Source organism: Microchirus variegatus, assembly GCF_963457635.1.
Source record: "Microchirus variegatus genome assembly, chromosome: 12".
Taxonomy (NCBI): Eukaryota; Metazoa; Chordata; class Actinopteri; order Pleuronectiformes; family Soleidae; genus Microchirus; species Microchirus variegatus.
In genome coordinates, this window is record NC_139813.1 from 16,031,814 (window position 1) to 16,092,193 (window position 60,380).

General features: G+C 40.0%; 2 protein-coding genes across 2 annotated transcripts; both read right to left on the bottom strand.

The window, feature by feature from the left end:
- Positions 1–2,873: 2,873 nt before the first annotated feature.
- Positions 2,874–40,622, bottom strand: LOC310935360 (low density lipoprotein receptor adapter protein 1; the record flags this gene model as incomplete). Its single annotated transcript, XM_083899242.1, has 9 exons — positions 2,874–2,883; positions 6,466–6,500; positions 7,364–7,485; positions 9,331–9,420; positions 9,592–9,664; positions 10,005–10,119; positions 17,178–17,290; positions 20,915–21,057; positions 40,538–40,622. 9 exons carry the CDS (start codon positions 40,620–40,622, stop codon positions 2,874–2,876), a joined length of 786 nt encoding a protein of 261 aa, XP_083755368.1.
- Positions 40,623–43,555: 2,933 nt separating this feature from the next.
- On the bottom strand, positions 43,556–54,270 carry LOC310934751 (E3 ubiquitin-protein ligase RNF19A; the record flags this gene model as incomplete). Its single annotated transcript, XM_083898547.1, has 9 exons — positions 43,556–43,838; positions 44,508–44,775; positions 44,896–45,027; positions 46,768–46,882; positions 47,020–47,182; positions 49,405–49,552; positions 50,283–50,488; positions 53,069–53,553; positions 54,115–54,270. 9 exons carry the CDS (start codon positions 54,268–54,270, stop codon positions 43,556–43,558), a joined length of 1,956 nt encoding a protein of 651 aa, XP_083754673.1.
- Between the last annotated feature and the right edge of the window lie 6,110 nt (positions 54,271–60,380).

The window sequence follows — 60,380 nt, forward strand, 5'->3', positions numbered from 1 at the left end:
ATTGCATAGATAGAAAATAAGCACCGTCTTTGAAAAGTAAACCCATACTGTAAACGTTATCGGTTCATTTATGTGTGAGTTATAAAATAATAGCGCGCGCGTGTGTGGTTTTAGACCCTCACAGGTTTGATTTGTATTCAGTGCACTCTGGACTCAAACTGGCACGGTGTGTGTGTGTGTGTGTGTGTGCAGGTCTCCAAACACAAGGAAAACTCTTGCTAAAGAGCTTTTTTTTTTCTTTCCAATATTTGCTGGGTCTCTGCCCACATCGCTGTTTTGTTTAGGGCGCACTTAAATAAATAAAAGTTAACGACGTGCCATAAAATGATTTGTACAAAGCTTTTGGTCGAATAGCATTGAGGATCAAAAGTGATCCAAAAGAAGTTGGCAGCGAAATCAGATTTGTCTTTGTTTTGTTTGAAAATCAATTACAATCAGCTTTAAAACGATATCCAAATTTGTCATATTTTAATATCATTATTGAGTTTGAGAGATTCTGGAGAAAAGCCCATCTGCACATGAATCAATCAGTCTTTGATGGAGGTGAAAATGCTGCAAAATAAATCATTCCTACTGATGAGGAAAGAGAAGTGTCTCAACAGACCATAATATAGACTAATGGGGGGTTATTTTTCATGGCATAACCTGATAAGCCATCTAATAATTCTACAGCGGGCGTCATGACAACGACGCAGAGTCCCCTGCTTGCTGCCTCCCACCGTCACAATCATCCTCCGCCGTGAATACAGAGAGAAGGACCGCACCATGTTCAACCAGACTGAAGCACAACACAATGTCCTCTTGATAAGGAACGCTGCTGCCGCCGCCGCCTAAGTGGTGGATTGAAATAATATAATAACCAACAATGTCTCCGTAATTGGGTCCGGGCCGGCAGCACATTTTATAATTTATAAATCGCACACTGCTCGAGAGTTCTGAAATGCACAATTAGATTTGAATAAAGTTGTCTAGAAAGATAATACAAAACATACGAGCACACGTTCATATCTCAACGAAAGTGATTAATATATTTTTTTAAAAATGACTACTTCTTTAACAATAATATGATGCACGTACAGTTTTATGGAAATGTGCGTTCTTTATTCTATGATTCTTTATTCTCGCCGTTCTCCTCCTCATAATCTTACATCAATCCTCATTGAACAGCAACAGCTACTTCACGGACTGTGGCGTCTGAATGAACGAATGGAAATCTACTCATTACATAAGTCATATTGAACTATAACAGAGCTGAAAGAGGCTGTTAACAGGAATGACGTACAGGAAAAGTTTCTTACTGTGTCGGTTTCTTTATATATACACATGCTGTTGACCCTGACGGAAAGTAAAAAAAAACTACTGATTTCAGTGGATTATTAATCCCGATTAGTGATTCATCTACAGCCATACATTTGTGTTGTTTAAATGTCATTAAAAACAAACAAAAAATGCCTTAAAGTGGCATTCCACCGACTTTACACATCATGATTCGTACTGTATAAGCTCGTGAAAACTGCTATATTCAGTCTTCTGCGTCGTCGTGACATCACCACAGTTACATCATCACTTGGACGTCACTCGATACAGACGGAGTTACAAAAATATTGCTCGTACCATGCAGGTAGTGTCTAATAGGATGATCGGGATCCCAAAATACTGAACTTATGTACAATTTATCATCCTTTTCTGGTGTTTTTCTGGTATCGATTGCCGCCTATTAAAATGTAACACGGGGATACGGTGTGTCTAAAAGTCTAATTACCATCATAGTACATGCTTTTTTTTTTAAGTTGTCCCAAAATGGTGGTTCAATCTGCAGACAACCTGATGTACAATACTATTTAGTCAGTATCACATTAGGACGTTCAAGCCAACGTCTGATGATCCAGCAAACAAATAAGTAAACAAGATCGGAGAATATGACAGTCTCTTATATATATATAAAAACATATCTGGACTTTTTAAAACCTTTATCAGAATTGTACAATATCAGTATAATGACCTGCTTGGCTCTTGGATGTCATTTCTGTTCACGAGCAGAAGACTAGAACTAGAAACTAGCTACTCGTAGCTAAATTTGATAGAAAGCATCTTTACTTTTTCGTTGAGATAAATGTTTTTATTCCCACCATTTATTTCTGAATGACCCCTAATTTTCCCATGATTTGTGTTTTGAAAACGTTTTTGTGGGTTAATGTCACTTAAGTTATAGCTCCAATATTCATCCTATGGTTTTCTAAAATATAGAATGTTTCACTGGCCTTGCACTGAAGAGTTACACCAGTGGTTCTCAAACTTTTTTTATGTGAAATACCACCTGAGAAAATATCGAGCTCTCAAAGCGACACCATTATCACCAACCGCTAAACTGTCAGCTACAGAGTTTTCACAGGAGGCAGAATTAATCCCAATAAGATAATCGTCTCTCTCCTTATTCCTCACATGTAATTCACACACTGCTATAGTAAAATTAGATTAAGACAGAGCGAGAGATAACAATTCATCAGATCCACCACGATCAAATACCATGGTGTATACACTAGAACAGTATTTCTGATATACTGTATTTCTGAGTACCACCAGAAGAAGCTCACGTACCACAGTTTGAGAACCACGGCATTGACACATTGCATGTGGCAACCTTTAATCTGGCATCATGAGAACATGAGAATAATGGCTGTAGAAGGTGATTTAAGAGTGTGTGTGTGTTAATGGATGGTCAATCACAGAAATGTTTTATGTTATGTGTTAACTTGAGCAGTTATTGCCAGGGTGTTTTATCCAAACTCATTATTGCAGACAGACAACCCATCGTCAGTGGAGACGTCCTGGGAATTCAGAGCTGCATCGTCAGGGATGGGTTTGGAGCAGGATTAGGGCAATCTGACGAGAGACAGCGGAGGAAAACAGAACTTCAATATTTACACATAACACAGTTTAATCTAAACTTTGCACTAATGTAAGAATTTAAACCGTTGTTTCTCAAAGAAGCAGAAGGAAGGAATAATTTACGTCTAAAACAAAACTTGACAAATTGCAGCGCTTGAAAAGAACTACCTGCCAACGGTTTTGATTATTTGTGAACAGCATAATCCGGAATAACATGCTCTAAATTCAAGGCATTACGTGAACATTCAGTAAAGTCACTCATCACTTACCGGTTTCCATCTCTACCTCCATGTTGCTGCATGTCAAATAAAAGACAGAAAGTGGTTAACAGTTGTTGAAAACATGGTGTATGTGCACGGCCACACGTGTGCCGTCCGTGCTCCACCATGCATAAAGCAGCAAGACACTCACAGAAGCTCACGTTTACAAAAGATAACAATGAATATTTTAAACGCCCCAAGTTTACAAAGAGCAGTTATATAATGTCACTTTAAATGCTTTGATTTGTACGGAAGATTTCCCTTTATTGACTGGAGACCTTAGAGTTAATTAAACTCCATTTCAGCTGAAGTTGAAGCCAATCACTAATTGCCCGGGTCATGAACACAGAGTGTCCTTTTTCCTTTCTCTCTGACCCGTTCTTATACATTAATTAAAAATGATTCAGCTGACTGCGTCAGTTTTAGATTAACATTTAAAATATTCAGTGACTCCTATAGGCCGACTTATACCCAAGAGGAACTGACATCTACTGCCACGTCCACGTTCCCACTCTTAAAACACAGCTAAAAAGTGAGAAGGAGTTGAGTTAATGACGCCTGCAGTGCCGTCTGTGAGACATATAACGTTCAAAGCATTAAGACGAACAAAAAACTTAAAGAAGGAGCAGCTTCTACGTGAACAAATGCAGACTCGTGACAACATATCTGAAGGATCTATTAGTCCATGAACTGCTGATGTTCTGCTTGGTGATCAAACCAATTATCTGCTTCTCGGTGTTTGCAGTGAAACATCCTCCTAAAACACCAAATCCTGAGATGTGATGACAAGGAAAACGGCAATTAAATATTTTGCAATGTTGATTAATTGTAAATTTCAAGTTGAACATGGACTATAGTAATTAATGTGAATTTAATGTCTTGTTTTAAGGTGAATGAAAACTGGGAATGAACAAATCTTGCAGCTTCGTTGTATGGTACCTGTACTCTATCTATCGATCGATCGATCTATCTATCTATCTATCTATCTATCTATCTATCTATCTATCTATCTATCTATCTATCTCTCTGAATTGACCACCAGGCTTTTTGGCAACATTTTTTAAGAACCTAAACAAATTTAACATTTAGACTGTTTTTGGGGATTAGCTGCGATGGTAGCTCAGTGGTAGAGCGAGTCGTCTTTCAGCTCAAAGGTGTGGGTTCGATATCCGGCTGCGCTGGCAGCGTGTGAACGGGTATGAAAGATCAGAGCATTAAAGTGTGATTGAATGGGTGTGAATGGCGCCAAAACTGTAGTGTGAAGCAGCTTTATAATATAATATATAAAAATACACACCATGTACCATTTTACTGATACTGGTCATAATCACTTTGAATTGAATATCAAAGAAGAAAAACATGAATTCCGTTCCCTCATGGAAATGCAAAAAATATGTGTTACACATTTGGACTATTATGGTTCTCAAATGCCAAGACAGTAATGCAGGAACATACACAAATTAGGAGTTTAAAATTACTATACTGGACTCGCGGGTGTGAGTCAATATATTAAATAAAATGGAAATGGAAACTCATAAATCTGCAACTTTGTTATTTTATTCCTGGTACAGGTCACTTCTGGGTCACGCAACTTGCATTTATCAAAATTGGATTAAAGGGGAAACGCCCGTTATCCGTTTTTTCCATTTTTCATCTGTGCACAAAATTGGAAATTTGATTTTTTTCATTTTGGTTTTGAAAACAAATATTTAGAAAACAAGTTGTTTTTTCGTTTTTTTAATTACTGGTTTTATTTTGAAAAATGAATGAACGAATGATACACGGATTGCCCCCGTCTTGTGATCTAAGAGCGGCAAACGTGACATTAAGTCACTGTGATCCAGAAGCATCCATGTTTCAGAACACACCTTATCCAACCCTCATGCTCTGACACTTCACAACCTGACAACCATGCTGTCTTCTGCAGTGGCGTTTCTGCTGCAACACTCTTCAAAAACCCCTTCAGCGCTGCAACCACCACCACCACCACCACCGGGATGTGAGATTTCACCGTTTCACCTTTTGTTTGACAGCCACCCACTCTGCAGGTCAGTGTTCCCTGGTCCCTGCTGAGAGCAGCCTCTTAGATGACCTGGCCTTCCTGTTCTGATCTCCCTCCACACCCCAGTCTGAACTTCTAATTCTGGCTGTGACGTCAGTCTCTCATTTACCCATTTGCTTTAACCAAAGTTTTTTTTAATGCTCCAACACAAACAGCAAACAGATCTAATAGCTGCGAGCCAACGGTGCATAATGAGTTGCCATCACTTTTATGTTAGCGGCCTCATCCTCCTGCTGCTGCTCTTCTCTCGTCATATAAAAGTGAAACACATACACACACACACACACACACACACACATCAGCAGGTTATATGAGGAAATTAAAAACCCTCATACAGTCTCTGGACTGCGAGTTCTACATTCTCAGCGGTTTGTGTTGCATGGATGAACATTATCATGTCAGGGGGGAGAGACCAAGTGCATGATACATCACATACTTTTTGTTTGTAAGGCTATAAAATACAGTAGAACGTGTTCACTGAGTCCGTCGTTCCCAAACCTAATAATGCAGTTAAAAAAATCAAAAAAATCTACCGCAGCCCACAGAGGAAAAATAAAAACCTTTAACCACAACTTTAATCAACACACATGAAAGCCGCCCACTCGTGCCCAGCGCTTTACTCATGACAGCTCTGTCTGCAGAGGTGGTGATTCTCCTCTGCAGTCGTTTTTTTATAATGTGCTGTCACTCAGTTTTGGCACAGTTACCTCGCAAAGTTATAATTAACATTTCTATACATTCTGTCCTTTAATATAATCTGTATTAATTAAAATTTAAAGTTCTAGGGGGAATGTGTTTAAGCTATAAAGGTGAGTTTACACGAACAACCCTGCAACTAAATAAAAGAGGTAGAAAATGGATGGATGGATTTCATGAAAACATAATGTTAATTTATATAAAACAGTTCAGCAATTCATTATAATTAATAATGGAATACATTTTTTTTTTAAAGGAAACAGCTATAGAATCTTCAAAATAACAAAATAAAACTTATATTTTGCACACTTTTCACAAGTGCAGTCGAAAACACAAAAAGCTCACTCTGGAGCCAGTGTTTGGTTTGTCATGGTCCATGAACCACAGTGCTATTAGTTTCATGTTATTATGCACTAATATAAAAAATAAAAGTCTGCATATTAATCTCAATTTCTGTCAATAGACAGCAGACACTGCACCTTTAAGCATTTGGCGTTTGAACGAATGCATTATTTATCCACAGTGCTCAGCAGATTTGCAGTCGTAAGCAAAGGTTACCTTGAGAACGCATCGTCAAGTCCATCCTCCACGTCCTGTTAGGACGGAGAACAATATGCATCAATTCACACTCTTCTCTTGCACTCATGTGCATTTACATGAACTTTTTATTTAAAAGCACGTCAATGACTTATCCTTACTAACCGTACAGTACAATATTCATACACCAGTTTTCCACACCATGATCTATAAGGACTACAACACTCTCGTGCTCTAATCGTTTTAAAACCGACTAATCTGATAAAAGAGCCACCGTTTCGAGTAACAATGGAAAAGAAAAATATTACATTTGAGCATCTGCAGGGCAGATTGAAGAAGAGCAGTGCATTACACATCAGGATTATATAGTTATAAATGCAATAAATTATAATTTCACCCACTGAGATGGAACACATTTCAGACTCAAAATGATGTAATCTGGAATTGAACCGTGTGACTGACATCAGTCTGTATAGAGAACATTTTAATGAGCACAGCATCACCTAGTGTTGAAAGTGTGGAAGTGAACAAGTGTGTCAGTTAACTATATATATATATATATATATATATATATATATATATATACATACATACATATTATATATACAAATATATGTATATAACTATACATATATAGTTAACTATATATAGACATACACATATATACATATATGCACAACACACATATACACACATATGTATATGCAGTAGTTAGTAATTATGTAAAATATTTAAGACCGTTTTCTTCCTCAGTGTCATTATAAAGGGGATTTAGGCTTTAGATACACAAAATTGCCTCACATGTATGTTATGCTAACATCAGGTGTGGATTTAAAACACGTGAGAACTGCTCATTGTCAAATAATCTGACCCAAGATATTTGCATTTAGATGGATTAAAAAAAAAAGGCGTGACCTACCCAAGAGTCGTGTTTGATAGGTCGCCTTCGCGTGGGGTTACTGCGAGGTGAAGGCAGGCTGATGGAGGCAGAGAAGAACGGCCTCCGGGGTTTCTCCTCCATCCCAGCAGGCTTGTGTTCCTCTGCATAAATAAGCAAACAGAGACAGGAGATAGGTATTCAAGCAAACCCAGACAAAAACAAAGAAGACAGAGACGGACACATGTATTTTTTTGGTAACGCTTTCTTTTACAGTCCCCTAATTACCAGGTATTTACCTGGTAAATTCATGGTAACACCAAAGTGTTACTAGGTAATTACCAATGGTAATAAGAAAGTAAATACAGTGAAACTGTTGCCAAAATACTGGGCATTTACCTGGTAACTATATAGTTAATTATAGCGTGTTATTACTGCTGTTAATAAGAAGGTATGTACAGCTAAACTATGGCAAAACTATGGTAAATGTAAGTGTATTATTGGGTTATAAACTGGTAATAAGCAGGTACCTACAGTCCCCAAATTACTAGCTATTTACCCAAGGGGTAATCTAACAAACCTAACCCTAAAAATGTGTGTAATTACATGGAAACAAGCTTGGCTTTCTTTTACAGTACAGTTTTACTTTACTTACCGAGTACATTACCGTGCATTACCCAGTATTTTGGCAACGGTTTCACTGTATTTACTGATCTTATTACCCTTGGTAATTACCTAGCAACACTTTAGTGTTACCATGAATTTACCAGCTAAATACCAGGTAATTAGGGGACTGTAAAAGAAAGCGTTACCATTTTTTTTTGCGTATTTTTCACCATAAGTCAGCAACGCATGAGTCAAAGAACGACTCAAGACCACCGGCGCTTAATGTACAACTTTCTCTGCAACAGGCAGAATTTAAATGATGTCTCTGTAAAAGTTTAATTCATGTTCCAGAGTCACTCCCAAGGACAGTGAAGCTTTCACATCAGATTTTCTCTCTGTCCTCAGGCATCTTTCACTGGTAGTGGAGAACATTTTAATTGAAAGAGACTGAAAAATTGGCGCCTTAAGTACTGACAATGTGAAGAGATGATTAAGTCTTTTTTTTTTTTTCAGAACCGTTTGACCCCCTGAGGAGTGGAAAACTACTTTGACCTATAAATGTCACGGTGACAGGAGAGAGAACACAAAATCTCCTGCACCCCTGAAACACTAATGAGGCTCGTGTAATGATGTGTGTGTGTGTGTGTGTGTGTGTGTGTGTGTGTGTGTGTGTGTGTGTGTGTGTGTGTGTGTGTGTGTGTGTGTGTGTGTGTGTGCGTGTGTGTGTTTGTGTGTGTGTGTGGGGGGGGGTGTGTGTGTGTGTGTGTGTGTGTGTTGACATCAGTGAGGGTTCAATGTCACACTGCAGAGTTACAGCGGTATTGTGATTCACTAAATTAAACCAGATATTGTGTTTCTCCTACAAATATGTGGCAACGTTTTCTTAATCTGCAGTTGAATTGCTAATTTCAGAGATTAGAACATATAACAGTCTACATTTTCATACTCCTTATTGGATCAATGCAGGTTCTTTTTCGGCAACTGTGCACAGTATTCCTGAAATGATATAATCCCTATCATATCAGAATTACAGGGTTCCAGGTACAGTATTAACTTATGCTATTGCTATTTAAATTGAAATTATTTAATTGAGAGAAATATAATATATAAATATTAGAACAAGAAGACAGTTGTGTCAGAATTATCAGAATTATCAATATCTTTCTAACCCGTCTGAAACCCCAAACTTGACCTAAGACAGCAACATTTACATAAAATAAAAATATTTGACTTTTCCCACATTCTCTTATGTATTCTCTTACATTGGAATTCATGCTTAGTGGTACGGTCCATTCTAGTAGTAAAATAACATAAATGTATGTCATCATTGTCTCTTATAATTGCTGCGGAGTTAAATTTGATGTAACTCTGACACACTGTGGGCGAGGATAAAACAAACGTACCTGCTGGAACACACCGAGCGTCTGTCGTCTCTGTTGTCTGTGTGTTACCTGCTGCACAGGAACAGCAGGTCTTAGCCTTCTTATTTTTGCCTATAAAAGACAAAAAAAATACAGTATTTTCAGAATGAAACTTGAAGCAAATGTGACAAATTAAATGGTTTAAATGTGGATCCCATAAAGAGTAGCTGTTACCAAGTTGAAATTCTTATTAACCTTAACTTTATGTAGAGGTAATAGTTGTGCGCAAAGAGTAAAACTTACCCTCCTGAGCGACCTCCCAAAGATCTAGAGCTACTTTAAACGCCTGGGCCACCGTTAATGTCACAGCCTGAGCCTGAAGAGAGGGAAAGAGAAACACAAAAGAATCGACAAAAAGGTGATTTATGCGATCAAAATTAAGCTTTCTTCTGACTTCAATTGGGTTTATTATCCATCTTCTAAAGTCATTAGCTGTACATTTGAAATTTAAATTAAAAAACTAATGTGTAGTCTAATAGTAAATGTAAGAGTCTGCCACAAGATGGCGCCATCTACATTCATTTCGCCTCAACACAGTTAAGCACAGGCAGTGAATCCTCCAACAAACTGATCCGCCGACTTGCTCGAGTGAGCAGTCATAACCTCGGACTTCAATCCATACTTTATACAAAGTGTGAAAGTGCTGCAACACTCACAATCTTTTTCTTCTGGCAGAGAAACGCGTGGCACTCCAGCGTCTCGTTGAATTGACTCTGCGAGACGTAAGCGAAGACCTTGTCCTGAGTTTTATCTGCCGTGCAGTAAGAGATTCTGAAAGAGAAGACGGGGGAAACGCATAGTGATGTCAGTCCACCTGATATCGTGCACCAATAATGGGAGAAATGGGGGGCCCACTTTGCTACATTTATACACGTAAAATGAAAAACAACATGTTTGCATACTTTCTTTGATCAAAACATGCATATTATGCAAAGCTACACCACACTACATCTAAATTTGGGCCATAACTTTGCTTTTCCGACTCGGCCTCTTACATATGCATGAGCAAACCCGCCACTGCAGTAGGAAGAGCAATGGTTATGAATATTATGTCGGAGCAGTGGAGCAGGAGACGCTTAAGCAGCAGCCGCACGCATGAGAGACACTTGAAGATTTCGTCTTTTTCAAAGACGCCGTAATAATGAAGGGAGAATAAATGTTGGGGGACTGATTTTGCTTCAGAAAGGATCAGGCGGTCAGATAATGTTGTGATAATGGAGGCACAGGGACATGTTCGAAAAGTATTTTTTTCTGTATAACATCAGCAGCAACTTCTGCATCAGATACAGAAGAAAAAAAATCCCGCCACAGTGTGGGAACATTTATGCTGAAACCAGTGACTTCTCTGCTGTCAGAGAAATTGGAAATGGTTACACTGAATCTCTCCTGGATCCAATATTCGGCTGCATGTAGTGGCTTATAAATTCTGCAACAGCCTCTCCCGCCTTGTGGTTTTCAAGGCGTTATCTAAAAACCAATCTCCACGAAGCCATTTCCGCTCGCACGTGTTCAGCGAAGCGATAAAACACCCGAGCGATGGATTGGTTTTGCCTGATTCTAATGCAAGCGATTAAAAGCGGTATCGATCACATTTTTCCTCCTCAGGTCTGTCTTGAGGTCGTTTCTTTCCATGTAATAGAAGTGTAAATGAGTCCCAGAGAGTGATGCGGCTGACCTTTTTCCACTTTAATTAAAACACACAGGGCTTTATTGTAATAAAAGATAAGCTTAAATTAGATGTTCGTCATCATCACTTTAGGGATGCACCATAAAGTTGAAGACGGCGGTTAATAATTACCGGAAATGTGAAAAAAATGAGTGTATGTTGACGGCAGCCTCTCGTGTGCTATACCCAACTTCAAAAAAGTGACTCGAGGGAGTCATTTATTCGATCAAACACCGAGCGTGAACTCCGCAGCCTTTATGTCTCGCTCTGAGATTGTTTACTGGTTTGCACCACTGATGCATGACCCACATATCAATGCCCAGGACGCCCTGTGCATTCAAAACTCACATTTGAGCCGTAATTGCAGCAAAATTAGCAGAGGGAAAAACAAATTGAAAGGGTTTGACCTATATTTAAGTTTAGAAAACAGGATTGGTCAAACCGAAATATAATTTCACCTACTTTCTCACCAAGTCTCTTTTTCCCCCATTTATTGCACTGCATACGTGGATTTCACACAATTACAAGTTGATGTAGTTGAATTTGTGTCTGCAGTTTTGTTTTTAATAGCTGTATAGCTTCTGTATTAATAATAAATATACTACAGCATCATACAGGCATATCTGTGATAAATGCAAGGGGAATTGCAGTGTTCCTGTCACCCAGAAGTTATTGTTTTCAGAGATTATTAGAAGCAATAAGAAACAAGGGAAACAGAAGGAATTGCATGAAAGTTATATTTGTCAAAAAATATGACTTTGTTTTGGATTTTTCTTCAGTGCAGTGCCTGGGAATCTGCACACTCATTTTTTTCTAAATAAGAACCCAGAGTTTCTGAGATAGATTTTCATATCCTTTAAACAAGGAATGCAATTTATTACCCACACATGCAGCTGGGAGCAGAACCAAAAAAAAAAGTGCAAACACTGAATTTCAGCTCACAGTGTGTCTGACGAGTTGATATTTACAAATATGAGCAACAGCAAAAGGGTTGAAGTTGAAGTTATAGGGCAACATGATGTAATGACGCCAAATGCATCCTTCATACAAGCACACACTATGGGTCATATACTAGTTATTTCTAAGAGAGAAGAAGATTTAATTAATTGCATTGATTAAATTCAAATCAAGGTGCAGATTAATGTAGATACTTATTACTAGGGATGTGTATCTTTGGGTGTCTCATGTTGATTGATACAATGCACAGTGTGTGCGTTAAGGCAAATTATGGCATCAAAACAATACAATTTGTATAAGATAATGTGATTTTTAAATAAACTGATTGAAAAGTTAACATTTATTCATTCAAAACAAATAAAAACTTACTTACTGTACAAAAAAAAATAACTTTATAAGCTTAGGCTAGCTGCCTTTTTCTCACAGAAGTTAGATAAATAAACTGTACACAAATAACACAAACTGGTGTTTTGTGTGGTTTTTCAAAATAGAAACTTAAAATAATAAAAATAATAATAAAATCTTTTTTTAAGTTAACGTATTACTCAATTATATATATTCATTGATATTTAGAATTAAATAATTTTTTTATTAGTACCATTTACACATTAGGGAGTTTTATCTTTTTCAAATCAACTCAATATATTTTTCTATAATTAATTCCATGTTTTCTTTTCAAATCTACTCATTAAATGGATAACTATTAAGGGTCTAATTGAATTCATATTTACTCAATACCAAACATTGTGAAATATAATTAATAATATTGCTTGTACTCTGTTCTCCTCCTCATTTCCTCATTTTTATTGAGTAGATATTGTGTATCTTTTCTTACAGTGCATTACAACACACAGGAGACCCAGAGGATTGTTGCTTATAATATGACATCAATGAGAAAAAATGCAGAGACACTTCAGTGGAAGGAATACACATTAAATATTTCCTCCTTTGCGAGAAAAAAAAAAAAACACATTTCCATTACTTTGCCTCCAAAGTGACAAACAATATAAGCCTTCAGCGACAACAGAATGAAAAATAATTGACAGCGTCAGAGTTTGCAGTGAGCTTGAACAACAGAGGCTGAGCTGTCAGGTTACATCACAACTCCAAAGACGCTCTGTGGATTGCACACCTTTGATCTGCGCCAGTGTTTGTGAGGAAGAGGAAGAAGAAGAGGGGAGGGGGGGGAGAATATCAATGGAAAATACTCAATTATTTACAGTAAAGCCCGGAAAATAACTACACGCATCAAAGCCCCTCGAATTCTCTGTAAATACACGGAATAAAATAGCTACGCTTTTTTTATTACAACAATGGAGCGCTTTTGTTCAACGTTCAGCCATGGGTGGAATAATAAAAACAACATATTCTGTTGTTGCTGTGGCAGGGAGTTGGGCTGTCATAACAATTCTGCAAAAAAAAAAAGAGCAAAGTAAAGTAGTCGACCACACAAGCGCGATAATGTAAAAGTAGAAACGAACGATCACGTCCTGAATCCTGTGCTCAGAGCTCCGCAGACACATTCCCACAGTTCTAATGCACGTGTCAGAGCAGCGTGCATCATTAGCAGGTAAGAGTGTCAGTCAGTGTTTCATCTCCCCCTCCTCCTCCTCCTCCCTGACTCAAGTGTTGCACTGATTGATATGCAGGTTGGCCACAGAGGGCTCTTGTCAGAATATGAATCAGAAGCTCCAGTCCTGACGGAAGCTCAATGCCCCTCACAGTGTTCACTGCTCACTGGGAGAGGGTTTATTCAGCGGCTTTAAAAAGGAGAAACATGATGGTCCTGATTGTATTGGATGGTCAATAGTGCCAGATTTTGATGGGATTTGCTTCCGGTCAATACAGGGAACTAAGTACAGTCTCTGGTCATTTGCTGCTTTGATCAATCGAAAACAGCTTATTGGGTCATTTAAAATACAGGAAGTCCATTCGTCCGTCCATTTCCTACTACTTTATCCTCCACATGAGGGTCACAGGGGGGTTGCTGTGCCAATCTCAGCTGACATGGGGGACAGGTGGGGTCACAAAATGGACAGGTCACCAGTCCATCGCAGGGCCACACATAGAGGCAAACAACCATTCACACTCACACTCACTGGCTTCCAGGCTTTATGCTAAGCTAATAACTATTTTTATATTTTCAATTTAATTTATTTCTATAGCCCTTTACAACGACCGGAGGGTGACCAAAGTGCTTTATAATAAAAGCATTACAGACACAGCATTAAAAACACATGGTATAAAACCAAATTAATAAAAAGCATAAACCAAAGCATGAAAATACCAATTGAAAACAAGATAATATAACAAGCGAAATAAGATAATTAAGAGAATAAAACTGTCACCACACTAACTGCTGGTTACATTAAGTATTTATTAACTTCATTGACAGCTGAACTGCTACACGTTGAATCACTGCATCAACATAACAAACGTGTATAGATCTAAGCTCAGTCACCTGAAGCATGTGATATTACTACATTTTAATGGGTTATGGATTTATGTGACATAATATGTCAATAAAGGAAAGCTTTGCTACAACGATAGAGTAATATTAAACCCTCTGTGTGATCTCGTCCTTGAACCAAATGTCTGGCAGCGGTGCGACTTAAAGCGGCCACGACTAGGTACATGTGGTCGTGTTGAAAGATCAAGCTCATGATAATATAACTGGTGTCTGGTGCAGCGAATTACACTGTCGAGTACAGAGGAGTGACTGTCAAGGCCACCGAATACAATCAGGCTGTGAATCTGTCAACAGTCGAGCTCCACCGATAAATAAGCTGCTGCATTGTTTGTGTGTGAACGAGAAAGTGTGTGTGTGTTTTCCTGTATTTGTTACCTCTTTTCTGGCATAAACGCTGACCTCGTCTGGACCAGTAGATCACAACCTCATTTCTTAGGTTTTAGGGGCTACGATTTGAACTGTGGTTAGGGATAATGGTTGTGAATGGACAATGCAGAGTTAGGGTTTGTGGGTGAGGAGATTCATGGCTTAGGAGAATCCTGTTACCTTTATTTCCAATGTCATGCACACATACTTTCCTATCTATCATTCTGGCCATCGCTCACTTTCCCCGAGGGCATATAGTATATATGTGGATGCACAGTTAACTGAACAGTGTGAGGTGCATCCATGCGTGGACATGCATGTGCACAAACACACATCCAAACCATCCAACTCTTTTTTTTACCCCTCTTACTCATTAAGGGCCAATTCCAATTCCTATCTTAACCCTCAAGCTCAACCCTTAATCTTAACTGGCCCTCAAAACCAAGTGTTGAGGGTTATGGGACACCCCTTAAATGCAGATACGTCTTCAGACTGTAGGGGGCAGAATAACACGAAAGCTGCGTCCAGTCTGTCAACTCCAAAAAAGAAGAGGAAGAACACATTTACGCCACGATTATTTATTACGATCCGTTTGTCGGTCAAGTTATTAGGTTGTCTGTTAGTTATAAGATGATACTCATACAAATACCACAACCACGGACATATTCAGCAAACGATCGTTTGTCCGCACCGGCCGGCTATTGACAAAAGATCGTGAAAATAAAAATAAATGTTACGCAACAATGACGTCAATAATCCATAAAATGGGCCTAAACTAAGATAATACAATGGTTTTCTTAAATTTTTATATCTCGATTAACAAAGGAAATACTTCATTTGTAGCGTACTCGTTTTGCTGCTTTCGGCGCCATCTTTGTTATGTCAAAACACGCACTGCATTCTGGGTAGCCGTTGCTCCCAAGGGTGGTCTCGGAAAATCTCAATATTATGTGCGATACAGCCCTTAAACTTGCCCCTCAACTTAATTTTTCTGAGAATCGGGACAGCACTTGCACTAGCGCGAGCGCACGATTTTGAGATTGAGGGTTAAGCAAGGAATTCACCCCAAGTCTCATACACGCAGACCGGTTTGGTCCTCACATCTTCTTGCATCTCCACTTTCTTTCACCCTTCACGTGGTGTCTTAGCCAATAAATGGATTACGTGCAACAGAAAAATAAGATAAGAAAGGAACTTGAAGGAGGAGGTGGCAGGTTTTTTTTTTAATGGGGGGTGGATAAATGAATCCTCAAACAACCCGAGCGCTCTATGCGGCCCCTCAATCTCTTCTCCTGTACCGTTACTCGTCAGAGGTATGAGCAAAGACTGGAAGTGTGAGCTTCAAAGTGAGCAATTAAGTCGCGGGTATTCCTGCGTTCAGACTCGGAGAGGTGTTAATGTTAATATGAGAAGAAAGGATAGAGGTCTTTCGCATCAATGATGGGGAAAAAAAGGGATGATGATGAGGAGAGAAGAGGAGGAGGAGGACATCAAAGATAGGGCTGAGTCCCCTGGACAGTGGTCTGTTAGCGCAGATAAGGTGGATGAAAAGGAGGATGGAGAACACACACATGCTGCTGTATGCACATTTGAACATCCTTTGTCTTTATGTAGCAGCCTCTCCTGTCGTCACAGTCCAGCGGTATGATATTTAGACTGTAACCTTCAATGACACAAGGGGCGGTCGATATTACAGGCGACTATAAAAAGAGAGAGCGAGCCAGACAATCATACCACAATCCACACACACACACACTTGATATAATGAAACCTATAATAAAAGGTTAGCACAAGGAAAGAAACCCAATTCTAAGAATGAAAGAATCAAATATAATGTAGAGTCACAACTGTACGGAGCTGAAAACTTTGGTTTAGTGCAAGTGAAATGAGCTCATGCTAACATGGCGACAGCTTTTTTGTTTTTAAAAGATATAAAAAAGATATAGCAGATGGCATAAATCACTTAACAATCCTTTTAAATAAACCCGGGATGAAATTATGCTCACAGATCCTTATAAATTAGGCTTTTACGCACAAAAATGAAGATATAGAGTTAGAGTCTACACTCACTGCATGCTTCACATAAATGTTTTAAAAGATGTTTTCAATCATTTTCAATAAACCAGGGGTGAAATAATAAATCTGAGCGTGACATGTACGTGCAAAGCATTCTGTTTGATGGCTGTGAAGACATCCGACTAAAAAAAAAAAAAAAAAATTGTAAAAATATGCATAAAGATTTCCACAAATCAATGTCGTAGATGTTGAAAATCGTACTGTGTGAGGGAAAACGGTGACGAGAGGTGGAGGATATCAGGTAAACAGACATGTAAACAGTCGAGGCTGCATTTTGTGATGAAAATCCCTCACCTGTATATGGAAACGTTCTCAATGAGGTCTGTCGTCTCCGAGTCTGTGATGACGATGCCTTTGGGCGAGACCGTCAGTGTGACTTTGCGAAACTTCTTAGCGCTGGCTCTGGCCTGTGAATACGAAACAAAAACAAAAACACATATTATTAACATATTATACCCTATATTTCTCCAAGTTAACCTAGTTCCCTGGTGTCATAATGAAGAACCACAGCAGTTAAATCACCCTGCCAAAACAGCCTTGTTCAGAACGCTCAGTTTTGAGTGCCTGTCTCTTTAAATGCAAATGAGACAACGAACTACGTCAGCGTCACTGAGGCTCCGGCAGCTAACAGCAGTTAGCATGTGGAAAAGCCATTATTATTGCAGTCAAATATAACATGTATCCACTGGACACGTAAATCCTCCGAGGTCGGAAGTTTGTGTAGAACTCTGTGCTGCACTGTGCAGCCAAGAATAGACTTCCGCTCTTCCGGATACTATTGCCCTCGCCTGCACTCTCGCATTTTTTAGGGACAAAGCGGAGCTCCACGAGACAACAATTCCAGGAATCTCTCATTGTGATTTTTAAAAAAAAAACTTGCCTCAGGCATAGACAGTTTGTGTCATTCTGACATTAATATGAGTGTGACGCCGCGGCTATAGCGCGTCCTCACGCGTCCGTATAATGGCCGCACTAACGATCCCTCAATAGATAAACAAGGGATTTGCATTCACAAGGTGCATGTGTTCACACCGTTAACATGTATCGTTGTTGACTGTGTTAGGCGTTAGGTTTAGTTTGGGTGCGGTTAACTGATGGATGCATACATGACGTTGAAGCACACCAAACATTCTCCCACGCATTCACACGCATTTCATTCATTCATTGTCATTTCACTCACTCGCGGCAAAACATAGTTTGGTAGTTTAGTAGAAAGATAATAATTGCAGCGGAAACCGCGGAGCCTCAACGTATTGTCCTAATTAAAGAATCATAACTGTTTAGGTGTCAAGTTAAAACTTCTTACCGTCGCTTTCACCGAGTATTTCCGTGTGCGTCTAGAAAGCGCGCTCCCGACACGGGAGGGCTATATGGACGGGCGCGTTCGCGAATGACGCACTTGCGTCAGCATTAAATCAATAAGTGTTGTTTAACCATGTACTCTGTATGTTATGATATGTGTACACGCAGTGAGGTTATATATTAGACCTAATGTGTAGTTTATAGTGATCCGGTACCATTTTAACTGAATTAAGTGTGCATTTGCAAAATGTAATGTAAACACCCCTGGCTGTCTGAAACCTAGTGGTAGGTACCAATTAAGGGTGGGTTTCCTAAGGGGATAAATACAGCAGAGCTTCATTTGGTAGGGGCTCTCAGAGGGAATGGAAGTGATGCCAGATTCGCTAGTCCCTATATCACTAAAAAGGTATTGTGGTTATACCTTAGTAAAGCCTTGCTGCGCCAAGTGCTCTATTTACTTTGACTGAATATAGTCCTAGTTTTTTGTTTATTTTATTTATTCAGTATTTCCTTTCTAGAGTTTTCCTTTTTTTTGTATTGATTTTTTTCTAAACAATGTGCGCTGGTTGATCAACATCTGGTGATGATACAAATAAAAATCATCACTGAAGACATTTCTGCCTGACCAACGTCATTTGTGTCTACCCTTAAGACCCTCGACAAACTACCTATTAACAATGAGCCAATTTGATTTTTCATCAAACACCAAAAAAATGCTCGAATGTGACAGTAGCTGCAGAGCAAAAGCAAGCACCCTGTGAGAGTTGTCCCAGAAATGTGGGGAATTTATAAAACATGACAGAAGAGGAGGGGGTGGGGCGGGGGGGGGGGGGGGTGGAGAAAAAGGCTGCAATGTGTAACCCAGAACGAGCACTCGAGGTCGGGCTGGCTGCCACCGACTCGCCCTGCCTGCTCCGCTCCATCTGGACCGTCAGAAAGCACCGCCATAGATGCTGAGCTTGCGATCCGTTTCGAGCGCCAGCTGACAACGACAGTGACCTCCTTACCATGAAATTACTGAATGCAGTTTAGCTGCGCACTGAAATGATGTCAGGGAGAGGGGACTGGGGGGGGGGGGGGATAAAAAGAGGTTAAGGAAAGAATATTAAAAGTAAACGATTCACAGATAAATGCATAAAATCATTCTGCGTGAGCACAAACACTGAAGAGACCCTGAGGCTGAAAACGGTCTGAAAACTAGGACTTCTCAAGGACTACAAGAACAGGGTCATGTATGTCCTTGTATTAGAGAAATACAAACAGCACATTCTGTTTAAACCCACAGCACTTGTGTTGTGTCTGACTATGGCAGCTGATTCACGTAGGAGGTGCAAACAACTGGTGCAACATGTTCTGCTCTTTGGTTACAAGTGTCTTTCAGCAAGAGGCAAGTTCAGCCTAAATGGAAAAGTCACTAATGTATTCAGTTAACCTGTTCGGGTTGATTGGTTTCCAAGGGAACCAAACGGAGACAACTGAGCTTCTTCATCTGTCCTAGTGTAAATCAATTGAATTTTTAATCCTGCCATTAGGTTCTGTTCAGTCTGTAATTGAGAACTGGGGGGAGTTTGTGATTAGACTCCATGTGCCAGGCTTTTTTCTTTCTGCAGAGAAAGGCTTTTCCACAGATTAGACATTTTCATTGTTGGCAGTATTCAGTGAATAATGTGAGTGTTTGTGTGTGCTGGAAAGGAGGAAACACTAATATTATGTTTATATATAATTGCAATAGACGCAGGAAAAACGCTTCTTCTTTTTTAACCATGGAGGATGGGATAAAATTAACAGCAGCGCTCAGAAAAACATCGCATTACTAATCTGACAGCTGTAAATGTTCAGCTGCCATATTTGTGTTAACTGTAAGTGACAGTTAACACAGTGACTCATTTGCATAAAAGGTACCAATTTCTGTCCTGACCACATTGTCGCACATCATCAGGTAACATGCACTACCGTTCAAAAGTTTGTTGTCACAGAAATGTCCTTATTTTTGAAGGAAAAGCACTTTTTTTCAATGAATATAACATTAAATGAATCAGAAATACACTCTATACATTGTTTACATAGTAAAACGACTATTTTAGCTGCAAACGTCTGGTTTTTAATGGAATATGTACATAGGTGTATAGAGGCCCATTTCCAGCAACCATCTCTCCAGTGTTCTAATGGTACATTGTGTTTGCTAATAGCGTTAGAAGGCAATCGGATGATTAGAAAACCCTTGTGCAATGATGTTAGCACAGCTGAAAACTGTTTTGCTGGTTCTTTGACGAAAGGGCAACATTATTATTTGGAATAAAAATCATTACTTCTAATCTTGTCAATGTCTTGACTATATTTTCTATTCATTTTGCAACTCTTTCGATGAATAAAAGTGTAACTTTTAATGGAAAACACAAAAAAATTGTACAGGTGACCCCAAACTTTTGAACAGTAGTGTAAGATAACATTTAAAAATGCAAAAAGTATTCTCTTTAAAGTCTTTCACATAATGTACATTTCAGTTTGAGGCTTCAGTTTCTGAACATCACATGGGACGTTCTATAAAAAGCAGAACTCTTCACAGTGTTCACAAGGCTATCATCTCGTCTTCAGAACTATTACTACTATTACTATTATTACATTATTATGAGCTGCGAGCAGAAGTTGGATTTTGTCAAGCAGGAAAATCAGAGCAAGAAACTGTAATTACAGCTAAACGTCGGCGTCAGGAGGGAGCCGTGACTCACCGTGGTGACAATTCTATGAATGGCAGCAGAGGCCATGTCCTCTCCTTTAGGCTGGCCCACCAGGGTCATACCCAGGTACTTGACGTTGAACACCATCCCCTCCAACAAAGTTTCCTTGGTGTCGGTCCAGTTCTCTGGCAGCTCTGATTGGACAAAAGGACAAATCTGCGATTACTGAAAAGTATTCAAATGAATGCAGTGTCTGTTTGTATGTGTATACATTTAAAATTCTAAATTATCCTTTTAAAGTGCCAAAGAGAGAGCAAATGAGTCAAATCACTGCTCAAGGTCAAACTGTGGATCTATGATCTGTTTATATAAAAACATATGCAGTATCGGAATAATATATTTATATTGTGCTTATGAAATGCATTGGGAGATAAAAATGTGATAATTAGATAAACTCTATAAAGAGAGCATGTTTATCAGAGTGCAAAGTCATCAGTAACTGAATCACATATTCTGTTCATTGGTGTGTTTGAGATTTCCGAATTTTAATCCATCTTCTCAAATCCACAGAAATCTAAGAGGGATTTGTTGCCATCTTTGCCATCCAAGCTTAAATTCCTGTGAAAGAAACACACAGAAGTGGGTGTTGATAGGAAACACAGACCGACTATGATGTTCTGCTGCTGTTGTTACTCCAACAAGTGGCAGCTAACCTGCTTCTGTAGCTCACCACTGCATAAAAGGGAGGGGGGGCTGTGCTCATGCAGAAAGCCTAGAATACCTCTCAAAGCATCAGGAAAGGAATAGAGCATCAGAAGTCATCCATAATCCATTAATTAAGAACCAAAGCACTCTTTTAACACTAAAAAGATCAAATTTATTTAATAATCCATCCATCTTCTACCACTTTATCCTTCACATGAGGGTCACTGGTGCCTGCATGCCCAATCGAATTCCACACACTTTTGCGTCACCGTATGCACGCAGATTTCCTCCCGAAAATGCTCGTCTAAATGCGGAATAAAAAGTGAAGACGCGACGCCACTTTTGCGTCTTCTTTTCAGACCGTCGTCATGTAAACGTAGCCTTAGAGAGTCCAATTTGCCTAATCCATAAATCTGCATGTTGAGGAAACTGGAGAACCTGGAGAAAACCCACACACACACGGGGGAGAACATTTTAACTCCATGCAGAAAGGCCCTTGTTCTGACCGGTTCACGAACCCGGATCTTCTTGCTACACAAACCATGTGGCCCTCTATCTGTACTCACCAAATAAGGTAAAGAATATGTAAAGAGGAGCATGGAAAGAGAAAAATGTGGGGGGGAAAGACACAAACACACACATAATCACTGTCCAACACTCTACTGGGCTATACTGGCACCAAACGCTCCGCATGGGCTCAGCCATCTGTTACTGGCAGGCCCCATGCAGCTGTGAAGGCGAACAGCAGAGAGCTCCATCCCCGTTTGCCACTTCCAACAACTCTGAATTATTAACTAATCTTCAGTCACACTGTGGGGGCAGCTTCAAAACCACACACGGCACCATTTGATGGGTTTAACATGTGATTGCTGAGATTTGACTGTTCTGAGCACAGTTTATTATTATTATACATAGGAGTGTGTCAGTTTTGGTTTAAGTACTCCTTAAAACTTTTCCCAGAACAACACAGGTTCACAGATTGAAAAACAAACAAAACCACAAAATAAAAAAAAGTAATGGGTCTCACAGATTCTTTGTTATCCTCTTAAAACCTTCCAGTAAACAATGAGCTATAGTTAGACTCCTACTCACTGAGTCTTTACTTCTTATCATTAACAAGGACATGCTGGTGCTTTAGCATTGTAACGATGTAGCAAATATGCATATTTTTTTAGTCTTATACAAGTTTATTTTGAGTCCAGATTCAGACTTTATTGATCCCCGAAGGGCAATTCACTCACAGCTCAGCACATCTGCATCGCATTCAGTCTTAATTAACAACCGTTAGCACCAACAGACTGACAGACAATGAAGTAAATAACAATGATCAAAATAAATACATTAAGACATTGCTAAAATAATATATAATGCGAGTAAAGGTGCCATAAAAATGACAGCTTTTCAAATTCTTACACTGTCTTGCACTGGGATGCATAGTACCAGGGACCTGAAGGCATCGCCTCAAACTTAACCACAGGAATGTGCTGGGGTTGCCAATGGAGGTGGCTTTCCTTATTACCTGCCTCTCACAGAGGGATTTCAAATCTTTTTGGCTGACACCAATGATCTTGGAGCAGGTCTCAATGTAACCCAGGCTGTTTTTCTCCTTAAAAGATAGCCCAGTGGAAAAAAGATAAAGAGAAGAGTTTAGCTTCCTCAGCAGGTTAATTTTTGGATCACAGAATCTATAGCTAACACTCTCTTTATGTTCGCCATTGTGTCTAAAAATCAATAATCATGTCCTTGGTTTTCTCTGTGTTTTTTTGTCACACCACGAAACAAATTCATCCAAAGAAGGAACATTGATCAGACTCCATGAACCATGAAAGCAGAGACAGGATATCGTCAGAACATTTAACCTGTAAATCTGTTCTGCTGAGAAGTTCTACAGCTGTCTGTGTACATAAGAAAAAGCAAATGTTTTTACACACAACTCTGCAGTGAGCCACTGTTTGAGATCGTTTTTCCTGGGCATTCCTGCTGAATCCTAGCAGTAAGGAAGTTTAAAATCAGTACTGACAAAAGATCTGGTCAGTGAAATCCAGTGAAAGTACTCGAAGAATGCAAACCTCTGGCGAGGTTAACAGTTGTCCTAAAGTTGATCCAAAACCACCCAATACTTGTTTCAGTTTCCTGCTCAGTCTTTACACAGAACAGATTTGCAAATGGTCAATTTATCCATCCATCCATCCATTATCTACCATTAAATGGTAGATAATAACATTTTTATTGTCCACCGGAGGGTAGCGAGGGTGCTGTGCCAATCTCGGTTGACATAGGGCGATAGGCGGGGTACACCCTGGAAAGTTCGCCAGTCCATCGCAGGGCCACACAGAGACAAACAACCATTCACTCTCACACCTATGGTCAATTTAGAGTGACCAATTTACCTAATCCCCAAATTTTCATGCTTTTGTGGGAGGAAGCCGGAGAACCTGGAGAAAACCCGCACACACACACACACGTGGAGAACATGCAAACTCCACGCAGAAAGGCTCCGGGTCTTCGTGTTGCAAAGGCAAGAACGTGAACCACAACGCCAACCGTGCGGCCCAAACGGTCAATTTAAAACTATTAAAATGTACTTTATTTTGACAGGCTTCAATGTGTATAGTTTGCGTCAACGCAATCCACGTCACAGCAGCTCCCCACGGCCCAACGCTTTACTGTATGGCTGTATCCTCCGATCTGTCACAAAGCTATAAAGCTAAAGTGCTACAGTCCATGTTGTGTCTTCACCAGGCTGCACACATGAATTATTAAAAGGGGGCTTCATGTTGATGCTGCAGGGTTTCCAATATATTATCCCCCATAAAAGAGGAGGGCTTAAATTTTTAATAAATCCTGTGTGAGTCTGCAGAGAGACGGCGACTGATAAGAGTGACAGGAACAAGCGGAGGGAGGCTAATTGGATTTTAACGTGTTGGGGGGAGAAAAAAAAAAGAAAACGCTGATGAGAACTCAGTGGCACAAGAAGAGAACATTTTCGAGAGGCCAACGTAGCCTATAAATGTGCATGATAGTGCACTGACGACGTGTGCATCTTTATAAAACTGATACTTGGCACCGCTTTCACTCCATTATCTTCACACAAAAGCCTCACAAGTGGGACAAATGTAAATAGAACCAGGGCGTCGAGATGTCCTGACGCTGATGACAGTTACTGCTGCTGCCCCTGAATCGCTGGACACCGTTGAACAAAAGAGCCGACCAGTGAAGACCAGCTGACTCAGGGAAGCGTTATCCGAGTATAAATGGCTACCGCGTGCTCTGCGCGCCTTCGGCTGCACGCTGCGATTTACCAGCTGTCCGTTTGAGCTCCGCGCTCTGTAATTTAATTTGCTCGGAGGAGTCAAAAAACCGAACCCCGTGTGAAACGAAACAGCGACACTGGGGGGTTAATTAACGACGCAAACAGGAGCGCGCAGAAATTCCAACTGTGGCACTATGTTACTGCTTAAGAGGGCATGTACAGGCTCACAGAGGGCACTCAGTCCCAAAGATACCATCGTGTGACTTAATACACAATCTGTTAGAATAAGTGTTTACTCAAGGGTTAAACTTAATGAGTGTTTCCTTTCATTCTTCCTACCACCACACCCCCTTGATATCATCCATTTGCTTAGCTGTTTCACTCATCTGATGGAACTTTGAATCTGGGACACCACCTTGACAGGGACTGCAATCTAGGCCGTACATTCAGGGAGCATGGTGGGTGCAGATAGTGTGTGTGTAGGGGGTTGTGGGGTCTGACAAAGTCTCCTTTCTCGATCTCAGTCTCTCTTCTTATCGTTTTCTTAACACCACCGTCGCTCTTTGACCCTGAACGGTAGAGTTTTGGGACAAGCGATGCTTCAAACGACAACAAAGCACAGCCATGGGATCAAATACCTGATGTTGCCTAGCAACCCCCCCCCGGTAGCAGCAGCGGGGCAGGGAGGTGGGTACCTGCAAATTGCATTACTGAACATCTTGGCCCGTGATCAAAAGGAGTGTTCAAACACTGGTGTAATCATCCTGCGCTCTAAATGGAGCAGTACATAAAACTCCCCTCTGGACCTCATCATGTGCCATTTTTTTTTTTCAATGCATCACCATCCTCATTTTGTAATCATTATCACAGAAAACTGGGAGCAGCAGCAAATCCAAACAAATGACAAGCTGGAACTGGTACAAAAAATAATGAATTGAAAAACAAGTAATTGCAAAAGTATTTCACTCTCTTGCGGGAAATGGAATAATATGGTGTTTCTGTTGTGTTTGTGGGTTACAGAGGAGGAAGAGAGAATAGTTCTAGTAAGTAACCAGGAGTGAATGCACCTCCTTATTTGATTATCCTCATCACTAGATCTAATCAATGGAAAGGACATAAGAAAATGGAAAAATCACTTGAAACTATAATGGATTTTCATAGATTTTTTTGTGGTACTTGTGATTTTTTATCCCACAAAGAGAAATTGAAGCAAATCCAATAGAAGTCATGATTCCAGGACCAGAAAGATGAGATTTAATTGGCTTTTTGTTTAATTTTAGCACAGAGGGGTCAACCGCCAACTGTATCATTCAATTCCCTTCAAATCGTTTGATTCATTTCCCCTGAATAAATAAAATATACAAGTTTAATAATTCAGGTTCATCATGAATCAACTATTTGCCTGAGAGGTCTTTGCATGAGTCAGTGTTGGATTTAAAACGTGAGCCCTTTCGCACCAAAAACTCCTCATTAATTGCTTTGCTTCAAAACGACCAAAAAACCTGCCGCTAATCATAATAATGATGTTATGAGTTATGTATCGCTAGGACCGAACAAATAAATCTTATGTAAAAGGTCGACTGTTAAACTTAGACTGTGAATATGAGAGCGGCATTCACGTTAATGTACTTGCGAACTAATCGTAAACTTATCAACGTCACAATATGACAATAAAACAAAACAGAATTATGGTGAAATTCTGCAGTGCTGCCCAAACATCTTAAAATAAGACAAATCACCATGATTTATAAGAGAATATCTGTCAAAATAAACACAATTTAATTTATTTTTAGTGCTGGGTGCGTTAACGGAGGTTAACGGCGTCAACGTTAACGCATGACCGGAAAAAGACGCGAGTGGCGTCATGTTTATTTGACTCCAGATTGTCAAAATTAATCTCTAAAGTACCGCTAAACTTAGCTAAAAAACAGAGGCACACATACGCAGTACACAGGTATGCTAGTTATTTGTAGCGCTGCTCTTTTTGTTTAATAAACAGACTGCTCCAGTTCGACTGGAGGCACACTAACGGAGCTAACTGGTAAACGGTGCCTGGACTCCGGTGTCGCGGCACGTAAACATGATGTCACGTGCGGCTTTTTCCCGGTCAGTCGCCATGGAAACGCGATGTGCGTTAACTTAGTGCCCGGACTATTTATTTTACCATATCATGTCGCTCTAATTGATGTAATAAGACTTTTCCTATAACGTCCTGCATGCTTAATAACCTTTATCATCTTTCTTGTTAGAAGCCTCTTTTTTCCTCAGAAGAGTCCAGAGAATCAAACACTGGTGTTACTCCACAGGCCGAGCACAGATTATTACAATAAGAGTCAACTAAGGCGCTTGGGAGTTTTGTTCCTGAATGACTTCCTGTACTGTAGTGTATTTATAGCCAGCATGACATCCCACAGTGAAAATTGAACCAACATTTGCTCGGCAGACAGTGACAGTTGGCATGATGCTGTGCGGGAGGGAGGGAGGGAATGAGCAAGATAAACAGAAAATTACTTTTCCTTATTTTAACAAGCCACATGCCACATAATTCCCCCAATGCAGAGTCCCCAGAGTACAGAAACACCAGAATAACTGAAAATACTATTTCATTATTCTCTTCCCGAGATTAAAAGAAACAAAAGCTATTTCCATTAGAAATTAGAAAATACAGATTTAAACCTCATAGTCTCACTACATGTGTTAGGCTCAGTCAGATTACAAGGCTGCAGGGATTGATATCAAATTATTTTAGTGTGTGGACATTTGAATAAATATCTAATTGCGATATGCGACATGATTTGCGATATGAGAGGAATTGGTCATTTTTACATAATTCAAAATGATTAACGTCTGATATTTGTGCAGATCTGTGAGAAATAAAGATGCTTTCTTCAGTCTGGAGAATATGATGTGCATATATTAGGACAATATTTCATCTAAAATGGTCATGTGACACACATTTTGGCTTTAAAAAAAGAATAGAGAAATTGGTTCCAAATTTCAAACACATGCAAATTATATTATCTAATATGCGGCCCTGCAACATGAATGAGAAAAGTGATTACAGATGACTCAAAAATATCACTGTTTGTGTGTGTGTGATGCAATACTAATATCACAACACTGAACACAGATATCAGTCCAATAAGGTTTTATGCACTCTTGAAACAACTTAGCAGTTATTAAGACATTATGGGGTGATGCGTTTACCACCGACCTCCAACCAGCTATTAGTGTTAATGATACAACTGCACAGCAGATAATTGCAGCAATCACTCATGTCCTTGTCACATGACTGAGGCGGCGGACGACGTCACTCTTTAAAGCCAGTTTGAAGCATGTACATAAGAAGCAGAATAGCGGCGGTTTCACAGCGCCAACGTTAATGCATTACGACTGTAGGCACGCTAACGGGGCTAAAGGAGCTAATGCAGCTAAGGGAGCTAACTGGTAAACAGTGCCAGGACTCCGGTGTCGCGGCACGTAAAACATGACGTCACGCGCGTCTTTTTCCCGTCAGTTGTCATGGAAACGCGTCGTTGCGTTAACCTAGTCATTTCCTGCACATTTTCACCAGATAAACTATAAAATGAGACACACTTTGAGACAAGGTTATTGAACATAAGCAGGGATTTAGCAGCTAAAACGGTCAGACAACAACTGGTAGAGAGCAAAAAAGAGCTCTGAGGAGTAAGTGTTGTAAGAAAGAGTATTTTATGACGATATTTGGATGAGTTATGTGTGAGAAATCTGTGTAAATCCATTTAAATATGTGGGGTAAGAGTTAAGAGTTGCAGTTATGGTTGTAGTTTATCTATCAACTTGCACAGCGAAGGTCCACTGAAAGCACCAAGGAACATTTTTATTGAGTGGCTCAGCAACAACTATTTGTCGATGCTGCTGCTGCTGCCGCCGCCTGTTAAAAATGCTCATGAAATTTCCATACAAGTCATGAGCGAAAATGTAACACCAAAATGACCTCAATGCATATTTAATGTTATCGTTAATAGCTCACAATTTAAGGGCAGTTAAACTGTTACAGCACATAGAATAACATAATATGAGGTAAAAGTAAACATTTGCAGAATCATGCCAGGATACTGTAGAGAGCGCAAAAAAATTAACAATGAACGCACTTCCTTACTGAAAAGGAATCTTTCCTCACGGCAATTTATTCATACAGTATAACTGCTCTGCACCGCGGAGGGATCATTTTCATTAGCAATTCAAACAGCACATGATTTTCTGTTTGCTGATACAGATCTTTTTCCCGCTGGTGTCTGCCGGGCTCCCGTTTCCAGCGCATCATCAACTATAAATATCTCCTTCAAAGAAAATCCATGCAAAAAAGAAAAAAAAAAAGAGCTTTATTTTTACATTTTTTTCCAGTGATAAAAGCCAGGCCTTGTAAGAGGAAACAAGAAAACAGATCCCCCCCCCAGCTCGAGCCGAGTGCTACAGTGTACAGGAAAACAAAGTCTTTTGCTCGAGCAATCATTAGCCTCCTCATCCATTATCACACCAAAGCCAAGCAAGTCACCTTCGAGAGCTGCTAATCTCATTTGAGACAGTGCCATTCTGTGCCCCGCTAATAGATGAGGGCTTCCCACAGGAATCCCCCCCCACTAATGGGGTAGAGCACTTCAGACCCTTCCATGCGAGTGATGGATGCTAGTCTGACACAGCTGGATACCTCGGCTCACGTCTCATGTCTCTGGGGTGTCAGGAAGGTGGGATTGGAGGGTTAGATGTAAGAGCTGAAGCTTTAATAACAGAGTGGAAATTACTCATCCAAACATTATTTCCTGGAACATTTTTTCCTTTTATTTAAGAACTAAAACACTCCTGGGCTAGTTTGGCCTCAGAGGGTTAACGGGGTTATATACATGAGATCAAACCGTAGATTAGTAGGTTACATAATAATCATTATGGCTGATGGCTCTGTGGTGGCCATCTTTTATTGTTTGGACAGCAGACAGGATGAGGCTGGGCAGACTGATAAGAAAAGCCAGGTCCACGCTCATTTGACCCAGAGGAGGTGATGTGAAATAGGATGATGGGAAACTATTATCTCACAATGGATGGACAACCATGTTCCCCTACAGGACGCCATCGCAGCTCCTCCAGGGACACACAGACACATCCTAGTATGACAGCTTGTTTCCATCCTGCTGTTAAACTGTACAACCACCAATCATCCTATGTTTATCCAGTACTGTGCATTACCAATATTGCCATATTTGTTTATTCCTAGATGTTCAAATACATTTTTATTATTCATATATATTCACTTTTGACTGTTTTAACTGGTAAATGTCCCCCGTTGAGGGACTAATAAAGGACCATCTTATCTCGTGTTGTCTTTTCTCGTCACAACAAACATCTGCAACCGAACCTTTGATGGGCTTTTAATCATGGCCTACTTTTTTTTTTTGTCCACGTTAATGTAGCCGCCTGTAAAGATTCACAGATTGTAGATTGAAGCCGCATCTACGGTCTTCCTTTCAACCATGGCTTTAGAGATAAGACAACAATCATGATAAAAAATGAAAGACAAATCATGTTATCTTACATGTTTACATGGTATAGTACTGAAATATTCAAGTACTACCCAGAAATCAACTCAATTAGTATTAAAATTGGTGGTATGGTATACGGTCACATTAGATTGTGTCAGTTGAGCCAGAAAAGGTATAGATTCAGTGTTTCCCGTACATTCATCCTGCAGCACTGTGCCTCTGCTGCTAGATTAATGAGCACTGCTGCTCAATCGTCACAAGAGGAAACTTGCACTGCAGATTAAGACACAAAAACCTCCAGAATAATAGTCAAGAATGACTATTATGAGGCCAAGTGTTTTTGACTTAAAGAATACGGGTTGTGCCATCGTGGCAGATGCAAACATTGTGCTATTTTACACATTAGGAAAATTAAATCTCTTTGAATGACCCACATATTTGTGTCTACTTTGATTTCTTCAAATTCTCCAGGACTGAGGGAAGCCTGAAAATAGGATTTTAAAACATAAGGAGAGCATGTCACCACCTTACCAGTAAAACACTAGGCTTTTGTTTCTTATAATTTCACCACATAAACCACTTAAACATTAAAAAAAAAAACTAGTATCATAAACACCACATATTAAAAATATATTGAGGCAAACACAGAGCAGCAGGCACTTTTCTTGGCTTTTGAAAATGTGATCGCCAGCATCTGGCTTCGTCATAAAGACAATAATGATCAGAGGATTAATTAAAATCTGATGATTAATCTCGTCTTGTTCGACCATTCAACAACTCGGCTCAATTAGTTTGACACGCACAACATCAGCAGAACCCCCCCGTCTTCTGAGAAAAGCTCTTTAGTGCCGTGCCGGAGCCTCAACAGCACACACACACACACACAGTGTTTTGATATTGATACAGAGTTATGAAGTGTGAAGTTATTTTAAGAGCGTGTGTTACTTGGCAGTCGCACTGAACTCGTATAGGTGCACGATATATCAGGAATTCTTCAAAGCAGCAGAGGTTGAAGATGGGATTCAGCTCACCACTAGAGGAGCTGATGTGCACACACATGCACGCACAAACTGCAGTATTTAATCTCACACACACACAGACACACAAATCCCAACAGCGGAAAACATGTCCAAAAAGGCTCGTAAAGCCAAGTGACAGCAAATTCCATTTCACAAACAACTCCATAGTTAGAACGTCTAGTAGCAAACGACACAAGTGTGTTCTTGTATTTATAGCTCTGTGGGGACCAAAAAAACCTATAAACCATGGGTATCAAACCTGCGGCCCGGGGGCCACATGCAACCCGCCAGTCGATATCCTGTGTCCCTACACTTATTTTGAAATGACTAAATTCAACATTTAATTATATACAAGCCCATCTAGTGTTTTAATTACAATTGTATACATGGATATTTTGAGTTAATGCTTTAATTCTGTTTTATTTCTGTCTGTTTTTGTTATTTACAGATTCATTTCGTGTCATAAATGTTTGGGGGGTTTTTTGTCTTGAACCATCTATCAAAACAAACACATTTACTTTGAAATGGTGTGCAATGTCAGCCTAATTATTTGTAATTGCAACATCATGATGGATTATCGAGATATAATTTTCATTTCTAATCACTAAATGGTTCATTTTTCCCCAAATTGTTGGACTTTTTTCACCCTCCTGATCAGACTAGAAGTTCATTGGCCCTCAGGTCACTTTGAGTTTGAGGCCCCTGCTATAAACCATAGGGAGTGAAGACATTCTGGCTGGTCCTCGCATCTTTAAAGGGATTTTTGGGGGTTAAGTCCTGGTTTTAGGGGTCAGGGTTCGGCATTTAGTTGTGATGGTTAAGTTTAGGGGTCTATGAGGGTCCTCACTTCGAATGCTGTGCAAACATTCGTGTGTGTGTGTCTCAGTTTCCTTGTGTTGCATAATTCACTTCACTCCAGGCTCAGGAACTGTTAAAAAAATGCTCCAGAGAGACAAGAGGGAGAGAGAATAAACTACTCCATGTTTGATTATACATGCAAGTATTTTTGACGATAAAACAGAGCACCAAGAACGTGACACACCGTTGGAATGAAGGATGGATCCAAGTTATCGTAGCTTTAAAAAGATTAGGTTATCAAATAAAAGCCAGTTACATCTCATTCTATATAAACTGTGGGCCGTGAGAAAACGTTAGACACTCGCTGTAACACAGCTCTCAAGGGCCTGACATAGAAAATCGATATATAATATGATGTGGCGCAGTTTTTTTTTTTTTAATAACGCAAGGCAGGGGCTTTGAAAAAAGAAGAAAAATCAATATTTGTGGAGTGCAACAGTGAGGAAAATATAGTGTTTAAATGGAATACACACAAGACGGCGTGTGGAAAAATCCATGAGAAATTGAATTGAGTATATATAACGCTGAGTTGAAAGTGAATTATGGAAAGACAATTTTCAGCGCGATACACGAGAAATTCAGTGGAAAAGGTTGTTGCTCCTGAGGGGGGAAATTAATATTACGTGTAACTTTCTTAACCATGTGAAATATGGTTTGAAAGGATTTACAGCTGCACTCTCACACCTTTTCAGTGTAGTACAATCAACACCTTCGCTTTGACTGCAGAGGAACTTTTAGTGTGTATTAAACGCATTAATACAAAAATGATAACTGTGGCATAAAAGACAGACGAGTTCCCACTAAGCTTTGACTAAACGCAGACCTAAAATAGAAGGCAGCATAAAACTCAAAAAGTGATTAAAACTCAAAAGAAAACAGTGTGACAGGTGGAGCAGCTGGTGAGTGCAGTGAAGCACTCGTCAACCCAGCGTGAGGGTAAATAACGCTTTTCACACCCACCCAAAACAAACCTGCTCTAAAAATGTTTGCCGTGACAAAAAAAAAAAACAACTTTAAATCCATTTAATATTTCTCCATCCCATGAATCTCGAGAGATGGAAGAGCAGCCGAAAAAAAAGCACCTTGAACCAAACGGTTCTCACAAGAGTGTGAGCGAAAACAAATAGTTTAGACTGTGAAGGGCCTGTTCTGATTTAATTTCTCAGGGTTTCATAAAAGATAGGGGATGACCCTAATAACCCTAACACACAGTGTGCAAAACTGTAAAAAAAAACAAAAAAAAAAACAGCAGCAGCATTTTAAGCAAAGCATGGCGTGTTCTTAATATTTCCTGACGGGAGCAGAATATTGATACAAATCGCTGGTTTTGACATCTTGGTATTCTAAATAATGTTAAAGGAGTCATATTATACCCCATTTCAACAAGTTATCCTAGTTCCCTGGTGTCCTAATGAACATGTCTGTGACATGCTTTGGTCAAAATAAGGCTGAAGCACCACAGCAGTTCAATCACCCTGCCAAAACAGCCCTGTTCACAACGCTCGGTTTAGTAGTATCTCTTTAGGTCCACCTTAAAAAAAGTAAATTGAAACTTAAGGGACAGGAAATAACATCAGCCACAGAGGCTACTGGGAGCTAACGGCAGTTAGCATTTGGAAAAGTGATCATTTGCAGGCTCTAGCAGGCACATTGCCGTCATATATAACATGTATCCACTGGACAGATAAATCCTCTGAGGCTGGAAGTTTGTGTAGAACTCTGTGCTGCACTGTGGAGACAAGACTTCTGGTTTTCGGATACCGTTGCTCTCGCCAGCACTCTCACATGTTTTACAGACAAAGTGGAGCTCCACGAGAACAATTCGAGGAATTTAGCACATTGTTACGTGATTAAAAGTTGATTTTGCATAATATGACCCCTTTAATTGGATCAACAACATCGCAGTCAGTAGATACTCAATGTGATGATATCTGTACCAGTATCGTAGAAAACACGGAAAATTGGCATCAAGCCGTTCTCAAATGATGATCCGAGTTGTTTTTTGTCCTCTCTTCTAATCAAGTAAAATCTTGATTCTTTGTAACCTGTGTGCAACACTTTCTCTGTTTAATAGTTAAAATATTCCAGTATAGCTCAAAGTGGTGCTTTGAACAGACACACGTCTATAATATTAGGTTTTCCAACTCTATATTGCATTCAAATCTCCCGTCTGAAACTAAATACTACATGATTAGCCCAAATAAATTATTCATTATTCATTGGTTTCACAGACATGAAACCAAGTAGTGTAGTAAGAAGTAAAAACAAACTCTGGGCAGAGGTGATTTTTGACAATAATGACAATTTGGCCTTCAAAATCATATTTGCCATTTTTTAGTGAACTGTGAAAGTGAAAACGGCTACAAACCTTCCACAAGAGAAATCCTCTGATAATACAAAGCCACACAAACAAGGCAATCAGCGATGGCTGACTTCACCCTATTCACGCAGCATGCCTCTGGCGGCCCCTTTTGGCCATTTAGAAAAGTGCAAGTGTGGAAGCACAGACAGACAGAGCCACTGAAAACAATAATTCACTCAGCTTTCTGCAATCATAATTTCAAAGATTTAAAGAAAAACATAACTTATTTCAATGCAAACAACGCTCCACAACAATGGCAACTGTTGATCGAGCACTCCTTTAGACACGCAATTTTCCTCACAGCATGGTCCATGAAAACTCATTAGCAGCACTTTCATCACCTAATCTACTCTTGATGAGACTGATGATGACAACGATTTATGCAGAATAAAAGGGAGAAGCCATCAATCAGTTAAATGAAGATCAGCTTTTAAGATTGGAGTTCACTGTTCTATTAAATGACATGCAGGATATTGTAGTATATTCCAAAATTAGGTTTTATACAGTTTAAGAGTAGAATATATCATTCTTATGGATTTATCAAAAGTTGCTGATTGGATAATGCTTCCCAAACCCTGAAGCAGAAACATAGATACATTCCAATGCTTTTAACACACGAATTGCATTAAAATATTCTGCACAGCCACATAAATATTCTTCTCTTTAACTCTACATTTTCCTTGCAACTGCTATATTTCTTACTCTGTACGATCTCCTCGACTGTTCTTAGTGCATCATCTTTGGAGTTAACACTGCCGTTAAAGGTCACGTACTGTATGCTAATATAACCTTTAAGTGCTCGCCACTGACAACAACTGCAACATGATGCAAGGCTAACGCAAACCACAACAGTGGCAACAAATTGCAGTGATGAAGTGTGTCTCGGATAAATTGATCGCTAATCCAAATCCTGATGAAGTCTAAGTTTCGGGCATCACTTGGTCATCCCCCCCCCCTGCTGGTAAATACATATAACCACAAATAAGCAGATACTTGATGACTAAAAGTTAATCAGCTAAACAGCAGTTGTATATAAAGGCTAATTGAAATAGTTTAAACAGACAAATCAGAAGAAACTGGAACACTTTGGCTGTAAAACTGTAACGTTTTAGCATAAAAGCACCACAGATAAAGTCCTATTAACCTCCTTTGTGTTTGACTGGTCACATAAATACATATTTTATGAAGCAGGCGGATCATAACAAAGCGATCTACATGGTTAGACCCCATTAAGTGTAAGTGGGGAAAGTGCTGAAATAGCTTTTTAACCCGCATGGCTTCCCATGCCACATAGTCAAGTTAGATTTGGCTCTCAATTCATGAAACTTTGAATGTGCGTCATAACACAAACACAAGTTCTCCATCACCCCCCACTCATCAAGTCATCATCTTATTCCTAACATTCACAGGAATCCTCGTTATTCGCTGCACACACTGATCAAAGCTTACAGCTCTCTTTTTTTTGGCATTCTCTTCATCCTTATCCAGTAGATTCAAACATTCCTTCTGCTCCTCCTCCTCCTCTATGTCTTATTACAGGTTTCTGAGTCTTAAGGAGCCTTTGAGAGATAATTGCTCCTTCAGGGGCAACAACTGCCTTCTCCATGTCATTCAGTCTAGCAACTGTCAGCTTTAATAGAATCATGGGTTTCCCCATCCAGTCGGCCCTAACGACTGAGGAGTCGACTAATTTCAGGTCAAGCTCTCCTCTTCAAACAGCATCTTCTTCTTTTCCAGAGCTGGAGAATCTATAACACTAATAAGACTTGGTGTGAAGAGCTAAATGAAGCTCATTATTTTCAGGGGTGTTTTTTTTTTCTTTTTCTTTGCTGATCAGACAGTTGTTGGGCAGAAAAGAGATTTGACATCATCACAATCCAAAACCCAAGGTCACACAGTCTGACTGGGTGCAACTCGGCGTGTCCTAAAGCTATACCACGACCACATAAGTGATGCAGACTGCTCGGCACGGACGTCCTTGGTGTCAAGGGCAAATGTGGGTGACTTCTGAGACAGAGAAAGGTACACACGGCGTCTGTGTGACGAGATCCAAAGGGAAGGGCTTCCACTCGGGGCTCATGCTGTGTCCTCTTCACTCCTGCCTGTGGGCCTGACCTCAGCAGATGACAGGAGACAAGCCAAAGAGAAGCAAAAGCTGTACATGTCACTTTGCTGCTGGACGGAGAACAGAGAACACTAGATGTCCAGAAATAGCTGGGTTTGTCATGTTAGTAAGGGAGAGAAATAAAATGCTAATGGTGCCTCTTCACTCCGTATTTTTTATTATTATTTGAGGCACAGTCTGACACAGACAAATGTAGAAAACGAGATCTGGTTGCACTAATAGCTGCTGTCAAAGGCACTAATGGATTAATCGGAGTAGAACAAACACACGCCTGGTGGAAAATGAAGTACTTCACAACATAACATTTCAGTATTTACTCCTGACTCCTGAATGTCTATCTATCAGTGTACAGAAAGGATGTAGCTTTTTATATTCATAGAACCTCACTCAGGATGTTTGCAAGAATTGAAATAAAACATTTAAGAGAGAGAGTGTGCAGCAATTCTGCTTCAAATATTGTGCTTTTAGACAGATTTCACTGTGTCTAAATGTCTAAATGTGGTTCATGCACAGCATTGCTTGGCTTATTAACCCACATTTTCATTTTTTGTGTATAAGATATTAAAATTAGGCAAATTCACTTACATAAGACATGTTTTATATGCTTTTACTGTACATGAAACTTAATGCATTTGTATGGTCGGACATTACAGAAATGTCATTTGGTCCAATCTCAAATGATCATGTCATGACTTTTGGATAAAAGTGGCTGGAGTGCTCATTGGAAATTCAAACGACATGTAAAACTGATGTAAAGTGCTGCATGTCTGGAAGGGTAATTAACTAAAGTGTTGGTCAAGGGGAAAGTTCATACAGGCGTGTTAGTAGACAGGTCAGAGAGTAACTGAATTAATTATAAAGTGAGTTCTTGTTAGGACTGTTGAATAAAACTGTCCCTTATTAGTAGGATTCTCCAATATGAAACTACCAAAGTTTCCCCTCAAAACTAATCCCTATTGCAAAGACTTAATCATGTTCCATATGAACTCTGAAGCCATTATTGCCGTTTAAATTGACCGTGATATGGATTTTCCAATCATGTGATAAAGCCTCACTATTTATCAACTTGGCACAGAGAAACGACGCATACACTGTCATTAAATGTCACCGTTTAACTTTGCATTTACATTAAGCATGCAATTAACTCCCGTCATCGGACAGGACACTAATAATTCATCACTTTATTCCGAGCATTAATCACACCTAATTTGTGTGACCGGCGCCGAGCGGCTGCAACTGTGCCTTATTTGCATTCCAACAGCCATCTCTGACGCACCGCCACATGCTGGCATAAGGACGCCGTCCTCTCTCCAAATTGCCTGCTAAGTGGCTTCTGGACATCAGCAGACACTGATGTGTGCCTGCTCTGTTTGTGACTGCTGTGTTTGTCAGGCTGCTTCCTGTGGCGCCTCTCAGACACAAACTGTTTTCTGTCATCAGACGCTGAAAAATCCATCTGGGTTTTGCTCAATATCTGCTTTGTCTTGCCTCTTTTTTCTGACACGAGCGAGGGGGGGGGGGAAGAAAAGTACAAGCACAATGCGCAGGCTTCTGGCGACAATGTGACACAAACAATGTCATTTCAGATAACATGTTGATGGTTTGCCTGTCAGCGTTTTTGTCATTGAAAGGCGAACGTGGCAATAATGGAGATGCGGTGATGTGCTAAATAATAACAACTCCTACCCACCCACTCGCACTGCAGTTTAAAAAAACTGTTAGAAAAACCTGTCACTTGATGTTGACATATTGTGCTCGAAAACACAGCAGCTCCCCCCTCTGGAACGGTGGATGCACTGCTACTCATTATAAAAAAATTGTTTTAACAGTGTTTAAAAATAGCTTCGTCACGACTCCCCGCCGCAGTCCCTTTTTACGACTTTGACCCGGAGTCGGATCCAGAGTCAGAAGACGGTGTCGCAAGTGAAACACCTCCACAACGGACGTTATTCTTCTTCTGCGGTTCATTGTACGCAACCGGATGTGCTCGGACCAGGAGGATCCGCTGTTCAGGAGAATTGCTGTTTACATAACAGGACCGGTTTTTCCAGAAATCTTGCTGACCCCGAGATTACAATACAACACAGCGTTCTCAGCAGTGGCCGCTGAACTGTTTGTTTCGAACCTTCAGGGCTTCATAAACGAGGTAATGTCGCAGATACACACCAAAAAAAACAAAACAGCGTTAATTGGAACTTTAAAATCCCACAAACTTGGCCATATTTAATGAAAGCTGGCACGGGCAGCTGACTGTTCACATATAGGAGCTGAATTCAGCACGAGGCGATAGCATTTATGGCGAGGGGGAAGAAGCTTACAAGCGATGTAGCTGCAGGCAGGAATCATTCAAGACAACACTTCACACATCAGCGAGGCAGCAGAGCTGCAGGCTGCAGAGAAGCAGAGCAGCAGAGCAGCAGAGCGGCCCCTCGCTCTGACACTGATGGTGTGACAGGCTGTGACCCTTCACTCTGCACTAACAACCTCCTGTACTTCACACTGTAGCGGTCCCGAAAGAATATTCCATATACTGGGTCATATTTTATGAATAAATGTGGAAAAACAAATGCTACTATATAGTCAATATTGTATATCAGTGAATGTTGTTTATCTATGAAATGGATTTTAATCACAGTGTGCATTATATTGACTACATTAGTACTAAAAACCATACCTCAGTAATGTGTAACAAATCTCACCGCTAACATTGCACTTTCATCGCATGAAATATTCAGCACTTGGTGTGTATTCTGTATTTCTTTAAGTACTGTATTTGACAAATGATTGTATTACAAATTATTCTGAAGATTAGGTTGATTAATCAACTATAACAATAAAATCCTTCTGAAAAATTACTTTCATCATTGATTATTTTCAAGATAAATCACTGAAATATTTAGTCCATAACATTGCATTTAATTACATTGAATATAGCCACAATTATTTGATAAAGTTCAAATGTGTCCAAATAAACAGCATTATGGTGGAATTCTGCAACAATAAAGGTAAAAAATCTTTACCTTTATTGTTGTCAGGTGCAAAAAAGGTTAAATCATCAGGATTTTAATGCAATATTCAAATAAAAATGATAGCTAAGATGCAAAAAAGATCAGTCGTACCAATTACGAATCAAATTGCAACCGCAAAATAACCACAATATGACCTTTTTGACCATATTGTACAGCTTTATAGGCAATTAACTTTGTTGATGATTAATCGATTAATTGCGTCAAGCCTTGTTTTGACATCATTCTTCATTACAAATAAAAAGTAATACATTCAACAACCGGAATGTATTATTGTGTTGTTGTTTGTTCAACTGAACAATTAAAATCAGTTTTATGTCAATCGACTACACGATGAATTGCCTAACTTTAAGTGTCTTTTTGAATCAGCTTCTCTAATCCATGCTATATGTGAGCTGGTTGTTTTATCGCACAGGGGAAGCAAATATACATTTAATGACAACTCTGAGAGAGATAATGAACATAAGTGTCGTAAAACAGCCTGTAACAGTGTGTGTGTGTGTGTGTGTGTGTGTGTGTGTGTGTGTGTGTGTGTGTGTGTGTGTGTGTGTGTGTGTGTGTGTGTGTCAACAAATGCTCAACGGTAATAAAATTTGAAAAAGACCCAAGTCCCCAGTTTGTCAGTGAAGAATGACAGTCCCCTCTTTGACCGGTAAACCTGTAGGTGTGTGTGTGTGTCAAAAGCTCAACGGTAATAAAACAACACACACACACACACACACACACATAGCAGCAGCAGCAGAACAGTCAACATCATCTTATTTCAACAACATCCAAACACAGTGTCAGTGTCTCGTGTCTCTCACTCACTTTCATGCTTTGAAGTTCCCCATGTGTGGCGCGGGACTCCCGGGCTCTTGATGATGGCTCTGCCGGCGGATTTCAGCGCGTCCATGCCGAGGTGTGTCTCTGCTCTCCGGCAGGTGGATCCTCTCTCTCTCTCTCTCTCTCTCTCTCTCCCTCTCTCAGCCTCCTCCAGACTCTCTCTCTCTCTCAGCTCGACGGTGAATGTGTGATTTGCACCAAACCGAATGAGATTAAAGAAAACGCTGGAGCTCAGTTGCTCTGACTCTTCCTGCTCTCTCAGCTCAGGAGAAGCTCCTCTTCTTCCTCTTCTTCTTCTTCACTCACGTGCTCCACTGACTGCACTGACACTGACTACTGTCTCCAAAGTTAGAGGCGTGTCCTTCTAACCTTCACGAGCCAGCTGAGACTCCGCCCCCTTCATGCACTCCTGAAAGACACACAATTACACTAATTAGCTCATGACTAATTGGTTTAATTTAATCCGATTCATTCTTTTTGTTTGGCTGTTTTACATTAATTTAATTTTTTCTCTCAATCTCTATTTTATATCTAAGTAATTTAATGATTAATGTACTTTTATTTCCTTAACAGTTGTCTCATGTTATTCTTCAGTATTACTCACTTTTATATTATATTAGTAGTATGTATCTTTTTTTATTTATAAATGTGGTGACATAACGTCTCTGCCCAGTGTTTTGATGATTTATCATGGCCTCGTATGTTTGAATGAATATGTTTGTTCCATGTATTGATGTGTGTGTGTCTGTGTGAGAGGTGAGGCTCTTTGTGTAACTTATTTTGTGTATGATAAGTGCTACTACAACCGATGACTGACCTATAACGAATGACCTTACTGTTGCACCTTTCATTTGAATTCCAGGCTTCATTAAACTTCCAAATTATCCAATTTAACATTTCTTATTATGTTTACTTTGCATAATAAATTGTTTTAGTTAATCATACAATGTATATATATATATATATATATATATATATATATTTATTTATTTTTTTGAAAAGTAATAGTAAAATAAAATAATTTCATGAGTCATCCAGTTAAAAGACCTAAAAATCAATATATGAATAACAACTTATATAAATAAATAACAAACAATTCAAACGAGGCACTAATTTTTCAAATATTGTATGTTGGCGCCCCCTCCTGATTATAACTGGTCATTGCAATTATGTATTGACCCATCTTTCGAATAAGCACTAGAATAGGAAAATGTAATATCAGTAAGTTAATCGGTATCATTGTTGTTATTATTATTCACGTTTGCTCATTTCCTTACTGATATGTGTGTGTGTTATTGTCCCATGTGCAGCAGACTCAATGTCTATTTCTTTATTACAAAATAGATGAGTGAACAAAATGAAGGACAATAGTATATATTTTGCATATGAATGTTAATAATATGTAAGTATAGTAAATAAAAGTAGTAAAAAAAAAAAGAAATAAAATAAAATATAGAGAGTTTGACAACTGCCAGCATCCCCCATTTATGTCATCATATGAATGTTTTGTTGTAGGCGATATTTAATGACAAAATGAGCCGATGGGAACTCGCAAGGTTCATTGCTTTACCCTTCAACCCCAGAATCGCTCATTCAAATCTGTGTATTCCTTTTTGATTCATATCGTCCAAGCGATAATAATTTCTCACACAGAACATGTATTTTGTGTTTTTTTGTCCTTCATGGTGAAAACTTTATTTAAATTTCTCTTCACAACCCAACACAGGTTCATCTCTCAGGTATTTCACACTCAGGAAGCTAAGCAGTGCATGTACAGGAGGTGTTATTGTGTTTTAGCCGTGGCCATGCTGCTGCTTACTGCTGCTGCTGCTGCTGCTGCTGCTGCTGATTTTGGTGCACTGTGAAGATTTGAGAGGGATTTCAATCCGCACTACTGCAATTACACTTACTGCTGTATGTGTGTGTGTGTAAATGCTTCTTCTCTGTGTGCACGTGTGTTGTACAGCAGGTAGTATAACCATGCAGTGACTTTTAAGGTGAGCCTCTTCACAGTGCTGTGTTGCTACTTCACTGTTGCTTCACAAGTGTCTGCATCAGAATGAGCATGTTTTATAAAATAGAGCAATGTGTCCCTCTTGGATTAAGGAGGTACCAGCCTCTTCAAGGCCGACACTGCAGTGACATCACCCCGTATTTGCTTCCAAAAAAAAAAAGATAGTGTTTAATTAGTTAGAATAATAGTTAGAATAATGCCACAAATGTCAAAGAGCATCTCTTGGAGTCCTGTGGAGGAACAGTTAAGACCATTTCCAGGTGTGGTTACCTGTGTGAGGAGCTATCGAGCAGGCCAGCATGTGTGTCGTCTGTCTGTCTGTCTGTCACTGCATCATAAAATTCTGAGGATATTCCTAAGAGTAAAAAATAAAATAAATAACAGATAAAACATCAAACTGTCTGGCAGCATGGATTGGGAAGTGATTGATTTTGATTTTGACAGAGTCTCCATCCTCCATAAAAACAAACCATGCTTAGGGGGGGTTTCTTTATTTGAAGAGGGACAAGAGAGGGGGGGGTCACTAAAAAATAAATATAAGAGCAGAGCCAGAAGTAGACAGGGCTTCATGAAATAGATTTATAATAGATGGTGAATAAGGTCGGTCTCTATTTAGAAAGCAGAGATAAAAACAGACTGATGTAGCTGACTAACATGCTCTCAATCACATCTGTTTTAGACTCCCTGGTGGGTGCTATCCTGTCTGCAATGCAGTTTACTGCTCTCCTATTTTTATGTCATATTCTCATGCTATTTGTCTCACACACACACACAAACTCACACACTCATCTTTTTTCATTTGCTCTCTCTAAACCTGCATCTTCCTTTAGAGGCTGGCGCTAGAAGGCATCTGGTGGGAGGGCCTGTCTTGGAAGCAGGAGGTGGCTTTGGCCAATGATTTCCAGGTCAGTCCAGTGAAACGTCAGGGTTTATTTGCATTAAACCCGACTAAAATGTTCACCCAAATACAAAGCCTGCAATAGATGACCTCATACATCGTCTATTTCAAAGACCGGTGTCCCCTCCACTGCTGCTGCTGCATCCCCTCCTGATGTCTCTCTTCCCTTCTGCTCTTGTCCTTTTCCTCGTTTTTCCGCCTCTTTTCTTTCCTCCAGTTCTGAGGCACACACGTGGTCTTGGGACTGGGACTGCGAGTGTCCCAGTGACTCCACAGACAAGCTCCGGCTAGACAGGATGCTACTTAGGCTGGACTGGCGGGCGCCTCTGGGATGGGTCTCAATTTCCACTCGGACTTCAATATTGGTTCCTTCCCTGTGACGACAGACACAGACACAGAGGTTTCAGTGGAAAGCTGATGCAAGATGTTCTGCTGCTCAACTCACTGTAACTCTGTGGTTAGGTTAATGAAAACTAACAAAATAACAAACATTAAAATAAAAATAAAAACGACATAATTAACTGAAACTGAATTGTGTGTTTATAAACCTAACTAAAATTGTAACAAAAATTACAATTTCATACACAATAGTTGAGTTCATATAGACTGAGTTCATATAGACTGAGACTTGACTTTATTGATCCCTTGGGATGACTCCCTCAGGGAAATTAGATATATATTAGATCATATATGAAGTGCAATTATTTTTTTCTCTGCCAGCAATTTTGTATTTTCATTTATAATATTGTTTTTTATTTGTTTTTGTTTATAATGTGGGATATAAGGCTATGCAAGTTAAACATAACATTTACTGATACTGATTATGACCTTTTTGCATCGTGCACCTGGCAAATGCTCCATATTTATGAGAAAAAAATTACAAATAAATAACACTAAAACTAATAATAACTAAACTAAAATCAAGCATTTACCAAAAAAAACGAATAAAATAATATATATATATATATATAATATCCAAAACTATCATAAACTTGCTATGTGGCTAATAAATAAGTATAAAAATAAAATAAAAAGACATTTACCTCAGTGCTTGCGTGTCGTCAAGTTTGCCCTCGGGCACAATAACCACCTCGCAGTCCGGCGGAGTGTCCTGTTGGGAATATTCGTGACGGTTTGCGGCTTCATCCAATCTCACATAGATATCTAGCTCTGGGGGAGTGGCGCTCGTGCTGGGCAGGACGCCCACTTCCTGTATACTGACTCTAACTTCCTGGACACTGGTGTCGCTGAGCGTTGTTCTGTTGCTCTGACCCGTCCAGTGGTCACTGACTACATGAGAGAACAGAAGATCTATAAGAGAAGTTGAAACTTAAATCAGTTTAGGCTGTGCATGGAGGGGAGGGCATAAATCAAAAACATTACACACAATTATTCTTGGATATGTCATCCCTGTGACTAACATGAACTCACAGCTGGCTAAGTCCTCCAGTTGGATTTTGTGTGTTTCGGGAGGTTCACTTTGCGGGCGACACCAACCGTTCCTAAAGAGCGACATGGGGACGACTCCATAGACGTAAGTCAGCATTAGTGGGACACCCACACCTGCAGGGACAACACATGACAGTAGTATGTTTTGACATTGTGTTTAACTATGACAATTATTCAAAAAGTACTTATACAGTTTAATATATTGAAAAATAAAATAATTTACTTAATTTTTATTTAAAGCGGACATATTATACCCTATATCTCCAAGTTAACCTAGTTCCCTGGTGTCCTAATGAACATGTCTGTGACATGCTTTGGTCAAAATACCATAAGGATGAAGCACCACAGCAGTTCAATCACCCTGCCAAAACAGCCCTGTTCAGAACACTCTGTTTAATAGTATCTCTTTAAGTCCACCGTAAAAAATGAGTAAAACAAAACTTAAGGGACAGGAAATGACATCAGCCACAGAGGCTACTGGGAGCTAACAGCAGTTAGCATTTGGAAAAGTGATAATTTGCAGGCTCTAGCAGGCACATTGCCGTCATATATAACATGTATCCACTGGACAGATAAATCCTCTGAGGCTGGAAGTTTGTGTAGAACTCTGTGCTGCACTGTGGAGCCAAGACTATAACTTTTCATGGACTTCCGGTTTTCGGATACCGTTGCCCTCGCCTGCAGTCGTGTGTTTTACTGACAAAGCGGAGCTCCGCGAGACGACAATTCCAGGAATTTAGCGCATTGTGACGTCCCAATGAGCGCGGAAGTCAACATCGCATGTTTTGTCTGCTGTACTTAGAGAGAGGAGGACCACAAAAACATGAGAGAGTCATCTTTGTTCACACTTTGCCGACTGATAGGGCCTCCAGAGTCCCAAATATAAGGATTTAAATGATTAAAAAGTTGATTTTTGCATAATATGTTCCCTTTAATTATAGTAGTGACACTTCACAATGAGATGTTTTCTTTTAATTATAGACTATAAACGGTTGACTTTTAATGTTTTACAGCATGTTCAATTCTAAGTCCATCTTCCTTCTTCACCATGGTGCAGCTGTGAGAGGCCCTAGTTCACACTGGAAGTTTAAACGGGAAATACAGAAAAATTTATTTTCTTTAATCTGCAGCAAAGGATTATTTGGTCACCTTGTTTATTCTCAAATTCAATCTAACCCTGAGGATTAAGAGTCCGCTGTGACACGTCACCTTGTCTGTGAGAACGAGAATATCACGAATAGTCTATAACAACGTTCCTCGGTGCTCTCCTTTCATAGCCGTCACAAAAGTATTTTCGACAAACTCAATCTAATCAAAAGGAGCGGCAACTTTTCCCATGTGGGATTATGCGACCTTTGATTGAGACGGGAATTTTTGGAGCACAAAGCACAAAGAGTGTCACCTAAAACAAAGCGACATCATTAACACGGCGGGGACACTGGGACACTATTGACTCTCTGTAACAGGGTGAAATTAGGGCAAGAGGATGTGCCAGCCAGACTAACTGCTCACAGAGAGAGAGAGAATGTGAGAGAGTGTGTCAAAGAGAAGGAGAGCAACAAGATGAGAGTAGAATTAGAAAAACAATTACACAGTTGTAACAGTTGGTTGTGAATATGAATGTGATGTGAAGCAACAAATAAAAGCTGTGAAGCAGATAAAGGCTCAGAGACGTCTGTCACAGTTGGGGTTTTTAAAAATGGCAATTTCTGATTCATGCTACACGATTTCAGATAAATTTACCATATTAATAAGTAAGCCAGATTTTTTTCCCATTGCAAAGAAAACCATGAACTTATGGTAGTTTTTTTCCTATGCCCTTTAAACTGGAGGTCCATGTTGCAGTCTGCTTACCCACAGTGACGGCTGCTATGACCGGTGACACAAACACTGACATCATCACTCCACTCGCCACAGTCAAGTAATGCTTGCTTCCTGAGATGTTGTTTTTCTTACAACGACCATGGACCTGGAAGAAAACAAGCAAAACATACGTTTTATTTTGTTATCAATAAATAAATATATGGTTAAAAAACATTTCCGAGGCTGTAAAAACTCATCCAGGCCTTAATTTCCCTGGGACACGTGTTTATGATTCTCTTGTACCTTCCGGCCCATGTAAATTGGTATGCCCACGATGATGACTGGGATGGCGATGCCCGCTATGAGGGAGATGACCACTGGCGCTCCGAGCAACATGCCCACCTGCCACAGAACCTTGCGGGTTTGTGACCATGGCTTCTTCCCCCAAAATGTACATCCTGAGGGACTGAGATACACATGAGGAAGAGGATCAGATATTAAGATCAATGTTTACAACTACAGGATGTATATTTATGAAACTGTACAGCCATATGGACTTTTAATGACACCCTGATTATCCTCTGGTGCTACTGTGAAGATATACGTATTCTGTAATAATATATATATATAATAAGGTGAAATCTCTTTTTTCTTTTTCAATACAGTGATTCTGAAGTAAAGTTTTAAAATTGTAAATATTTAGCATTAATTTACCAGTGCCTGAAGCTATGGTCACAAAAGCATCATTATCATTATGTACTGAAGGTCATGGTTTGTTGAAATGTTGAAATTCTGACTTTAATCTAAGAATTCTGAGAAAAAAGTTGAAATTTCTGACTCAGAACTCTGAGAAAAAAGCAGAAATTATCAGATTAAAGTGTTAAAATGTCAAAATGACTTTAATTTCATACTCACAAACACTTTTTTTTTGTAAATTATTGACAATATCAGCGGGTTATCTCATTGGTCTGATTATATCATTACCTAAACTGAATGATCTAATCTGCATTTATCATTTTTTATGAGTAATTTGCAACTACAGTCACATAAAAATGTTGATTCTGTATAAAAAGTAAAAGGGAAAAAAAGTGGTTTAATCTGTGGTGCTGTAATATAAGACAAACTGTAAAGTAAAGCAGAGCAACACTGACTAATACTGTTTCATTTTCACCAAGTAACAATTAGGAAGAGCAGTGACAATAAAAACACAGCCTTATTTAGGAATGTGCTGGTTCTAAATGTGTTTATGCAAGAACAGCAAATGTCACTTTAGGGTGTGATTAAGGTGAGACGCTTAAATTGTGCTCTGAACTTGTGAGATGATAAAAGCTTTGTCCTTCAATAGGACATTCACAGCTATTTACAGTGTGAAAGACAGAAGTAGAGTGTGGGGAAGAGAAGGAGGGAGGAAAGGAGGAGAGAGAGTGGGAGAAGATGGCAGCAGGCATTTTCAAAAAATCAATACATGAAAAAAAATCATTCCTCTTTGACTTTGGACAGACTGCAGAATGTTTCTTTAAATCCATCTCAGCTTGTAGCTGCTTCAGTTACATATTCTGCTGCACTGGATTTTGGAGCTTATGAAGTGATGAAGTCAGCAGTGACTCCACTCACCAGGAGAGAGGAAGACAATTAAGGCTCAGACAGACAGACTTAAAGGAAATGGAGCTTATAAACAAAAACTCTACTGTATTTGCCTTTCTAACTTAAAATCCACATATGGAATATTATTATAAACACAAATATATATACTGTATATTTATTGTACGTAATACAAATGTCCATATTTGGACTTGTGCCATCATTCGTGCTTTTCACTTCATGCTGTTGTGAGACTAAGATCAAATTCTGTTGTGTTCTTTTGCATATATTAGGTCACGATTAATAAATATAAAGCAGCAAAAAAAGATTATTTACATTTTCTATTATCTTTTTTTTTACTGCGATTTCTAATATGGTGTATATGGAAGAGGATTAGGGCTACATGTGAATGTTCTTTTGTAAACAATAAAAAAAAAAAAAAAAGCCAGAAATGTCAGAATTTTGAGATTAAATTCAGAATTCTGATGAAAAAAGTTACAATTTGAGAAAGTCAGAATTCTCAGATTAAAGAGAGTCATAATGTCAAATGTTTTTGTTTTTAAATTCTGACTTTAAAAAAAAACCCATCAGATTTGTTGGGGAAAAAATAAAAAATTAAAATTAAAAAAAGGCAGAATTCTCAGATTAGTCATGCTAAAATCTCAGAATCATGACAAAATGTTAGAATTCTGAGATTAAATTCGAAATTGTACATTTAAAGGAAGTCAGAATTCTCAGATTAGTCTTTTTAAAATCTCAGAATCATGAGAAAATGTTAGAATTCTGAGTTAAAGTCAAAATTCTAAATATAAAGTAAGTAAAAATTCTAAATTTAAAGGAATACATTTCAAATTCACAGATTAGTTATAATGTTCAAGAAAGTCAAAATTTCTATCTCACAATTCAGACATTTTTGTTGTTGATGTTGTTTTTTTCCCAAATATTTTTTATTTTTTTTACATGTGGCACTAATCCTCTTCCACAGGTGTAAATATTGAGGCTCAAAGTGGCAAAACATGAATATAGCTTGTGCATAAACACAGCTTCTCTGTTACACACTGAATGTCCATTTGGTTTTGAATGTAAATGCACTCGTGAACACAACACCTGAGGTAGTGCACGTCGGTGATCTCCTGCATACACAGCCAGCAGAACTGACAGGTACACACAGTGCAGTTCATACGATTACAGCTGCCGTCGTTGGTCTTCATGATGTAGGCACCGCAGCGAGGGCACGCTTTGATCTCCTCTGCATCTTAAGACACACAGGGAAACATGGAGAGGGGGAGTTGACCACACTTTGTGCAATGTTTAACCATTAAAGGTACAGTGTGTAATATTTAGGCGGTTGCATTGGCACATTACACATAAGTATGTTTGTTTAAGTGTGTAATCTATTTGGAACAATGGTTCTTCTATGTGTATTTAAGGCGAGGGCCTTGTTTTATGGAGGCCGCAATCTTGAACCAACAACAAGTGGAAACGCAAAAACACGATCATAAACCAACTACAGTGAGGGAGGAATTGAGTAGAAGAGGTGAGTGTGTTAAACAAACCTCTATGGACTCCCTCACAAAAAACTAGAGCCAATAAATGGACATTTTTACACGAGAAATGAAAGTAGAAAAGCACTTGGAGAGCGCAGACTCCACCAAGGCACACTCAGTGCCTACAAAACACACCCTGTCGGCGCGCCTGGGTCAGACAGTGTTGTTACTAGTGATAGCGTTTACGGATCCCAGCCAAAATGTAATCACTTGTTCCTAGTGCCATTTGCAGACATTTCCTGAAAAATTCAAATCCGTCCGTGACTTTTCAAGTTATGTTGTCATTATCCTAACCCTAACCCTTACATATAGCTCCTTGGCGGAGGTCAACAAATTCATATGTTTTAATTTGGTAGGTCGTTTCTGTTCCAACTAAACATAGATATTTGCAAGATATCGGTTAGCGTGACAGAGGTAAACCACAGCTGCCAGTCCTACCTCCTCCATGTTCTTCATTGAAGACGTACAGTGTGGAGGCATCGTTGCCCCCTGAAGTGTGGCGGGCCCGCTGACGCCGCGCTTGGTCACACGTCTGGTTGGGGTGCCACAGCTGCCGACAGTGGTAACAGAACTCCGTGTCGCATCCCTCGCGGCCGCAGCTCAGCTTGGGACATTCGGCGCAGCCGTAAGCTATCACGGCGTAGCTGAAGAGAGACAGCGAGCACACAATAGCATGACAATGACCCAATGATATGACCCTATTATAATAATAATAATAATAATAATAATAAAAAGACATGATGATTCTCAAGTCTTTGATGCTCTCCTTGAATTGTTTTCCTCTTCAGCCGAGTGAAGCGCACCAAAACGCTCATTATTGTCTTACTAAATAAAAACACATTTGCTGACTGTGTGACTTAAAGAGTGCTACATCTCTCAGTGGGACTGGTTTCCAGAGTTCAGCACATATTATTCCATCATTCCATATATTCCGTCCTCAGGTCTGAACCCTCGTGGGTGGGGCCCGGACAAAATGTCCTCACAAACATAAGTTTGTACGGGGGTTGTTTTTGGACCTCACAAAGATATAAATACAAGAAACGCAAACACAAAAACCAACATTTTGGCACACTTCTTCAACCCTATATAATCTGCAGCAAAGCTTCTGAGGAATGCGAGTATGTCGGGGAACATATGGGGACAAAGTCCCAACAGTGACTGTCTGGTTTTCATAATGGCTCAGCTCTGCTCTGAAGGAGCCATTTGTCATTTGCAACATCAGTTTTACTTCTAAAACCCTTTTAGCACTAACTCGAAAATCAAAACCGCACCATTTTCCTTTTTGTTTGACACTTTGAAGAATTCAATCTCTTGCTTCTCTCTGTTACATTTAATTCTGCACACCATCAGACAGATAGGCTTATTGATTTTTGCTCCACTCGTTGGTGATGACTGACTGGACTATGAGCACTGACAGTCGGGGGGGGGAGACAGACAGTCTACCACTGTGTCCTGGACACTGCTGCATATGTGCTTCTGACCACATACACACAGAACACAGGTTACGATTTCCCATCAGCAGCCCTATCCCATTACTCATCCATGAACATTCAGGTGACACAGCAATGGATCCGTCTGCCCGTATTGTCAAGAAGAGCAGAAAGAAAGAAGAGCACAGTGTTAACTCGTGAACACGGTGGTTGCATTACGGTGAGGTTTATTGAGGCTGCTGTAAGACATTCATCTGACAATTCCGCCGTGGATTTCTCAGTGAATGATTCATGATGATGTCGATTCTGTAATGAAATCACGGCAGAGCTGAGCTTTAAATTTCATCTGCTTTCCCTCACAGAGCAGGAAAAAATACAGATAATTTTGTAGTTTTGTGGCATTATACAAGTTACTAAAATTACTATTAAAGCGGACCTAGAGCGGAAGTTCCAATTAGCGCTGTTTTTTAGTGTGTATCTGCGTCATTACCTTGTTTACGAAGCCCTGAAGGTTCAAAACAAACAGTTCAGCCATTGCTGAGAACGCTGTGTTTTATTGTAATCTCGGGCTCAGCGAGATATCTGAAAAAACCTGGTCCGGTTACGTAAACACCATTTCTCCTGAACAGCTGATCCTCCTGCTCCGGGCACTATTCCGGGCACATCCGGTTGCGTATATTGAACTGCAGAAGAAGAATAACGTCCGTTGTGGAGGTGTTTCACGAGCGACAGTGTCTTCTGACTCTGGGTCTGACTCCAGGTCAAAGTCATAAAAGGGACTGCGGCAGGGAGTCGTGACGAAGCTATTTTTAAACATTGTTAAAACAATGTTTTGATAATGAGTAGCAGTGCATCCACCGTTCCAGAGGGGGGAGCTGCGCTTCTGAGAGCGGGTGTGCTGATTATGCCACTTCCGGGTATTGGCCAATCACAAGACAGTTGGGAAGGCTCTACGCTGGCTGGCCAATCACGACACACTCTGTCTTCTGAGGAGAGCGTCAGAAAAGAGAGATTTCTATCGGCTCGTTTACAGCAACTAGGAGGTTTTTGACCATAAAAACAAGTTAATGTATGTAAGTAGACCTCCATAACTAACATATATGTGCAACAGGGCCACTCTATGGGAGCTTTAATGAATATGGCCTTAAAGCTGTAGTCTGTATCTTTCAAAGTCTGTAGTTTCATGTCTATGGCAGCAGTGTATATGTGACGGCTGAGCATGCGAGGCGGAAGCACACTGCGGGAGTAAAGCAGAACATCTTCATACAGCACCACTACGGCTAAAAACACCAAAAAGTGCCCACAGGAAGTTTTTTATTAGCTTCTCACAATGTGACCAGCTGATGCTAGCTCCGTCAACAGTGCTTCCTGCAACAACTGTCTGCCTCGGCCAAAACATCTTGATATTATAGGTATTGTAGAAAAAAACAACTCAAGACAGCTCCATTTCTGTCAGGTGGTATGTACACTAGCAGTCAAAAGTTTGGACACACCGCAGAGTGAAGTGCTCAGAATCTTCCATAAAGTGTTCATTCATAGTTTTGATGCCTTCAGTGAGAATCTAGAATGTAAATAGTCATGAAAATAAAGAAAAGCCGTTCAAATGAGAAGATATGTCCAACCTTTTGACTGGAACGTGTGACTTTGGAGCGGCAGGAGAGGAAAACTATATCAAATCAGGATCATTATGTTGCGATTATTATTGTGATCGTGTGAAAATTCGAGCGAAAAATACATTATGTTAAATCCAGTTCTGAGAAAATCTGCTCCTCAATCTTATTGGATGGTTCTCACCTGCAGTCAGGCGCAGGACACCAGCGAGTATCCGGATCAGCAGCGAGAAAACGCCTCAGTTGATATTCCTCAAATCTCTCCAGCAACGCCCGGTCATCCAGGATGGCGTGGACGTCCAGCGGTGCGAGAGTTTCGGGGCACTGCGGGCACGCGATGCCCACCCGGCTCTCGGATATCTCAATGCGCAGGTACTGGCGGAGGCAGTCGGAACAGGACCGGTGGGAACAGCACGTGAGTCGTGGGAAGTGGCATCGCGGTTGACTGAGCAGGCACAGCGGGCACTCCACCAGATGTTCGTCCAGTAGCTGCTCCTGGCTGGAGGAGGAGAGGGACAGGACGCCAGTGGAGCCTCGGCTGACCCCGCCGGCGCACTCGGCTGTGGCATGACTGTCCTCACACACTAGAGCCGCTGCTGGTGGACCTTCTCCTTCTCCTTTTTCTGCTCCAGAAACTCTTACTTCTCCAGCATCTTCTACTGTGAGGTCCTGTGGACGGGTTACAGAGCTGATGATTACCCAAATCCATTTAGGTGCAATAAATATAAGGTTATAAAAGAGATGAGAGAGTTGGCGAGAACATTCTGCTGTTGTTCTCAGAGACATATTTCATTTTCAAGAAATAAATAAATAAAAGTATCCTCATCCTTCTGGTTTTGGTGAGTGTGCACGTGGGTGGACACTCGTTTCTTGGCAACATCATTTTGAACAAATTACCAATTAATTAAATAAACACTCTAATGGACCAGGAGGAGGAGGAGGAGGAGGAGGCGAGCAACAGGTGAATACATAAGAAGTTAATGATTTGCAGACCTGCTCAACAAATAAGAGAGACATCAATGAACCAAACATCAATAAATATGCTGCGTAACAGTTCAATGATAAAACAGTGTATTTTTAACATAGATTTTACAAGTTTGTGAGAAGAATGTATGTAAACATGCAACACATCAGATAATTTCTGTTTGTTAAAGGACATTTACACAAACTACCTGATACTCATTCACTTCTCAAATAAGCATTAACCGTATCTGGAAGACACGTCCTAACCTGCTCTGGATGCTCGCTGGGGGTCAGCGTGATGACCACCTCCTCTTTGGGCCGCACGTCCACAGACGTCCTCTCGGGCTTTGGCTCTGATTTGGGTTTTCTGCTGAAGAAGTTCAGGAAGCTCAGTGGCCCCGTCTGCTGCTTTGGCCTCTTCATGGTGTGGGATTAGAGCAGGAGCGGCAGCAGCAGAAGAAGGCAGGCCAACGAGCATGAGCGGGATGCAACTCTATGTCTGTGTGTGTGTGTTTAAATTTGGCTATGTGGGTGACTGAGCACAGTCAATTCTCACGACAACTCAGAGTCTTGGAAATGAGCGGCTGCTCTGGCGATCTGCCGGGGGGAGGAAGAGCCGGGGAGACTGAGACGACGGGGAGGAGGTAAACCCTGCCCGTCGGGAAAACGTGACAAATTTGGAGGCTTTCCAGGTTCTGGTCATGTGGTTTACTTTTGTTTTGCCTCCGTGCTCCACCTCCACTGCAGTTCCCTCGTCTGAGCTAGTGCAGAAGAAGTGGCCATCTCTGCTTCATCGCTCTTCGCTGACAGCTGCCACGTTCTGTGGAAACAGAAGTATACGGTCGTCATCGACTGCAGTTTTAGTGACAATACTTTTAAATCACGTTCTCGTCATGTGCTCTGATTGCTTTTGCATGATTTATTCTAGCTCTTGTAATAATAATAATAATACATTTAAAGGTGCCATATGTAAGAACGTGGCCAAAAACAGTTACTAAATTCAAATTCAAAATACCGAGGTCTTCTAGGTTTCGTTTTCTGACGTAACTGGCAATCCGTGGTTGCTCGGCAGCTGAGACTCTACTGACTGCAATGATTGGTAGACGGCGGTGGGTGGCGCCACATGCCAATACATGATTTCAAAACATGATTTGCAGTCTGCAAAATATTTTTTTTTATGCAAATATTTTGTCTGTACTGTTGTTGTTGGTGAGTTCAGTTTGTTATATGAACATTATTCCTGAGTCTCTGTGACATATTAGGAGGATTTTATGTCCAGTTGCTTTAGATTTATTACATAATGCACCTTTAAATCAAGCTTGCAGTAGGACAAAGTGTTAACGGATGGGTTAAAACATTTAAAGTTTCAGACATTGTGTAAAGAAGAGATAAGTCTCCTGCTTACAGACCGAAAACAATGTTTATTTTTTACTTTTTCCTGATGCTTCTTTAAATTTCACTAACAAATCCATTCATTCATTCATTCATTCATTCATTTCCCTACAGGGGTAAGGTTTAGCTTCAAGAACAAGCAACAAACTACTTCCTCATTCTTTAAACATGGCCGCACAAAGAATGTGGATTTATTTAACACAGAGCTGTGTTTATATTTCCAGTCTGTGGATTATGTTCAAAAATCAACATGAATAGAAAACTCTTGGAGCAGCGGCAGATCATTATACGCCTATACGGTAATTTAAGAGCAAAGAAAATATGTCTGTTGCCGTTTGAGAAGTTGGCAACATAAACTGATGATTAGATGATTGAAGTTTTTTGGGGTTTTTTCCCCAGTGGCGCTAGAAAAACAATAATGTCCTGTACTTTACTGAGATGCTGTCCTAGACACCCTAAAATAAAAATATGTAAAGAGTGGAGAAATGCAACAGCAGTTTCTGTCTCGTGTGTAAACATGTTTGATGCTGAACGTATTCATGTACCGCCTTAAAATATGTGCAAGGTCACAATGGAGCACAACTCTAAAACAAACAGTGATAGAGATGAGAACATTTTTGGCCGATCTATGTATTTATATCTAGAATTAGTCATTTTTTATTTTAGCACACACAGTAATTAGTGATAGCACTTGTTTCCTGTCCATTTAACCCATCCTTATTATACACCACACAACTGGTGCAGGAGCAGTGGGCACCACTTATCTGTGTCCGGGGAGCAATTGGGGTATTGGGTGCCTTGCTCATGAGCGTCCCAGGATTGAACCAATGACCTTCCGGTAATGAGCATGATTCTGTTCCTTTTAACCATGGTAAACTTGTCCAAAAACCAGCCATTATAGCTACATCTGGAGGTCATAAGTTTTTGTTAAATAATCCACTAACAACTCTTCTCTGAACTTGTAATTCGGGGAATTCTCACGGGAAACTTGAACAAAAGAATCTGTTGAAAAAAGTTCTCTGCAACTGAATTTGTGATCTTTTTTTAATATAAATGCAATCACTTTATAATATCTACCAATTAGACATTTGTATAGCACCTTATTGATTGAGATATGTGAAGATCTGGAAAGAAAATCAGAAGCAGTCAGCAGCAAAACTGGGTCTGGGTCGTCTTTTTTTGTCTTCCAAAACAACAACAACCCAAAACATACGTCGCTCCTATAGTGAAGAACTACCTCCAGAAGAGCAAAGTGAATGTTACTGACTGACCTTCACAATGTCCTGACTTAAATCCCACTGAAAATCCTTGGGGTGAACTGAAGACCATGTCAGAAGGACATCAAATCTGGAGGAGGTTGAGAGATTTGCCAAAGAAGAATAAGCTGAGATTCCTGTCAGAGACTTGTTGACAACTACAACAAATGACTGCAGGCTGTTATCCAGCAAAAAAGGATACACATTGACTATTAGTATCAGTCCAAAATAACACTAGGATGTTTGAAAAGCTGTGTTTAACAGCAAATACTTTCAAAATAATTAAATTTTTCATGGGGGGGGCTACTAATTTCGTTCCCAAATGAGTTGTTTCCTAGAAAGATGAACGACAAACTCTCATTGTGGCTGTCTCCGTGATACATAAGACAAAAGAAACCACAGAGAGAACGTGAAAGGGTTTGATACCATCGCTGCAATTTTGTCCACCAGCTTTTCTGCATTTTCAGCTCCCGTCCCCAGTTACTGGACGCTGTGTTAAGAACATCCATATTCCCTGGTTACTGACTTTGTTTTCCCAGCACTAACCTCTGTGATAATGAACACATCACGCCGCTGCCGTTTATTTATAGTTAAACTTCCCACACGCAAACAACATCAAAAACACACTCATCACACGTTCGAAAAGACTTCAATTTGCAATGGCATAAAAAAAAAAAAAATACTGGAGCGATGGTGCATCTACGCCTACACGCTCATACAGTATACACACACACATGCACAGAAGTGTTTCCTGAATACAGTTTAGTGAGCTCCAGGCAGAGTGTTTCGCTCAGCACTTAAGACAAATAGACAAGTAATTACCACAACACAATTTGCAGCCTAAAAACCTTGATAATTTGTGTTTATTTATGATTAGTTTGTACAAAAACACAATTCGTTTGTATTATTATTAAAGCTCCAGTGCAGATATTCTATCGCCCCTGAGGACTCTGCAGAGTCTGACTTTACTAGCGCCTTGTAGCCGTTGCGCCTCCTCCTCGCCTTCATAGGTCACGACGTAAAAGTTGTCACTCTCTGGGGAATGTCGCGAGAGATACAAAAACAAAACACAGTCTGATTAAGTGATATTTAAAAATCCAAACCCACATTTAAGAATGAAATATGAGTGTTACTTCGAAACCAAAACAAGACTCTACACAACGTTCTATAAACATTTATCTGCTAAATGTCAACAAGGATTGTGAACATGACTCTCGTCTACACTTGAATGCCTAATTTGATGAAAACAAAGCAGCTCAGAATTTAGTCAGTTGAGACTCAGCTCTTTAGACCAGGAGTCTCAAACTGGGGGCCCGGGGGCCATATGCGCCCCCCTCAATCGATTATATGCGGCCCCCCACTTAATATCATGTTATAATGAAAACATGGCCCACAACCGCACCGTCTTGTAAACACAGTGTGTAGCTGAGGCACAGCTGCCAGCGAGGTGATAGAATAGAATATAATGTTTGCTAGCAATGTTTTTATAACAGTAATAATAAAACATTTGGTCATAATTAGGAATAGCAGTGGCCGAAACGGCTCCTGGTACGAATTTTGGACAGTTGTCCACACTATTATTTATGTAATTTAAAATAAATGTCTGTTTTTGATAGTAATACATTCATTTTATACGTGTGATATTATGATGCAATATTATATAACAGCCGTTTTTTTCATTTTTTGCTCTCGAGGCCGGCCCCCTCTTGACCACAATAGATGTGCACTGGCCCCCAGGTCATTTGAGTTTGAGACCCCTGCTTTAGACAGTTGCAGCTACAGTACTCAGACTGGCTTTGGGATCGGCTAAGTACTCTGATAAGTACACTGCACCAACAATAAAGCCCAAACCTTCTCTGACATACACACATTTTCTTCTTTAGCTTCTGACTAATGCTTCAATCTATCACAGACCATGTCTGTTTTCCTCCATTGCCTGAGTATCGCTCAGTGGAGCCTTGCGCAGTTACAGCTCATCATCATCATCATCATCTTGAATCAAACCATCCACGTGGAGCTGCAGAAACAACATTAGCATGCCCACAGAGATGGACATTGGATAACGAGATACAACACGTGGCTAAGACACAATCATTACAGAAACCCTAAGGTCACTCATCATGAAAATCTTGAGACCGGAGGGTAGCCGGTTCGATCCCCGACCAGTCCGCTGCTGAAGTGCCCTTGAGCAAGGCACCTGCTCCCCAAGCACCGCTGAATGAAGGCAGCTCACTGCTCCGGGTTAGCGTGTACTTCACCTCACTGTGTGCAGTGTGTGTTCACTAATTCACGGATGGGTTAAATGCAGTAATTAAATTCCTAGTATACGCAAGTATACATGGCCAATAAGCACAGTTCTTCTTCTTCTTCTTCTTCTATATACACCACTGGACAGGTCACCACTCCATCGTAGGGCAAATATCTAGAGACAAACAACCATTCACCATCACATTCACACCTATGGTCAACGTCCAACTAACCTCTGCATGTTTTTGGACAGTGATACGAAACAGGAGTAGACAGAGAAAACCCACAAACACATGGGGAGAACATGCATAACTCCTCAGAAAAGCCCTAAGTCCAATCAAAACCAGCGACCTTCTTGCTGCGAGGCAACAGTGCTCGCCGCTATGACACCGTCAAAACAATAATTGACAAAACCGAAGCATTCTCTGCCACCAAAATCTAGAGCCATATTCTGATTTACAGACAAGCAAGTCGTCAGAATGATTGTTCTTTGAAATGATTAGATGTAACTTAAGCTAACTTAATGACCCTGTCCCTAAATGCATCCATTGATGAGACAGTGGGGCGTAAAAAGACAAAGGTCCTGCTCTCATTAACGTCCTTCAGAAAGCTCAGGGGAACACGGTTAACAAACACCGGGAGACATGGACGCAGATGCTGCTGGGAAAGAGTAGAGCACGCCTCCAGTTTAAAGCTTAATGGTTTTCTTTTCTCTTGAACAACAATGACAGCGTGTGTGAGTGTGTGTGTGTGTGTGTGTGTGTGTACAGTACACCATAAACTGCTCCTGAAGCCAAAGGCGCACTTAAAGATTTGACCAACCTTCTTTACACTCCAGGACTGTGGTGCTCCGTTCATGTTTTATGCTCTGCTCTTTCTTTGTGCCTCGCTGAATGAACAGTCCGATAAACAGCCGTTAAAAGACTCCAAATTCGTCTTAAATGGTCCTCGTACTTTATTCCTGTTCCAGAAAACAAATGGATCCTAACCTTAAAAAAAAAGGTGGTTTTAGGACTTTAAGATATTTGTCATTAGATTTTAAAAAGCATCATCGACACATGGCTCGTATAAGAAGGGAATGTTCCCGAGGAAAACAAAACAGAACACTTTAATCCTTAACAGCAGCTGTAATTCAGAACAGACTGTGGTATCAAACATGTTGAATTATGGGATGTCAGTTTAAATCTGTGGCAAAGGCTAGGCTATCATTTGTAAATGAAGTTAACATAAAACATGGAGATGGATATTCACTGTGAGGCTCAGGGTGATTTTAAGAAGAGTGACTTTGTAACCTGCTCAAGCACGACAACACTGTCATAGAGAGCAGGGAAGTTAAAGGACCAGTGTGTTAGAGTTAGTGACCAGAAAATAAAGTTATTCTTCTGTGTTTCGTCACCTCACTGCTGTGGACACGTCGTGGCACAAGATGGTGGCCTCCATAAAACAAGGCCCTTGCACATAGTACAGATAAACTATGTCCATATACAAAAACCCAAACAGAAACAGACATGGGTATTATATTGCATTTCGGCCGATTAACTCATCCTTAACCCTTCTGTAACAAATCCTGTCGTCGCCAACATGCGTTCTTCTCGTTACCATAACTCCTATACCGTTTGTGGTATCTAGAAAATTCAA